Below are 72,089 nucleotides of genomic sequence, written 5' to 3'. Positions count from 1 at the left end.
CAACCAAATCATTGACTCTGTATATATAAAGGTTGTATTAGATGGATTTACCAGAATAACGTCATCTTCCATATCTACGGAGGGCTAAGATTGTCACTTTTCAGTCGAAAAATGTCAAAATTTTAGGACAAAGGGCACAGGGTAATGGTGAGAGCCCCCTGATCTCTCAATCTTTCTAATATTTGACAGACATTTAGTCAATAGGTAGATACACACGTGACTAAAAGGAATTTGGGTACACTTCCTGTCTTCTATGTTTACGGAGCGCCCAAAGTGCCAGTTGGATATTCAAAATATATAGCGAAAACCTACCCGAGACCGCTTAAATGAGGTTGAGACCCCCCGGGTCTTTCAATGTCCATTAAATTCAACCAAATCATTGACTCTGTATATATAAAGGTTGTATTAGATGGATTTACCAGAATAACGTCATCTTCCATATCTACGGAGGGCTAAGATTGTCACTTTTCAGTCGAAAAATGTCAAAATTTTAGGACAAAGGGCACAGGGTAATGGTGAGAGCCCCCTGATCTCTCAATCTTTCTAATATTTGACAGACATTTAGTCAATAGGTAGATACACACGTGACTAAAAGGAATTTGGGTACACTTCCTGTCTTCTATGTTTACGGAGCGCCCAAAGTGCCAGTTGGATATTCAAAATATATAGCGAAAACCTACCCGAGACCGCTTAAATGAGGTTGAGACCCCCCGGGTCTTTCAATGTCCATTAAATTCAACCAAATCATTGACTCTGTATATATAAAGGTTGTATTAGATGGATTTACCAGAATAACGTCATCTTCCATATCTACGGAGGGCTAAGATTGTCACTTTTCAGTCGAAAAATGTCAAAATTTTAGGACAAAGGGCACAGGGTAATGGTGAGAGCCCCCTGATCTCTCAATCTTTCTAATATTTGACAGACATTTAGTCAATAGGTAGATACACACGTGACTAAAAGGAATTTGGGTACACTTCCTGTCTTCTATGTTTACGGAGCGCCCAAAGTGCCAGTTGGATATTCAAAATATATAGCGAAAACCTACCCGAGACCGCTTAAATGAGGTTGAGACCCCCCGGGTCTTTCAATGTCCATTAAATTCAACCAAATCATTGACTCTGTATATATAAAGGTTGTATTAGATGGATTTACCAGAATAACGTCATCTTCCATATCTACGGAGGGCTAAGATTGTCACTTTTCAGTCGAAAAATGTCAAAATTTTAGGACAAAGGGCACAGGGTAATGGTGAGAGCCCCCTGATCTCTCAATCTTTCTAATATTTGACAGACATTTAGTCAATAGGTAGATACACACGTGACTAAAAGGAATTTGGGTACACTTCCTGTCTTCTATGTTTACGGAGCGCCCAAAGTGCCAGTTGGATATTCAAAATATATAGCGAAAACCTACCCGAGACCGCTTAAATGAGGTTGAGACCCCCCGGGTCTTTCAATGTCCATTAAATTCAACCAAATCATAGATTCTATATATATAAAGATTGTATTAAAAGGGGGATGTTCTTGAACGGACTGTTTGATCCAGATCCCTAGTAGAATCGAGTTGTTTCAAGTACAAACCGGTTGAAGTTAGCTTGGCGGGGGAAGATATACAGACCTATACCACGCACTTCACGCACTTCACACAGCTTACACAACCACCCCGTTTGAAGTAAATTCCAGGTCCAAATGCGTTATTGACGGCTATATTTCACACAGGCAACTTATAAGGGCCCCAACACTTCATGCTGGCAGAATTGTGTTCGCCAACATAGGAAGGGCTCGCATAGCCATTCCGGCTAACTTGGGTAAGAATCCCCTTTCTTTTTGAATGTTTTTCTTCAATTGGGTAGTGTTTATTTTCAGAGTCATACCACTAGAACCTTTTCTAGGAGCTTTTTCAATCTGTCGCAGGGTAAGCAACATTTTGTGTGCACCTTGCAGGTTTGTGTGGGATAAACGAATGGTGACCGGGCAACCTTTTTTGGCTGCTTTCTGTAATTTATTAGCTTGACCTTTTATCAAATTCAAACCGTATTTTGATAGACTATTTATGCATACCTCGCGAAAATGGAAGCGGATGGTGAGATGTTCACTGCGGAGATTGATAGGATCGCCGTTTTTGATCGGTGAGGTATGTTTGCATGCGATTGATGGTTCTCACGGTCACGGGTAAGTACACCATGCTTTTTGGCTTTTGAATGATCTTGATCCCAGGATCGATTGCGGGGGAAAAGCTGTAGATAGTGGACTGTTGGGTGACGTGTACGTAGCTTCCATTGATGAGGCTACTGTTCACCAGGATGCTGTTGATGCTTCTGATGCTAACAATGTATTTACCCTCTTTGTAACCGTTTGTTGCCCGATCAAATGTGTAGAGTTGTCGCTTAAATCCCAATATGGTGTTCGATTCCTTAAATTGTAGTTAGGTAAGGGGATCAAACCAGGTAAGAATGCGAATATCGTTTCCAGAGACAAGAATGGAAAACCCTTGTTTTGGGTCTGTGTTGTTGACGATTTGTTGCAACAGTATGGTGTCCATTTATTTATTAAAACACGACGTTCAACTTCTGACCGTTCGATTCGAACTGAAGGACATTGCAAGTGCAAAATCTTCGGTGTTGGCGGGAACATAACGCTCGAATTTCGCTCGAATCTGGATGTCCATTCGGACTGATGACTTACATCGATGACAAACAGAGGCTATAAGTCAATGAAACCAGAGGGGTTGACACCACCATTACTGAGGAGGGTGTCAATGTTGTAGAATTTCTTTCTGAAGTCTACAGCCTTCTTGAACACTATGACAACCTTGTTATGTGAGAAACCGGCATTAAAGTGGACGACTGAGCAGTGATCGAATACGGAAGCATTATGGATTTTGTCATTATCTCTGTCGGTTTGGAAGGCAATGGTGATATATCTAGGCTTTTCGCGACCACTATTGGCAGCTAGGCAGCAGTTAAACAACTGTGAGGCTTGGGGAACGGCTATGAAATCGCAATGTCTCATGCAAAATCCACAGTGGATCTTGGATTTATTCTGGTTGGTTTTGTACAGTTGCATCTTGTTTTCGTCTGCAGGAGTGACGTATTGGAAGGAACCAAGAGATTTAAATCAGGATTATTTTTGCCACGTTATTGACGGCGGCTGCCCTAAGAATGACATTTGCATCTGAATTGCAAACGAGTCGGAGTTTGTGCCTGTACAATATTTTGTTGGAATCATCCCAAAAAGTGATAATGAATCCATGGCAGGCTGCAAATTCTGTGTTCTCAGCCTCGGCATCGGTGGAAGAATCCTTATGCCACAGTTGGGACCCTGCGATTTTGAGAAGTCGTCGGGGTAGGTTAACATTCCCAGCATAGTGGTGGCGATGCCGGGGTCGTTAATGTGTTCAATTTGCTGGCCGGAGAGTCGATAACAGATAGTGTTGAAGAGATACATGATACCATTGTGAATGAGATCAACGTCTGCATATGGAGTGCCGTCGTGCTTTTGAAGTCGCCCTCCTACCAAGAGATAACGCTCGGTTTGGTGGAGGAACAGGTCCTGCGTTTCGATGTTGATTCGGGTCTCCGCTCCAGAGTTGGTTAGTTGGGCGCCGGCTCAAGGTTCGAATACGTGAACTGGGTATTTATATTTTTGAAGACTTTCATCGAAGGTCAACACTTCTGTGATTGTAAGGATGTCAGACATTATGTATTTATTTATAGCGTTGGGGGAAGTTGTGGATGATAGCGATGCCACGACCAGAGATGATATTGCTTTACTGGGTTTGGTTGTGGGGCTTACTGCGTTTAACAATTAGCTGTTGATTGGGTTTGCTGCGTTGGACACTGGGTTTTCGAGGGCGGGTCACTTTGTCAACGACATGGTCGACGACTTTGGCTACCACCTTTTTAACTCCTATCATTGCTGCATTGGTGGCAGCGCTCATAGCCTTACTTTCCAAGGTCTTGGCAGCAGGAGGTGAACATGCGACCAGCGATAGATAACGCAGATAGTGTGAAACAAACTTCTACCACTGTATGCATACTTTCGAGCAAAACCTTTCTTAACTCATGATATTACGATGGAGTTGCTTATATTCCTTGATACTGATGTGTTCACCTTTCTTCATGGCATCGATGATCGCTACATTGTTACCAGCACTGTAGGCAGCGTTGCACAGATCCAAGCGATAGAGGAGCTGGTCAAAGTCGGAGGGTAGAAATAAGGTTTGAAGTCCGCTACATTGCTCATCTTGCTTTAGATGTGCGACACAATCTTCTTTATTGCCTTTGGGTTCTCGAGAGGTTTAACTGCCTTGATACATGGCACCGGAACTGTTCAGGATCTCTGCATAGTCGACAAGGTCTTAAAAACTTCGGGCTTGAACGATTCTGGTTTCTTTTTCACCATGAGTTCCCAGAGGTCAAGGGTTCCTTTGTACCTTACACCATCCACGAAAATATCATCGCCGTCAGAAGTAACTGCATGCTGGTTAGCTTCCGATGAAGATACCATCGGTTTCATGTGTGGTCGGCGGAAGGATTGTTACTGATCTGCAAATACTGCTGTGCTCGAGGTCCGAGGATGATGTCTGTAGGTGGTGCTATGGGTAGTGGGTAGTCAAACTTGGGCGGTGTAGGAGGGATGGCTGTCACTGCTGCAGGAAGGTATACGATCGTTTTGGTGATCGGTGAAGCTGCCTCTCGCAGAGCCTCAACCACATGCTTAACACCTTGGAAAGGTCCCGGTTGAGTTCAATCTTCTCGAGGCGATGCTGCATGTTACTGGCTTAAATCTTTCGCTTGATCTCTTGCAACTCCCTGGCGAGCGCCTCACACTGTTTAGGGTCTGTAATCTTTATAAACGTTATTTATTTACAGCGTTGACGTGAACTCCCCTAGGCGATGGTTTGGACACCTCTAAGCGTTTGTTTTAACGTCCCTAAGCGTTGGTTTGAACAGTGATACCTTTCCTGAAACCATAGGCAAAAATCTATCGAAAGGTAAAAAAAAATAAAAAAATACATGCATTTCTGCTCGTTTTTCCATAAAATTGAATTGAAAAGATCGAGCGATAAATCTTTGTTGATACACACTACAATACTTTTAGTAATTTATGGACCTATGGGTGGTAGGAATAGGAAAATACGGACTGCCAAACAGGTAAATGCCATATAAAACATGCTAAAAACAATCTAAATGTTCATATAACCCCACTATGAAGGCTATATTATTCTTCAATTATCTAAAAATCTATTTTATTGTACAAAAACTTTCATATTAAAAAAAATCACCATGTCCATAATGCGTAACTAAACTTCTAACTGTGTATTGCTACCTTATCGTTTTTGGTTTCAACCTTATCGGTAAATTAAAGCACTCAAAGTCCGCGTACACCACGAAAGAGACTCTCATCGAATGGGTGGTGTTGACAAAGGTCAGCTGGTATTTCCCTTTTTAGGCAGCTCGATCTTGACTGCCTTACGGTTGACGCAACACTCTTTGTTGGTCTCCAGGACTTTCTTGCTATAAAAGTGTTTCGAGCAATTGTAGCCTTCGATCAGCAATAAGTTGAGTTCTCTCTCCCGCTGTTTACCAACGTTTGAAATGTGCAGCGGGTATACTTCACTATCATCTATTCTAGATACAGTAACCGCCAGGGTGGAATTGGCCTTCTCAAATTCATTAATATCCTTTTTTTCTGCCTATTTTTCACATTGATTACAGTCTTCTTGGCTATGATCCACACCGGCTCATCAATGTACTAGGACTCACCCAGCGGTCGGTGTTTGTTAATATTGACTTGAAGTTTTACAATTGCTTTCGATGTCCAGCCCTTTTTTCAGAGGTCCACTGTGCAATCTTTTCTCCGATCTTTTCATCCATCTCCTCAAGGCCTAGGTTTCAAGCAAGTCCGTGGTTAAGGTGAAAATCTGGTTTCCCGATTGAAAGTATCCCTCGTTCTCATCATCCATCTTACCTGTTTGGTTAATTTTCACTGTGCAGCATTACATTGACTTTTTGATCCTTTTTTTCCTTTCAATGCACAATCGTCTATAAGTTCCACCCTTGACATCCGAGAGACCTCAAGGTAGGTCGTCACATCCATGTCAATAATGGGGTCATTTTTCAAGTAGTTTTAAAAATACCTTCTTCAGTGGACAAATGGTGGATGTACCTCAATTTTATCCCCAATGGCTTTCCTATCTTCTCTGAATTTTCCTGTAACTACTCCAGTAGTTGATCTTTCGACATCCTGCTAACACCTATCAACTCATCCTTTTTGGCCTGGGTGGTAATATCCTTCCTCGTATAGGGTTGGGACAAAGCTCAAATAATGTTGATCTTCGTTTCGATCAACTGAACCAACTGATCCTTCCTCATCCGGGAGTACCATCGGATGTGGTTCATTTTGGCAATACCTCTCAGGGCATTAACGTTTTCAACAACTAATTCCAGCTATTTTAAGCTATAGGATCCATGTCTTTATCCTAACCATCCAAAATAAAATCATTTTAGGTCACCCAAAACAACTACTAGTATCCCCAATTCAATGGGTTTTCAAAAAGTATAAAATTCGTGGTAATCATAGCCGGTGCGCCTGGTTTTTTCATCCCAAGGCTCACAATTTGCAGAGCTCAATTGGTCTCTCTCTTTGCCAAGACGGTGGTCAGCTGCTTGTTTAATCTCTCACAATCCCAATTGGGGACAGTTGCCCCCTTCCAACATAAGGTTATAATTTTTGCCTACCTATTAACTACCGTTTCGCGGGTTATTTTCGCGGGTGTAAAATTTCGCGATTTTCATTGAACAAGGTATACGAAATATTTTGGCGGTTAATATTTTGGCGGATTAAAAACTTGTATTCATACCTTTGTATGTACACCTTTAATTTGGCGGAACTTATTTTGGCGATTTTGTTCTATCCGCGAAAATAAGCGAAAATTTGCACCCCGCGAAAATAACCCGCTATACGGTATATGTCTGCTTAATATTAGGCAGATTGAAAGATCAGGGGGCTATCGCCATAGCCCTGTGCCCTTTGTCCTAAAAGTTTGAGAATTTTTAGCTGAAAAGTGACAACATAAGCCCTCCATAGATTTCGAATATGACAATATTCCGGGAAATCCTTCTAATACAACCTTTATATATACAGAGTCTATGATTTTATTCAATTTTATGGACATTGAAAGACCAGGAGAGTCTCACCCTCATTTAAACGGTCTTGGGTAGGTTTTCACTATATATTTTGAATATCCAACTGGCACTTTGGGCGCTCCGTAAACATGAACGACAGGAAGTGTACCCAAATTCCTTTTAGTCACGTTTGTATCTACCTGTTGACTAAATGTCTGCTTAATATTAGGCAGATTGAAAGATCAGGGGGCTATCGCCATAGCCCTGTGCCCTTTGTCCTAAAATTTTGATAATTTTTAGCTGAAAAGTGACAATATAAGCCCTCCATAGATATCGAATATGACAATATTCTGGGAAATCCTTCTAATACATTTTCATATAAACAGATTCTATAATTTTATTCAATTTTATGGACATTGAAAGACCAGGAGGGTCTCAACCGCATTTAAGCGGTCTATGGTCGGTTTTCACTATATATTTTGAATATCAAACTGGCACTATGGGCGCTCCACAAACATAAAAGACAGGAAGTATACCCAAATTCCTTTTAGTCACGTTTGTATCTACATGTTGACTAAATGTCTGCTTAATATTAGGCAGATTGGGAGATCAGGGATTTATTGCCATAGCCCTGTGCCCTTTGTCCTAGAATTTTGATAATTTTTAACTGAAAAGTGACAATATAAGCCCTCCATAGATATCGAATATAACAATATTCTGTGAAATCCTTCTAATACAACCTTTATATATACAGAGTCTATAAGTTAATCAAATTTTATGGACATTGAATGACCAGGGGGGTCTCACACTCATTTAAGCGGTCTCAGGTAGGTTTTCACTGTATATTTTGAATATCCAACTGGCACTTTGGGCGCTCCGTAAACATGAAAGACAGGAAGTGTGCCCAAATTCCTTTTAGTCACGTTTGTATCTACCTATTGACTAGATGTCTGCTTAATATTAGGCAGATTGAACGACCAGGGGGCTATCACCATTGCCCTGTGCCCTTTGTCCTAAAATTTGGAGAATTTTTAACTGAAAAGTGACAATATAAGCCCTCCATAGATATCGAACATAACTATATTCTGTGAAATCCTTCTAATACAACCTTTATATATACAGAGTCTATAAGTTAATCAAATTTTATGGACATTGAATGACCAGGGGGGTCTCACACTCATTTAAGCGGTCTCAGGTAGGTTTTCACTGTATATTTTGAATATCCAACTGGCACTTTGGGCGCTCCGTAAACATGAAAGACAGGAAGTGTAACCAAATTCCTTTTAGTCACGTTTGTATCTACCTATTGACCAGATGTCTGCTTAATATTAGGCAGATTGAACGATCAGGAGGCGATCACCATTGCCCTGTGCCCTTTGTCCTAAAATTTTGATAATTTTTAACTGAAAAGTGACAATATAAGCCCTCCATAGATATCGAATATAACAATATTCTGGGAAATCCTTCTAATACAATCTTTATATATACAGATTCTATAAGTTTATCAAATTTTATGGACATTGAACGACCAGGGGGGTCTCACACTCATTTAAGCGGTCTCAGGTAGGTTTTCACTGTATATTTTGAATATCCAACTGGCACTTTGGGCGCTCCGTAAACATGAAAGACAGAAAGTGTACCCAAATTCCTTTTAGTCACGTTTGTATCTACCTATTGACTAGATGTCTGCTTAATATTAGGCAGATTGAAAGATCAAGGGGCTATGACCATTGCCCTCGGCCCTTTGTCCTAAAATTTTGATAATTTTTAACTGAAAAGTGACAATATAAGCCCTCCATAGATATCGAATATAACAATATTCTGGGAAATCCTTCGAATACAACCTATATATATACAGAGTCTATAATTTAAATAAATTTTATGGACATTGAATGACCAGGGGGGGGTCTCATACTCATTTACGCGGTCTCAGGTAGGTTTTCACTGTATATTTTGAATATCCAACTGGCACTTTGGGCGCTCCGTAAACATGAAAGACATGCAGTGTATCCAAATTCCTTTTAGTCACGTTTGTATCTACCTATTGACTAGATGTCTGCTTAATATTAGGCAGATTGAACGATCAGGGGACTATCACCATTGCCCTGTGCCCTTTGTCCTAAAATTTTGATAATTTTTAACTGAAAAGTGACAATATAAGCCCTCCATAGATATCGAATATAACAATATTCTGTGAAATCCTTCTAATACAACCTTTATATATACAGAGTCTATAAGTGAATCAAATTTTATGGACATTGAATGACCAGGGGGGTCTCCTCACACTCATTTAAGCGGTCTCAGGTAGGTTTTCACTGTATATTTTGAATATCCAACTGGCACTTTGGGCGCTCCGTAAACATGAAAGACAGGAAGTTTACCCAAATTCCTTTAAGTCACGTTTGTATCTACCTATTGACTAGATGTCTGCTTAATATTAGGCAGATTGAACGATCAGGAGGCTATCACCATTGCCCTGTGTCCTTTGTCCTAAAATTTTGATAATTTTTAACTGAAAAGTGACAATATAAGCCCTCCATAGATATCGAATATAACAATATTCTGTGAAATCCTTCTAATACAACCTTTATATATACACAGTCTATACGTTTATCAAATTTTATGGACATTGAATGACCAGGGGGGTCTCACACTCATTTAAGCGGTCTCAGGTAGGTTTTCACTGTATATTTTGAATATCCAACTAGCACTTTGGGCGCTCCGTAAACACGAAAGACAGGAAGTGTACCCAAATTCCTTTTAGTCACGTTTGTATCTACCTAATGACTAGATGTCTGCTTAATATTAGGCAGATTGAACGATCAGGGGGCTATCACCATTGCCCTATGCCCTTTGTCCTAAAATTTTGATAATTTTTAACTGAAAAGTGACAATATAAGCCCTCCATAGATATCGAATATAACAATATTCTGTGAAATCCTTCTAATACAACCTTTATATATACAGATTCTATAAGTTAATCAAATTTTATGGACATTGAATGACCAGGGGGGTCTCACACTCATTTAAGCGGTCTCAGGTAGGTTTTCACTGTATATTTTGAATATCCAACTGGCACTTTGGGCGCTCCGTAAACATGAAAGACAGGAACTGTACCCAAATTCCTTTTAGTCACGTTTGTATCTACCTATTGACTAGATGTCTGCTTAATATTAGGCAGATTGAACGATCAGGAGGCTATCACCATTGCCCTGTGCCCTTTGTCCTAACATTTTGATAATTTTTAACTGAAAAGTGACAATATAAGCCCTCCATAGATATCGAATAAAACAATATTCTGGGAAATCCTTCTTATACAACCTTTATATATACAGAGTCTATAAGTTAATCAAATTTTATGGACATTGAATGACCAGGGGGGTCTCACACTCATTTAAGCGGTCTCATGTAGGTTTTTACTGTATATTTTGAATATCCAACTGGCACTTTGGGCGCTCCGTAAACATGAAAGACAGGAAGTGTACCCAAATTCTTTTCAGTCACGTTTGTATCTACCTATTGACTAGATGTCTGCTTAATATTAGGCAGATTGGACGATCAGGGGGCTATCACCATTAACCTGTGCCCTTTGTCCTAAAATTTGGAGAATTTTTAACTGAAAAGTGACAATATAAGCCCTCCATAGATATCGAATATAACAATATTCTGTGAAATCCTTCTAATACAACCTTTATATATACAGAGTCTATAAGTTAATCAAATTTTATGGACATTGAATGACCAGGGGGGTCTCACACTCATTTAAGCGGTCTCAGGTAGGTTTTCACTGTATATTTTGATTATCCAACTGGCACTTTGGGCGCTCCGTAAACATGAAAGACAGGAAGTGTACCCAAATTCCTTTTAGTCACGTTTGTATCTACCTATTGACTAGATGTCTGCTTAATATTAGGCAGATTGAACGATCAGGGGGCGATCACCATTGCCCTGTGCCCTTTGTCCTAAAATTTTGATAATTTTTAACTGAAAAGTGACAATATAAGCCCTCCATAGATATCGAATATAACAATATTCTGGGAAATCCTTCTAATACAACCTTTATATATACAGAGTCTATAAGTTAATTAAATTTTATGGACATTGAATGACCAGGGGGGTCTCACACTCATTTAAGCGGTCTCAGGTAGGTTTTCACTGTATATTTTGAATATCCAACTGGCACTTTGGGCGCTCCGTAAACATGAAAGACAGGAAGTGTACCCAAATTCCTTCCAGTCACGTTTGTATCTTCCTATTGACTAGATGTCTGCTTAATATTAGGCAGATTGAACGATCAGGAGGCTATCACCATTGCCCTGTGCCCTTTGTCCTAAAATTTTGATAATTTTTAACTGAAAAGTGACAATATAAGCCCTCCATAGATATCGAATAAAACAATATTCTGGGAAATCCTTCTAATACAACCTTTATATATACAGAGTCTATAAGTTAATCAAATTTTATGGACATTGAATGACCAGGGGGGTCTCACACTCATTTAAGCGGTCTCAGGTAGGTTTTCACTGTATATTTTGAATATCCAACTGGCACTTTGGGCGCTCCGTAAACATGAACGACAGGAAGTGTACCCAAATTCCTTTTAGTCACGTTTGTATCTACCTATTGACTAGATGTCTGCTTAATATTAGGCAGATTGAACGATCAGGAGGCGATCACCATTGCCCTCGGCCCTTTGTCCTAAAATTTTGATAATTTTTAACTGAAAAGTGACAATATAAGCCCTCCATAGATATCGAATATAACAATATTCTGGGAAATCCTTCTAATACAACCTTTACATATACAGAGTCTATAATTTAATTTAATTTTATGAACATTGAACGACCAGGGGGGTCTCACACTCATTTAAGCGGTCTCAGATAGGTGTTAAACAGAATAGACACCATACTGGATGACAGGTTGAGACAGGAACAAGCTGGGTTTCGAAAAGGGAAAGGATGCATTGATCAGATATTTGCGCTTAAGAACATCATTGAGCAGTGTATAGAATGGAAGACACCTCTATATATCAACTTTATTGATTTCAAGAAGGCTTTCGACAGTTTACACAGAGAGACTCTCTGGACAATTCTTATATCATATGGAGTACCACAAAAGATCGTCACAATGATAAAATGCTTTTATACCAACTTTGAATGTGCTGTGATACTGAACAACAAGGAAACGGACTGGTTTGAAGTACAATCTGGAGTACGACAGGGCTGCATCATCTCACCCATCTTATTCCTGGTTGCCATTGACTGGGTGATGCGGAAGACCACCAGTGACAAGAAAAGAGGCATCACATGGTCAATGTTCACAACCCTAGAGGACCTTGACTTTGCTGATGATATAGCACTCCTTTCATCAAAACAAGATCATATGCAAGAAAAGACAGATCGGCTAAGCCATTTTGCAAGCCAAATTGGACTGGAATTAAATGCAAAAAAGACTCAAGAAATGCGACTCAACACAACATCAAACTTACGACTAGAAGCTGAGGGTACAGAAATCCAACAAGTAGATAAATTTACCTATCTAGGAACTGTCGTTAGTACAGAAGATTCAACCAAAAAAGATATTAAAAGTAGGCTAGCCAAAGCAAGATCTGCATTTCAAAGACTACGACCAATTTGGAAGTCTAGCCAATACAACAGAAAAACAAAGATCAGGCTAAATAACAGTAATGTTAAATCTGTCCTTCTGTATGGAAGTGAATGCTGGAGAGTAACAAAAACAGATATGAGATCGCTCTCAAGTTTCCACCACAATTGTCTGAGGCGAATTTGTAAAATCTTTTGGCCAAACCGTATCTCAAATGACCATCTCCTGGAAACGACCAAGTCCATGTGTATCCTCAAAGAAATACAACAGAGGCGCTTCAGATGGCTGGGGCATGTTCTCAGGATGCCTGTTTCCAACATAACCAGGACAGCTCTTAGATGGACACCCCAGGGGAAGAGACCAAGAGGAAGACCCAAAACCACCTGGCGTCGAACAATTGAGGCAGAACTAAAGGAGCTTGACATGACCTGGGGAGAAGCCGAAACAAAGGCTAAAGACAGATCTGGATGGAGAAATCTTGTGACGACCTTATGCTCCACCAGGAGCGAAGAGGATAGGTAGGTAGGTAGATAGGTTTTCACTTGTCTATATATTTCTTTTTTGGGCATTCCATAAATATTTCTATTTATAATTCATAATGTTTTCTAGAGGTAGGGGTTTTTCTTTTTGTTTAAAGAAATATCATGTATAAAAGTAAATCTTTGAAGTTATTTTATTGACAACAATCTATATTATATTAAGACAAATATGCAACATAGAAAAGGGTTTATATTCGAGGACAACGAGAACTTACAACAGCTTGGAGAGGTCATTTTACGATTTCCTACGTATCTTATCAGTCATTATAACTATGAAAATCATGTTTTTAATGTTATCAAGTATTTCTTTTTTTTTCAAGATTTTCAACAAATTTTTGAATATCCAACCGACTGCTAGCAGCCGGTTGGATATTGAATATCGAATATCGAATAACGAACCGGCTGCTAACTTCACATACATCAAACAAATGGATAATAACTGTTTTATTACCGACCTGATACAGGCATTTTCTTACGTAGAAAATGGTGGATTAAATCTGATATTATAGCTAGCAACACATCTAGCTTGAAATACAGTCTTAAACTGTTGTTTGTCTATTGGATCCCTTTTTTTTTAAATCATTTTATGCCATAGTATTGGTGGTTTGTAATCGACTTATGATGATATAATATAAATTTTCTCTTTGGTATTCCCGTCTCTCTTCATTACAGAGGGAGGTTAGGAGGGGTCCTGATCCCGAAATCCCGGGCTTGCAAACACAAAATCCCGAAATCCCGGACTTAAAAAACAGGTCCCGAAATTCGAATAAAGAATTCCCGGAATCCGAAAGGGTCAATCCCGAAATACCGAGATTAAAAACACCCGATCCCAGAGTCCCGTTAAAGGTCCTACCCCCCTTAATAAACTTGACCAAATGTTAAAAGTGTAAAAGAAAAAATTCACATTTACAATAGGAAATTAGAAATGATGTATTTTATTTTAGTTCTCAAACAACCCTCATTGTCAATTTCTAATAGGTACTCAAGATATGAAGCAGACATGACTGCATCTTTGATATTTTTATTATGTATGTTAAATCTAAAAGATGCAATCAGCATAGTCTGAAGAACATTGATTGATTCAGCTAGAAGACGTCATCTTTATAGCGATACTCATCAAGTTCAATGATAGTTCCAGCTTTCCTTAAACATTTATAAGACCATGAATGCCTAAAACATATAATGGAACAAGCCGATAAAAAGGGTGCACTGTTGAGTGAAAAAGAACGCATATTGTCTGTTGAAAATTGTCCATATATGTCGATAAAATATTCTAGGTTTCAGTTTGCTCTAGATAGAAGGTTAAGAACATTCTGCTGCATATGTGGCATCGGTCGTGTTGCTCATGTAAGTAAAAACATCGGTGACAAGTCTTAGTCGAGGAAAGAGATCACCTTCAGTGTTTGTTGGGCTCGTGTTGATAAAAGAGGGACGAAAGATACCAAAGGGACAGTCAAACTCATAAATCTAAAACAAACTGACAACGTCATGGCTGAAAATAAAAAAGACAAACAGACAAACAATAGTACACATGCCACAACATAGAAAACTAAAGAATAAGCAACACGAACCCCACCAAACAACTAGGGGTGATCTCAGGTGCTCCTTTAGTTTTTAGTTTGCTATGTTGTGTTTTGTATACTGTTGTTTGTCTCTTGATTGTTGTTTTGGTTTATCTTTGTCGTCCCTTTGTCATGACCTAGTCATTTTGAATTGAAATTACATGTTTCAGATCCTTTTGCAAGCTTTCGGCTCAATCACTAGATGTGAAATAATTCCAAAAACAAAGGATGAGTTAAGCCAGATTCAATATTTTCAAATAGAATTTATATGTAATTAATGACTTTGGATGACGTTAATACAATGGTTTATCGGCCCCAGATATGTGAAATCCAAAGAGGTCAGCGGTCAGAGTGATATCATATCTCGGATTGATTATCATTTGTATCCTTTTCCTCTTTATTTTTATTAGTCAAAATGTTTAACTGTCCCTTGTTTTTTACTAACTTTTATCATCTGCTTTTGAAGTTGCTCAATTTTTACAACTGAAATGTCAAATGAAATTCACTTAAAAAAAAAAAAAAAATTCATCGAAAACAGGAAAAAAAAAACGAAAATGTGTTTGACCCTCTTAAACGACTTAGTAAAAGGACATAGAGAAGCTTAACACTTTGCTTGTTTCTTCACAACTTTAATGATGTTAATACATTATTGATGAAGTACAGATAATAAGTAAATATCTAACATGAAATAAGTGTTTAACAACCTATGAATTCATACCTTCGGGCTAAATCGTTAGTTATTGTCAAAATAGAATGCTAAGATATTGTACATGCGTGTTTGCATGAATAATCAGTTAATATCTATACTATTGGTTCTAAGTTGATACATAGATGAGAAATCGTTTTGCATGTTATCTCTTCACTATATATTATATCCCAAGAGGAACTCTTTTATGTATAAATAGCGCGACATTCTCAATTATTTTTAATTCGATTTTATTTGTCTCGGAGTTCTCGGTGTTTCTGCTTCTCTTTCTGCCTCTAATTCTTCCTCTTCCTCTATTTCTATCTGTTGTAAACGTCTGAGTGCATCACTTACTATGCACAAATCGCCACGTAATTCACTTACAGCATTGGCAATACAACGAGTGTTGTTAAGTACGTCAACAGTTTGAGTGTATGGGTTATATCGCACAGCAAATGGTCTTTTAATAGTACACGCATATTGCCTAAAATACAAATTAAGAAAACGTTTAGATAAGCAGTTTGTTGTTGGAGTTAAACTAATTCTGACTATGATAAATATTTCAATGAGAAGGAAGAGCGATATAAGAATTGACATACACACACACTCCTTCGATATAAGTTGACTTTCCAATATAAGTTGAATTGAAATTATGAAATTGTGTTATAACTGTGGTTAAAATTCCCCCTGCAAATCTAGCTGGTGGTTTTGTCTGTTATAAAGGCTCATTTAGTTTTAATGCCCTGAAACGTTTGATTGTTTTGGCATTCAAAACGTTTCGTGACGACTTAACTACTAGGGGTGATCAATAACCTGCTCTACCCTTAAGGGTCTCCCACGGTTAGTAATGCGTAACTGTTAAAGATTATCAAGCAACGAAATGATGCCTTCAAAGAAATCATAGCAAAAAGAGAATCACAAAAAATACTGAACACCGACGAAAATTAGAAACGGACAGTTGTTATCCATTCGTTTGATGTGTTTGATGTTTTGTTTTGCCATTTGAATATGGACGTTCCGTTTTGAATTTTCCTCGGATTTCAGTATTTTTGTTATTATACTTTTCCCTGCAAAAAAAAAGATGAAACACATCAAACGAATGGACATCAACTGTCATGTTCCTGAATGTGTACAGGCACTTTCTTAGGTAGAAAACGGTGGATTTAACTCGGTTTTATAGTAGCTATTTGTCTCATAGGAGGATACAAAGGTACGCTTTGAAACACGATTGTTATAACAAAAGCAGAAAAAACACGCCTTAATTGTTTTTCAAAAGAATTTCTTTCTTATGAATATAATAAAATTATTTAATCGAAACCCTCAATGATAATTTCAGAAGAAATTGCCACAGACAAATTTGTGTATTCCAATATTATATGTGTCTGGTTTAACCGCCCACCATTGATACAAGCTTATGACAACAACTGACACATGACCAGCAATGCACAAAGCATATCGTCGCTGGGCTTCTAAAATTACAAATTTTTCAAGAAAAAAATATATCTCACAAACAGGCTTTGAAACATTTTGGCAAAACGCATGCTTCCAAAATGTCGTATGTGAACTTGAACATCTTTGTAAATAGCAGTGAAATAAAAACTTTGACATTTCTGGATTATCCAAGAACTTAAATAATTTTCACAGAAATAAAGAAATGTACAATTAATTTTTTCCCAAAGCCATTCTACAACGATTTTCAAGTTTTTATACAACATTTTGGAAGCAAACTTTACAAACAACTGACATTGGCAACTTTGTAATATGTCATATTTCACACATTTTGATTGGTCTAACTGTATGCTATTTTGTAATACCAAAGATTTCCTCCCGCCCAGATCATTGGTGTCAAAAAGTATTTTTAGCCAAAAAAGTCATATACGACATTTTAGAAGCCCAGCGACGATATTGTTCATTACATAATATCAGCAAATTGAAATATCTAATAAAAAAAAACGTGCGTAGTTTAATAAATGTCGACTATTAAGGTTGTGATACTTATAGACATAAGTAGTACAGTGCCTGTTGCAGTACTAGTGAATATGAGATACCAAACATATCAGTTCTATTATAAACGTAAAATCACAAAAATACTGAACTTAGAGGAAAATCAATTCGGATAGTCCATAATCACATGGCAAAATCAAATAACAAAACGTATCAAAAACGAATGGACAAGAACTGTCATATTCCTGATTTGGTACAGGCATTTTCAAATGTAGAAAATGGTGGATTAAACCTGGTTCTATAGCGCTAACCCTCTCACTTTAATGACATTCTCATCAAATTCCGTTATATTTACATTGATGCGTTAAATAAATAGACACAATAAATAAAAGTCCCACTTATTTAAGACCAAGAATGAAAGAAACCAAAAAGAAACTGACCAAGAAGTTACTTAGTAACATACACGTATGATGATCTACAGTTGTTAATTTCTGTGCCATTTTTGTCTCTTATAGAGAATTGTCTCATTGACAATCATACCACATCCTCTTTTTTATATGTCTTAACAATTTGATAAAACTGAAATGTAAGTATACCTCATTCGGTCCTTTGCCTCTTCAAAGCTTTCGGTATAAAAGTATACATCTTGAAAAGTAGTTATAAGACATTCCTGTTTAGATGTTCTAACTGGTTCAAATGGTATTTTTCTGGACTTGTCCGTTAATGCATGCTTGAAAAATAATATTTTAAAATATATATCAGAAGAAAGTAAGATTGACTACAATGTACATTAAGTGGATATTGCCCATACGTTCAGAGAGTGTCCTTTATTACAGTTTTAGTCATTCTGAGAATGTTCTCAGATAATAGTTATATCTGGTCATAAGTTTTATAATGTCTTTGAACTTCTCTATTGTTAAGATGATGGTTAAATCTAAACAAGAAACAACACGTATAATTGATAAGAACGTTCATTCAATATAATTCAGGTATCATAAAGAAGTAGTTAACCGATTTAAGGTGAGTCACAAATACAGGTAACAAAAGCATCGAATGGAAGTATTAAAAAGTTGAAGTTATATAAAAGGCTACTTATTCAGTCCGGTCGGGTGAACAGGTCAAGTAAGTGTCTTACCTTAAGTTCTCCAATAGAAGATAAAAGTCCAGCACCGTATACCCGCATAAGTCCGTCTTGTTTACACAATCCAAATTCAACAGTAAAGAAGTAAAGCTAGAAAATAGATGATAATTTTTACAATGAATCCAAGAGATGTAAATGAAGTATAAATGAGTATCAGTGGCGGACCCAGGGTTGTACATAGAGGCATACGCGACCTTTGATCGCAAAATATTACAAATCTCATGTTTTTCACCATAGACATAATTGAAAGTATAAAATCGTTCCAAAATTTTTTCGCCTTGCTTTTTTGTATTACAAATAGCTGTTATGGCAACTTACTGTAGCTAATTTCTGTACTGCCTCATCACTAGCGCCAAGTGACGCCAGTCCTAGTTCTTGAGAAAACTGTGCAAAGCTCGGATCAGCTAATAGTGGCATGTGTCCAAGTAATTCGTGGCAACAATCACTGCAACATGCAAAAATATATGAAGTATAGTTTAATACAAACAGATTATGATTACTGTCTTATATTGAATCATTATTTTAATTATGGTGGTAAATTCCTGTTCTAACTGTTTTTCTATGCCTTTTGAGACTTAACACGTTAGCTGTTAACGAAAATAACTCACAAATTGCGTTCATAATTTTACTATAATAGTACCTTTTTGTACTGAATTAAAGCAACCAGTAATTGCAATGTTTCGTCGAACGTAAGATCTTGGACGATGAAACTACTCATGCCATTGAAATATTAGATATTTGAAGAAGCGTTATAACTTGTTTTCCTATTTGAAAATGTCTGCTATAAGCTCCAAACGATAAAAACTTCCAGAATTCCATCGCACCTCATGTAGGCTATTTAAGAAATGAAGTTAAGCATGACAATACGGAATGTGTCAGAGAGACAATGACCCGATCAAAGAGATGAAAATAAACTCATCATAAACTCATCATAAATACCAGGACTAAATTGAGTATTTATGCCAGACGCGCGTTTCGTTTAAAAAAAGACTCACCAGTGACGCTCGAATCCAAAAAAGTTTAAAATGCCAAATAAAGTACGAAGTTGAAGAGCATTTAGGACCAAAATTCCTAAAGGTTTTGCCATATACAGCTAAGGTTATCTAATGCCTGAGGTAGAAAAGCCTTAGTATTTCAAAATTCAAAATTTTGTTAACAGTTAATTTATAAATATAACCTTATCAATGATTATTCATGTCAACACAAAAGTGCTGACTACTGGGCTTGTGATACCCTCGGGGAAATAAATCTCCACCAGCAGTGGTATCGACCCAGTGGTAGTAAATAAACTCATCATAGATAACAGTACTAAATTTAGTATATACGCCAGACGAAAACACGTCTTATAAAGCATGAGAATCATATTGTATATCGTACAATTAAAATCTAAATACATACGGTTCTGGTGTATATAAGGGATCAGAACTATGTCTGATATACTGCGTACAATGAAACACTCGGAAAGCCAAACCAGCAAGAAAGTCACGTGACGTCAGGTACCCAGCAACTGGGCGGAGCTGAAATCCTGTTTTCTCTGAAAGTAGTAATTAATCAATATAAAGCTAACACGATAAATGAACCAAAAAGCATTCAAGAATTAGAACATTTCAATTTCATATAAACTGAAGAGTAAAACTGATTTATTCATCTATTTACAGAGGTCCTTTTTTTTCAATCTTCACTTTTTTACTTAAACTTTAGGTATGCACTACGTGTTATATTTAAAAAATAATCGAACATACCTTTTAAAAATTCTGACACATCCTCCAGTTGTGGCACATTATCTTTTCTGTAAAAAATAATTTTATTTTATAAGATTAATCATGGTTTGTATATGTAAACTATAAATTGTCATAGTCATAAATCAATACAACTTACCGCTAATTTTCCGTTTACTACACGGATATCACAGACGTTCCCGAAATCTTTGACGTCACAACAGGTATTATCGATGCCACAGTGTAAAAAGATAGATTGACGATACCAAAGTGAAAACCAAAACTCACAAGTCAAAAGAGACATCGAAAGACGGAACCAAACAACCAATGAAGATGAAATGACAATCAAAAAACTGCATCAACATCTAAATACTCAGCAATACAAGCCAGTGTAAGTGATTTCAAGTACACTAGAAATGTAATCTGATTTCTACACGTGTTGCACATGGTAGCTACAGACTTGATGATACAACGAAAATAGAATTGGAGAAAGGGTACGACAGTTGTAATGTTCATCAACATTCATGATTTCGCCTGTAAAACATTTGAATGGATACCTTCAATTTAACTAGAAGTAACCCTTCAATTGTATGTAGCAACTATCTATCTAGAAAATGAATATAGGAAATGTAAGATCTCGAATGTTGTATCAACAAGGAGACATATACTCCATATGCAGGCAGTACTGGAATGTTTATGTGAAATAGAAATAGAAAGATCACAATATGAAAGCCGAAATAATATTTTTTTGTTTTAAAATTCGATAAAGATAAAAGTGTTGTATGATGTCAATAGTTCAAGCGTCGCCACACCCCGAGTCAAAATTGAAATGTCTTTGCAATAAGGTACATTTTATAAATGTATCACAATTTTGTTAAAGATAAATTTTGACGTGTTCTTTAAATTTGTACAAAAATTAATACATATCAGTACAATATAAGTGTGTGTCTGTCTAAATTATATTAAACTATTATGATCAGTGCTGGCTTACTATATAAAAAAGAAGATGTGGTTGATTGCCAATGAGACGATTGGTCCAGATTTCGTTACCGGTAAGTTTTCAATGAATAAATTTTTACAATTAACTTTTAGGTGTCCACCAAAATTGTGACTCATTAATTTTCAAATAAGTTGTAGTTTTTCTTTTATAACATACCTATATCCACAAAATTCTGTTAGCTGAGGAATATTTCTTAAATATTCTCGACATGCGTGTGAAGGATACAGCTTCATCAGCTCCGTGAAAACAGTTCCCCTATAATAGTACCGTTACAATGTTAAATAAAAAATAATATTTAAAAAAGAGCATGCAATGAATAGCGTTAATTATACTATAAGCTGTGCACATCAAAGTAGTCTGATATTTTTTCTTAATATATGTAACAATGCAAAAATATCTAGTGCATGTTATAAAAGTAATTTTGTCTGCCGTTAACCACTTCGGCATTGGCATGGAAATACGAGTATAATAGTTGAAAAAATGAAAGATGCAGTTAAAATGTTTTGAATATAATTTTAAATCATTGAACGAATCTCCCTCATGGGGAGCTCAATCCCTTGTCTGGGTTTTGCCTTTATTTTTTGCACTTTTTTTTAAGCTTTCAACTTATGTAAACTTTTGCCTCTATAGCATCACTGGGTACGTTTATTGTTGAAATGCACATTCTTGTAGAAGCATGGTACCGTTAAGTAAATATCGGTAATTGTAATGATCTCCTGCAACTAAATAGTTAATGGACAGAAACACAATAAAACCACGAAAAGGTTAATGCTAAAACGATTTTGAGGTGTACAGGAGTCGATTAAAATGTTCGCCTTATTTCGTTGTATACGACATATTTAAGTGTCAGCAATGATTCGACATATGTCATATCGATGAACATTTTGTCGAGATCTTTTTAAGGTTCATCTATACACTTAAACAAAAATGGCCGTGTTTACACCATGATTTTTTTTCTGGGTGCAGACAAAACAGTGTAATTTTAAATGTTTCAAAGCCTGGTATTACTCGATTTATTTCGCTTGACTGGGCGGAGTTTAACCAGTTTGCTCATAATAAACCAGTCCATCTATTGATAGGCGTATTAGGATAAACTCATCAATAAAGTGTCGAGTAATTCTTTTGTAAATTCCTTTGATGACACTGATAGGTGATTAGAAATCAGTAATAATTATAACGGCAATCATCCTTATCACACACATCTTCAAATAGACTGTCCTTATGCAAATTAAAACCTAGCTCCGCCCGATCAGTTAAAATAACATTGGTAATAGCACCTAGATAATAGAAGTTGCATTCATTTTCTATTTTAAAATGAAAAAAAAACTTCTGCGGATTTTGCTCAACATTTTCTTTCCTTGCAACAGGTAGTGTAAAATAAACAAAGTCATGTGAAATGGTCCCCTCAGGTAATGCTTGTATTGTATCATATTGATTGAATGGACAATATAAATCTACTCACAACAAATATGATTTAAATAGTGTAAATAAGTAGACTGTATCAAAGAAAACTCAGTTGTTTTTTTATTTCACCAACTTCTGTGGCAAGGAAAGAAAATGTTCATCTAAATCTATAAGGTATTTTAACTTTTTTAAACATAAATTGGATGTAACATGCATTTTTCTAGGTGCTACCAGGCTTTATATCTTTTAAAATTACACAGTTTTGTCTGCACTCAGAGAAAAACTCATGGTGTAAACACGGTCATTTTGTTACTTAAAGTGTATAGATGAACATTAATTCCTATATTATTTTGCTTAAATGTTGGAAACTTTTTCTAGTATTTGTACTAACCATGTTTTAATCTCTTCTTCAGTATAGTCAATTCTAGGTATAGGTTCTCCACTGTAGAAATATAAGGAAAGTTATTATATCAGGTGAAATGACAAAAATGTACGAGCGCGTTATTATAAGGTTTTTAGTACCGAACAGTAATATCGCGTGTCACCCATTCTCAATATACGCCATGTATGTTAAGAAAAATAACATAAGTTAACAGACTTTATTTTGTAGTTAAAAAATGGCTTTAAACTTTCGGATCTACTTAAAGCTTTCTGTATGGTTTGAATCTTGAAACTGCTGGGTTTTTTTTATCAATTTATCAAAAATCAACGTTAAAATATTATAAAAACATTGTCGTTTTGACTATTTGACAAAAACTTAAACATTTGTCATGGGAAAAACAATAATTTCTTCTGCCATTACAAACCATGAAAAGTATCAAAGTTGTATTACCATTATTTATTGCTATAGCTTAATTTGACTATTTGTTACTTATACAAACGCTTAAACTGATGTTTTTAACACTCGAGCATATTTTATATAATGCATTCATCACAATTAGGCGACAATCGCCAAATCAGTATCGACCTTTCTCACAAATAAGATAATACCAGTAATATTTCGACGGATTTGCCAAGAATGATGCTGAGATAAAACAAAAGGTCTACGACATTAACTGATCAGCAATAACTATTCATGAGTTAGGATACAATCACAACAAATTATCCTTTTATGGCACTACCAATGTTTTATATGTCGAAATAATTTCTTTGAATTCACGTTAGAAAATTGTATACATATTTTATAGTTATCCCTTCCGATATGACGTTAATGAATCATGGGACGTCAATTTGTTTTTACCTTAAAAGGTAATCGTGGTGGAAAATGAAATTACTCCCCCAAGGTCAATTTTACGTCCAGATTGTCACATAAACATCTATAGTTTGATTTCATTCCATAAAGATACAAAAATAGGTGGTTTAAGAAGGTTTAATTTAGCAGCCTTTTGCATCCAGATTTTACAATACGTTTATATTACACAAAAGCAGTAAAACTATTAGGGTTTGATAAGGCTCACATGGTGCTCGCTCTTAAAGAACCGGCCATTTTGTTACAAGTCAAAAGACTATCATAGAAATGGCATCAAAAAGTAAAATCACAAGAACTCCGAGGAAAATTCCAAATGGAAAGACCCTTATCAAATGGCAAAATCAAAAGATAAAACACATCAAACGAATAGACAACTGTCATATTTCCGACTTGGAACAGACATGTAGAAAATGGAAGATTGAGCCTGGTTTTATAGCGCTAAACCTCTCACTTGTATGACAGTCGCATCAATTTCCATTACATTGACAACGATGCGTGAACAAAACAGACATATATTGTAATTGGTAGTATTGTCAAAAGCATGACTCAATCTCTTTTTAGTACTTAAACTTACTATTTGTACTTGAAAGCAATATCTGCAAATATTTTTCTCCTTAATCTATAAACCTTGTCTTTGAATCCCTGAAAAGTTAAAACTTCGTTTCAATATATATAATACAAGCAAGTATTAACCTATATCATAAGCCAAAATCTAACAATACGAATGAACAAAAAATAAATAAATGAAATAAAGATTATTATCGCTATTTTGTGCATTTTTCCTTTGATCTTTTTTTGTGATAATTTTTCATATCGTGCTTCTCGCTTGAGATGGAAAATTATCGTGAGAAACTAAGCAAGCACGGAATTATAGTTATCCCTTACCACTGTAAACTCTGACATTTGGTCATCTAAACTCGATTGCCTTTCTCGCTTTCGCCGACCCGGCTCAAGCGAGAAAATCAATCTCGTTGAAATGATCAATGATAATCTATAAACATAGATAAATTCAATGATATTGAAAAGCAAAGGAATACAAAAATAACAAAAGTATGCCATATGGATTTGAAATATATGAACTTTTCACCCCTTTCAACGTGGTAATTTGTATATAAATGGTGTCGCCGTTTTGGAATATTTATTCATGAATATGTGATAACAACATGACGTAAAGAAAGACTGTATAACACATTGGCACATTCCAAAATTAAAAACTACTTTTACAATATTAACACAGATTGATTTTGTGTGAAATACAAAAATTGACAAGATTTACGTTTTACTCTGAAATACCATAAAGCGCATAATTACCTTGTATAGATATAAGTAACTCCACACGTGTACCGAGTCTATTTATAAATTTAGACTGAGACTGACGAAGGTCAATTTTTGTCTCAAACATATTGGTCTTTCTTTACGATATAATTTCATTTTTACGTAGAATCGTTATTTGTTTTGGCAATCTTATCAATACTATGAGGCGTAAATATAAAATTTCAATCCTGATATCTATGATAAGTTTATTTACAATCACTGGGTCTATGCCAACCCACTGCTTGGTGGAGTTTTAATTCCCTGAGGGTATCACCACCCCAGTAGTCAGCACTTTTGTGTTGCGTTGAGTTATCATTGGTATGTTCATAATTATAAATTGACTGTAAACAAAACTTTTTGAAACATTAAGGCTTTTCTACCGCAGGAATAGATTACTTTTGTTGTATTTGGCAAAACTTTTAGGAATTTTTAGTCCTCAATGCTCTTCAACTTCGTATTTTATTTGGCCTTTTCAACATTTTTTTATTTTTTTTATTTGAGCTTCACTGGTGAGTCTTTTGTAGACGAAACGCACTGGCGTAAATATAAAATTGTAATCCTAGTTTATATGAGGGTTCTTTTAAGGTTTTATTTTGAATTCAAATCAAAGAATTTGTTAAAGAATATTAGAAAATGAGTTCTGTTTAGCGTTATATAGTTAAACTATCCTGTCTTGAGAATTATTTAGCATTGCTACCCTCATATCTAAAATGTATTTTTTTTCATCACTGACATCATTTGCTCACTGAATCACGCAGATAGCACACAACACCGAGAAATGAAAGGATCTTTAATATTCGATGGTATATATCGTGAGCACCACTAAATTTAATACTTTTTGTTTTTTAGAAATGATGACCGAAATGTTGGAATAAAAAAATGCATTATATTAAAAGCGATTTAGTTATACTCGTCAACCGAAATAAGTCGTTCATACTTGTTAATTTCAAATGTGTTAAACTTTCACAATTACACACGGTCTTCTTTGGCAAAACGAACGTATTTATACTTATTAGAATAATATTATCTAAATACTATTCCAATTGCTTCGCCAAATTATTTTAATCGGAATAAAATATTCGTATATTCATATTTATATAACTATACTGCGGTTCGCAAACTACATTTTCGTTTCGAGAGTCTTATAGTGGAGCAGGATCTGCTGACCCTTCCGGAGCACCTGAGATCACCCCTAGTTTTTGGTGGGGTTCGTGTTGTTTATTCTTTAGTTTTCTATGTTGTGTTTGTTTACTATTGTTTTTCTGTTTGTCTTTTTCATGTTTAGCCATGGCGTTGTCAGTTTGTTTTAGATTTACGAGTTTGACTGTCCCTTTGGTATCTTTGGTCCCTCTTTTATAAATGATAAAGTAAAAAAACCCCATACCGGATGATCAGCATCAAGCTCTGATCCATACATCAATACTCTATTCGCAGACTTATCAAGGTCTGATACTTTTCTAGGAAACCACGGTATATTTTGTAGTTCATCGTCTGTAAATAAAAGGGAGACAATCATTTAACAACCAGTCAGAACCCAAAGATGATAAAACAAAAGTTAAAAGTAAGATATACACACAAACAAATAAACATCAATCAATGAAAACAACTACTGAGAAACAGGCCTAGCAAGAAAACGTGAACACATTTGCTCCTGAAGTGGTTTTTACTTGCTTTGGTGGCATCAATACTCATGTTTGATTCAAGAAGTGTGCCACTTTGAAAAAGCATTGTGACTGTGATTTGATGTTACATTTTGGAGCTTGGAAACACACATTTCATTATTCCGAATAAACATCTTAACAGCCAAAAACATGTTCAAAATTTGTAAATGTCTGCACTGTATAAAAAGAAAAAAGAAAGTGCCTACAGTGAAGACACACCTTTTGTACGTTTGTACGTACTACTTACTTAAATAAGTGATACGTGATGCGGTAGCCGGTGATGGCGGTATAGGAAGATCGTTGTAAGATATACTGTTGACCTCTTTCTTAAGTCGCTTGATTAATTCTTCCAGTCGGATGTTATCCGTCTCTATATCCATATAAATATCATACATAGAATCACTACGCCTTGACCTTCTGGATTCTATATGAACAACATTGATGTGGTGTTCCTGAAAATATATCAATTGAGAATGCATCACAACAGAGACGAAACACGACAGATACAATGTAATAAATGTATGCCAACAGAGTGTGTTGCCTTATAGATCTATTTTGGTTTTTGTTTCAATACCACATTTTTAACCACTATTAAAGTTATAAAAATGCCAAATATGTCAAAACTCTCACTAATCAAAATTTCACACATTCTATAGGATGTTTTCTAACACCATTGCAATATATCAATTTACACAAAAAATATAAAAAAAAGATAATGGTGAAATAAATTAAAATGAAAAGAATTTAACTTACAGTTTTTAATCCACAAGACAAACAATGGTATAATTGTATCATCATTCAAAGATATATTAAGACGTTACAGTTTGTAAAAAAATAAGAAAGACGGTTGTATATATGACCTTTATACATAACGATCTACACATCATCATGACAACAAACTAAGCAGGTGGCATTTCAGAGGCAAAAAACATTAATTGACCTTGAGAAATTTGCATAACTGTGTATTAGCCAAATATCTCTAAGGTCATATGTTCCATTTCAACACACTTTTCTAAGGGATTTTTTTTAATGTAATAAAATAACAAAAAGGCAATCTGATTTTAGAATATTTAAAGATATGTTCATGGCAACTATATAGAGGAAGATTACTTAACACTACCAATTCAAGACATATTGGAACCAAAGCAAAAAGGTAGTATATTGAGAAAATAATTTAAGAAATAATTCCTTCATGTCATGCTCTATGCTCATTTTAACATGGGTTGGCCTTTTATTTGTCGATATTTTACACTGAGCGTTAGCGAGGTGTAAAATATGGTCAAATATAATGCCTCCCCATGTTAAAATGAGCATAGAGCATGACATGAAGGGATTATTTCTATTCTAATAGGACAAATACAGTATTTTTATAGGTCGAAGCGTACGAAAATACTGTAAAAATATTTGGCTTTTCCCGTTTCCTCCCCGAGCAGTTTGTGCATTACATTTCATATTTGATAAGTTTAAAAACTACGAACAGGGTAAATATATGTTGTTTTATAAAAATAAATAATAAAAGTTTATGTAAGCTGCTTAAATTTATTTATATTTTAAAAGATAACGATGGAAATAACGTTACTATACACAGTAAGTTCGTGCACATGTGTCAAACATAGTTTGTGCTCATTAGAACACGGCTTTGTTTAGAAAGCGTAATAAGGACGTCATATTAGAATTGAATTTAAATTTATACGTGTTGATGACAAAGCGGTTTTACGTCCACTTTGTAACCTGTGAAATCACACGTTATGATTTAAATTTACACCTAGTACTAATAAATGATATAACGTACAGTTTCTATGACACTGATGATTACCGAGAATCAAAAGTGAAGAAAAAACCCATTACAAACTCCTTGTTTGGGACGGACACTCACAGAATGTGTCGGGGATCGAATTTTAAAATATACACACCGAAAGACGGGGTCAAAGAAACCTTACACTGGATTATTTAAAGCAAATTATAATAAAAATAACGAGAAATGTTTACTGAGTTTGGTCATAAATTGTTATTCATAACAACACAAGAACGACTATGCATTTAAAGGAACGCAATTGGTGTCCATTTGATTACACACAACCTGTAAAAAGGTGTTTGTGCCATTTGGTATTATTTTGGAACAGTGGTATACTACTGTTGCCTGTATTTGGTACACTTGAAGTTATCGTTATAAATTTTCGTTTATCAACTCTTTTTCCTCTTTTGTAGAATTATTCAATAGACCATTTTCGAGTTCATCCGTCACCAGAAAAACTTGTCAATTATACGCGCCTTTATCACCGTCATTTGTGCGTTTAGGGGTGTCGTCACTTCCGTTCCAATGTTGAGCGAGTGGTTGGAAAACTATATTCTATATTGTACGAATTATTCGGCAAATTGAAAATCTCAAAATTAACAATCAGCCTTACTGTCATTAGGAAATTGTCATTAAGTACCTACAGAACAACCATTATTTCTAGTTTATCCTGCACAATGACGATCACTAAGACGCTTGATGAACGTAAAAAGTGCAGGGAGACAGGCGATCCCCTCTATCTGGTAAATGACGTCATAAAGGCGCGTATAATTGACGAGTTTTTTTCCGGTGACGGATGAACTCGAACGTGGTCTATTAACTGACAACGTTTAGTTGTTGAATAATTGACTTGGCCTTTTACGACATGTCATATTATGTAAGGTGTACGAAATTAGTGTTAAAGTAAATAAAAGTATGATTGTTAAGTTTAGAACTACTAAAATTTAAGTTAAACCGAAAAAAAAAGTGTATTCAAATAAATACCTGAAAAATCTTGAGTGCGTTCGCCAGACATCCCACTTGATCTTTAAGACTGAAAACTATCGATGTTGTTTTGCCTAATCCAGATGGGCTGTAGATGCCATCAATATCGTCCAAATGCTTTAATAGAATGATAAATAAAGAAGTTGAGAGTACAAAAGACACGAGGAGAAGTTAACAGGATTGATAAGGTACAATCGAGTTCTATAAATGAGTTGCGAATCGCAGTTCACAAGCTGTTAATCGTGTCGAACATACACACTACAGATTAAATCCCGAGTATAGGCCTTCATCTCTTCCGAAACAACGGAAACCTTAAGCATAACATTGTAGTCGTTGACAAATAGCATTCTAGCACACTATGGTATTTTTAACAGCATAAAACAATAAAAGATCTTCAATAAGCTTATATTCCTAAAGTTACATTAGTTGAATGATAAAATTAAAACAAATACTTTGAAAAGATAGGACTGGTAGTCTAATAAAATGTCAGATGATTGGTCACCCTGGAATATTTTACCAATACAGATACGTGTAATTTGTATCTGTTTGTAAAATTAACTATTAACAAAACAGCTTATTTATGTAAAAATAATATGAGAAAGATTTAAATGACACAAAGACATTGAAAAAGGCATCAAATGGTCATGATTCGTTTTATGGGAAACTTTTAAACAGAAATATCTTTGCGTGTGGGAGTTTTCAAGCCTAATGTAGAATTCAGTTTTGTGTATAATATTATGTATTGCAATTTGAATACCATTGTCGACCTTAGGTGACCCAAATCAATAATTACAAATCTCCTAATTTACAGACAATCTTTGATGCTATCTGAATTATGGCGCCATTTCATTTGCATATAAATAGGTGGATTTGTGAGCATTCTTTTTGCAGACGCAGATGAAAAAATCGTTGATTATGAAAAATGTCGATATAGCATCAAAATATGTATCTCGTTTTATATCTTGTTGAAAGAACTTTAACAGGCAGACAAATCTTTCAAAATATCAAATGCAATTTCAAGTAGATCAGAACATGCAATATTATCAACATATTCATGGCTAAAATTTTACAGTTCATAGTTACGTACATGTTTTAAATCTGTTTAAGATATGAATTTCATTTTTCAACTTGAGGAAATCGAGCAGACCTCGTTAAAGTAATGCCAAGGATATGTGTCTTAAGTTTAAAACCCTAAAAATTACATTTTTTTCCAGATCCACACAAGATATTATAAAAAATTAGGCCTTTTTTTTTTTACAAAATACAAATATAAAAAAGATGTGGTATGATTTCCAATGAGACAAATCTCCACAAGAGACAAAAATGACACAGAAATTAACAACTATAGGTCACCGTACGGCCTTCAACAATGAGCAAAGCCCATACCGTATAGTCAGCTATAAAAGGCTCTGAAATGGCAATGTAAAACATTCAAAAAATGAATGCAAAACAAATATGTAACACATCAACAAACGACAACCACTGAAATACAGGCTCCTGACTTGGGACAGGCACACACATACATAATGCGGTGGGGTTAAAAATGCTATCAGGATCCAAACCCTCCTCGAGCTCCTAACCTGTGACAGTGTTATAACAGTACAACATAAGAACGAACTATAAATATCAGTTGAAAAAGGCTTAACTCGTCAGATGAACAAAAATACAAGTGGACATGGCCGGGTACATCTAAAATCGTTATATATCTCTCGTAGTTACATCAAATTCTTGTTACACTAAAAAGTAGATGCAGATAAGAACTTTCGCCGGTTTTTTTTATCTGTTTATATTTGTCTAAGCTTTTTCTTTGGCTGTATCTATACAATCTTCCTCTAATTACTGTTATTTAGCTTATCGTTTCAGTTGAAGACCTTGACATGACTATGTGTTTTATAAACTAAATTCTATTTCACTGTCTCATTTCAGATTCTTTCATTTTGATTATAAATCAACAAGAGAGAATGCAGTCTAAAGAGTTATTAATTCATAATAAGGAATCGACTGAAACGCATAATTGCTTTTAATTCCCTGTCATATGCACAACACGTTCGACAATACAGCGTCGTTGCTTTTGCTTATTCAACGTAATAATAGTAAATGACCACTTTACAATAGACGAGTTTAGATCTACATTTATATGAACACACATGTCATCTTTCCTTTTTTTTTTTTTAGATATAACATTGATCGAATTGGCTTTCAAAAATAGATACAATTAAAATTAATAATAAAAAATAACTTGCATTATCACTTGAATGTTTTATACCAATTCGAATATACAAAACGTTCGGTGTTAACGGTTATTTCTACTCCTCAACCATGTATATACCATTTCAAGTAATATGACTTTTGTTTTAAAACATTGAACGACACCATTGACAATCAAGTTATTTTTAATAAAAAAAAAAGCATTTTGGTAGAAGCTCAACTGGTAATTGCATGATTTAAAAAAAAAAGCGTTCCGTTTTTGACTTATTCTGTTGACTGTTGACGTCTTAAGGGCATACGATACAGTTTTGAACCTGTATTTACAAGTTGATGAAAATTTGCATGTAGGCTATTTTTAACCTGATTAAATCAAATATGTAATAAAAAATGCACCTTCATGTGCTTCTTTTTGAGTAAAATGAGGTCGAAATTTTGTATATTTGCTCAAAATTCAGATTTGTGTACGCATTTTCTTTTTCGAAAGAAAGACATAACTTTTTTGTTTTAAACGATAAAAACAAATTGTTTTTTGTTAAATAATCGGAAATTTCTGTGTTTTATAATTTTCATTAAAAATTATGCAATTTTTATTCAGAAATAACTCATATTTATCAAATGCTCATGAATAGAGGAAAAACGTCATTTTTTGCTGCATGTTTATCAAAAAAAAAAAAATTGCGCTATTTACAGTTTTATAAAATTTGGGTCACATAATCTCCTTGCAAAATGAAACAAATTGCCGTTTTAAAAAATAGGGGTCCATGAACTCGTTTTCAAATTAAATCAATTTGAATGATAAAAATCAATCGAAAAATGCATCGTCTCCCGATATGTCATGGTTTGACGTCGCGAAAATAACATTTTACGTTAGCAACGTCATTACCTCCCCTGTAACTGTATCGTATGCCCTTAATGAATAGAATGATCCTCTAGACATTAGAAAAGAGAAAATAAAACTTAAACTCTAAATTTTCATAAATGAAAAGATTTTGATTTTTTTAATATTATTTTGGGCAAAATGGGCTTTTTGATTATCATCCGAAAATTCTACAAAACAATAAATGTAAAAAAAATAAAGATATATGGTATGATTGCCAATGAGAGAACTATCCACCACTGTTCAAATGAAGAAATAAGGGGATGCTAGTAACTACATGAAACTGTATGACCTTCCACTATGAGAAGGCGATATATTATATTTAACAAGTTTGCGTTTTAACTAATATATTGAATGAATACGAAAGCTTACCGAGTTGAATAATAAATAACATTTAGTGTTGCTTTATGCTTGGTTCAATTTGTAAATACATGTTGATGATATAAACAAGAGCAAAAAGTGCAATGTGTGACGTAGTCAACACTTTATGGAAAAGTCAAGGAAAAGCAAGCTTTGACATTTTCGGTGAATATTAGAACTAAACGATGCTTTTTTTTGATATGTAAATGAAAGAAACGGACTGAAACCAATACGTCCATTGGTTTTACTGTACATAGTGGTCAGGTACATAAGGTTCGTGTTTTACATTGTCTTATCGGGGCCTTTTATAGCTGACTATGTGGTATGGGCTTTGCTCATTGTTGAAGGCCGTACGGTGACCTATAGTTGTTAATGTCTGTTTCATTTTGGTCTTTTAAGGATAGTTGTCTCATTAGCAATCATACCACATCTTCTTTTTTTTATATACGAACATTTTATCATTTTACTATCTAACCAAAAACAAAAAAGGGAGATGTGATGAAATTTCTATTTAGACAACAATCCACAAAGACTAAAGATGTTTCAGTTAACGTTTGGCTTAATAAACAAAATAAACATAATTTATAGTAAGCTATGAAGGGCTCATGCATAACAAAATGTGAAACAATTCGGCCTGATTTCTGCTTAAACAATAAACAAAAAGTAAATATGGCAGACATCACCCAACGACAACAATTGAATTACAGATTCATAACATGGATCAGATACATGTAAAAGAGTGAAGAGTGAAGAGGAAAAAATGTTTTTTGGCGCTCTACCATTGGACAGTGGTGTAACCGCAGGTTAAAAAAAGTACACACACGTTAAATGTGTAGTAATTAGGCGCTAAGACGTCTGATATTTTAATTTATTTTTTACTATCATTTAAAAAAAAAAAAATTCAGTTAAGAGGATTTTTAAAAAATTTCTTAACTGACACTGTTTAAATAGTTTTACCATTAGTCCTTTAAATTAATAAACCTTCAACTTTATCTATATCCAACAAGTAAATGCTATCATAAAAAGAAACACTTACCTCAAGATCGGATATTTCATTAATAGATTGTGCAGATATACTTTTACATCGCCTTTTCCTCCTGAAATTTTCCACTTTTGCAAATTGATTTCGTTTAACAACTTCATCAGCTTTCACATTTTCGGGCTTCACAAATTGATCAACTTTTACATGGTCTGGTTTCACGACATGGTCGACTTTCACAAACTGATCATTTTTACCAACATGTTCTATTTTTCCAACTTCCCTTTTCTCTATTCCGTTTTGCATCACTTCTGGGCCGCAAAATGCTGAATTTTTCAATGCGGCCTTATAAGCTTCCATACAATTACCCAGTTTTAGTTTTTGAGATTTCAACGTTAATTCATGAAATTATTTCGAGCAGTTAAAATGTAAGACAGTCCGTCTAGTTTCCAAATTGAGGAGCTTAGTCTTTTCGGAATAGTTTTGATTTGCAAGTCAAATTTTGAATTAGATATAGAATTGGCCAGCGTCTCCTCAAATAGGCATCTATTTAGTTACAGTTGAATGTTTCTATTTATATGTAGAGTGGTTCAATACATTGTGAAACGACGAATTAATTACCGTTTTACTTGTGTAGGAAGGTTTTTGAGTATTATGTCAAACCCACATTTATTGTATGAGTATTTACGTATAGTTGTACTATCATCTGTCAAGATTCTTTCGTTTATTACACACGTATTTATTATACAAAGAAACGTGTAAATGAAAAATAGATATTGTTTGTCACACACATCAACTCTATATAAAAAAAAATACAAACCGTATAATATTGTTAACGTGATTTTAGTCATTATTAAATCGTTTTTCTACTGTCAGGTAATAACATGAGTACGATAAATTATTACAATTATTACACTTTTTTTTTTATAATATAATTAGCGGATTGACCTCTTCTAACACTTTATTAAGAAATCTATAGTGTGAAACAACTCTCATTGCCTGTCACAGTCTCTTAAAACCCGATTAAACTCATGTACGCACCATTATAAAATAAAAATAGAAAAGGCTAAGATGTAGCTTGTTTGCAAAATTTCGTAATTAAATCATCATGGATTCGAAACTGTATCATATTCGCTCATATATAAGACAAAATATATTTCTACATGAAATTCAAGTAAAAGTTATTCAAATTATTTATATATTATAAGCTTTAATTGGTTGAATCAGATAAAACTTTTTGAAAGGACAACATCCAACAACAAAAGCGAAATTAAAAGTATTGAAAACAGGAACATTTACACTATGAAAAAAAACAAAAAAAAAACAGCAGAAATAATAGCAGTAACGAAAAAGATATATTGAAGACAATGGATTAAATATTTTATTAAAAGTATAACCGCATACAAATTATATAAAACTTAGTGTACATTAAACTATTTGTAAAAATAGCATAAGCTAAAATAATAAAAAATGAAACAATAACAAAAAAACTGAAAAATTGCAAGTCTATTTAAAAGAATAATGAGAGACTTAAAGAATAATTATTATATACCGTATAATGTACATCTTTTTTTTTAAAATATTTTAATTGGGAAATTTTTGTTACACATCTTCACTTTCGACACTACCCGTAAATGTATATCTATATCTTTATTGATAGCAGGGTTGAGTTCAATATCGTAGCAGCTACGTAGTGGCTAGCTTCTATCAATATTTATGTAACAACTATAAAAAAGAAGATGTGGTATGATTGCCAATCAGACAACTATCCACAAAAGACCAACATGACACAAACATGAACAAATATAGCCATAGGTCACCGTACGGCCTTCAACAATGAGCAAAGCCCATACATCATAGTCAGCTATAAAAGGTCCCGATAAGACAATGTAAAACAATTCAAACGAGAAAACTAACGGCCTTATTTATAACTAGTCTATAGCTACACGTTCAATAGTCAAAATCTACGTAGCGCTACGTAGCTGTTACGATATTGAACTCAACCCAGCTACGTAGCTGCTACGGTATTGAACTCAGCCCTTTACACAATGCTGACAGAGTCATTTAAAAATCGACAACACCAACAAAGATATAAAACTGATGCTTGAATTTTCAATCGAGGATAACTTAGTTTTCAGACAATCAAAGTTCTACGCTGAAATATGTACAGTGAAAGAAAAAGAAATACTTTTAGGAGCGATATTACCAAAAAATTGAATATAAAATGAATAGCCAAATTTATTTACGGTAATAAATGCCCGAGGGAGTGAGAGCCTCTGTCTCTTGATAATTTCTTCATGCAATCGATATTTATTTTTGGCACTGTTTAATTCTAAAGCATCTCCGTTGTCGATAATAACATTTATAAATTTGTTGCATTCGACGCACTTTTTTTTATCTGCCTTCACCAGGAACGTTTAAGTCATAACTTTAGAAGCCAACGATATTAAATTATGTAAAAACACCTTTTTAAGTGCTATACTACCCCAAAAAAATGTAAAAAGGAATATCTAAATTCAACGAAGGAAATCTTTGCCTGAGGGAGTTGCAGCCTTTGTCACAAAATTTCAAATTATTGAAATGTTGCATACTTATATTTTTAAGGTTTCAAGCTTTTATTTATCTTCATACCATATTAGCATTCTGGGGGTGCATGCTTTATCTATTACCTATCATTAAAATTTAATGCTTCGTTTTGTAAATTCATTGGGGGTATAAATCGAAGTGATTTAAGTTTGATCTTATATCATTTGAAGTCATTAAAATTTAATTAGATTGTGTATATATATTAAGAGAAAAAAGGACAAAAATTAAAAGAAAAAAACCAATATGGTCCTATCTGCACGTATTCATGCAAATTCTAGGAACTTCGCTCAAAATATTGTTATATCAATGTTACTAAATCGATATCTTAAGAACAAATATAGAAAGACTAAACCCTGGTATTAAGGGATAGAATAAAACTTCCCAGAATCATTCATATATTCAAATAGTATGGTTATTTTATGTCAAAATAAGATCAATTCTAAATATTATTGTACAAACAAGGCAATGAAAATGAGACTCCATTCATGACAATGTCATTTGTTTCATTCATACGTTATACCATGTGTTAGTGTTACTTATTCCCATATATGGCATTCAATGGCAAGTTTTGTATAAAAAACGGTAATTGATAATAAGATATATCAAGTTAAAATACTCAAAACATTAATACTCGTTACTATCATTTAATTTTAGAAGTAGAATTGGAAATAAAAAGAGCATTACATTGACATGTACAGGTTCATCGCACAAATGTGTTTTGTCCCTTATAGAAATGGAAAGGAAAAAACACAACATATATAAATGAGAGCAGTAATAAGAATGGCTCTTAAATGCATGGTTGAGATAATTCGCGAATAAAAACCTCTTGTTCCCCTAGAATGTAGCAAAACAATCGTTATTGAAATATCATTTCAGTTAAATAACAAGTGTGGACACAGATCAGTGTGGATAGTATGTTAGGATGTTTGACAGTGTTTTGTATGACAAAAGAAGTTCTATGTTTTTCCCATAGGGTTCTATATTATTAACTGTGTTGCATAGTATGACAACCAACCTGAGCATTAGGCGAGTTGTATATATTTAGTTTTTTATGTTCAAGACGGACATGGACGAGCTCGAGACACTAATCGCATTAATTACCAAATGATTATGTCAGATAGAATATGTTCCACATCTTCGATTTTGGATACATTTTGAAGCTAGGAGAGGAACACATAACAGGTTAATTTTTTCATGATGTTATTTTTTTACATAGGAGATGGTATCTGAAAACATGTATTTGCTTACTATTTGTATGGTTCTATTTATATTCCTTTGTGGAGAATCATCATTATCATAAGTAAAAGATTTCGTTTAAATGTCAAAATTGTTTCTCAGATTAGATTAGACACTGGAAAATTTAGGTATAAGTTCAAAGTTTATGTATTCTTTAAAAGCTTTATACTCTCATGTAGACTGTAGTGTACGTATTAATGGTAATATGACTGAGTGGTTTAATAATGATTCTAACACAAAGGTTCCTGGTTCGATTCTCGTTCGGGATGAAAATTTCAGGATCTCAATTTTCGGCTCTCCCTTGACACCATTTGCAAGTATGGTCTTAAGGAAACGATGATAGTCCGTCGGAAGGGGACGATAAATGGCTGACCCGTGTTAAGAGAAAGCCATTTTTCTTGCACGTTAAATACACCCTTGTAGATTTCGAAAAAGAGTAGGTTAATGCCGCTACAAGGCAGCACTCGTACCCGCAAAGTGGAAAGGGATTAATATAAGTTGCAAAACTTGTTTACCAATCCACTATAAATAAATATGTTTAAACTAATAATGATTCTGGATTGAAACGAGGTTGTGTTTTATCATCTATAATGTTTAATATACATATAAACAATTTGGTTGATGATATCAATGCTTTGAATATTGGTATTAACATAGATGAAGAAAAATTAGCTACATTGTTATATGCTGATGATGTTATTTTAATGGCAGAGAATGAAGAAGATTTACCAAAAAAATTGAATGTGCTTAATACATGGTGTCTCAATAATGAGCTGACAGTTAATATAAATAAATCTAAGATCATGCATTTTATAAATTCAACTGTTTTACAAACTTAATGTATTTTTTCTATTAGTGGTAATGGTATAGAATATGTAAAATGATATCAATATTTAGGCTTATTACTGACTGAATATTTAGATTATTAGTTAATGGCTAAGGCAGTAGCGAAGTCAGCCAGTAGAGCATTATGATTATTAATAGTAAAAAGTAAAACGCATGGTGGTTTCCAGCACATTTTTCTTTTCAAAACTGTATGATACAATGGTATGGTCAGTTATTAGTTATGGTGCAGGTATTTGGGGAACCAGAGACTTTTCCTGCATAAATGCAGTCCAAAACAGGGCCATGAGATTTTCATGTGTGTTGGCAAATACACACCAAATGATGCCATAGCGGGTGATATGGGCTGGAAACCTCCATGCGTTAAACAGTGGTCAAGTGTCTTGAGACATTTGGCTAGGTGTTCCATAATGGACCCACACATGATAAATTTTAGAATCTTTAAGTGGTCTATACGAAAGTGTAAAACTAGAATTAAAACTGGAGTTTTAGTGTTAAAGAAATGTTAAGATTGTATAATTAGGAGCAATATTGTAATTTTGAATCAAATGTATTGAACAAAAATTGTATTAAACAAATCTTATTTCTTGACATGTTAATTGAACACCACTTTCCCCTTTTAAGATAAGAGATATGTTTACGATTTTCTGGATTACGGTCATATTGCATGATCACCAAAATACGTTGTAAATTATACAATACTTCGTCGCTGGGCTTCTAAAATGTCGTATATGACTTTTTTGGCTAAAACAACTTTTTGATACCAATGATCTGCGCGGGAGGAAATCTTTGGTATTACAAAATAGCATACAGTTAGACCAATCAAAATGTTTGAAATAAGACATATTACAATTTGCCAATGTCAGTTGTTTGCAAAGTTTGCTCCCAAAATGTTGTATGAAAACTTGAAAATCTTTGTATAGGAGCTTTGGAAATGAAATAATTGTACATTTCTTTATTTCTGTGAAAATAATTTAAGTTCTCAGATAATCCAGAAATGTAAAAAAAAATCTTTCACTGTTATTTGCAAAAATTGTTTAAGTTCATATACGACATTTTGGAAGAATGCATTTTGACAAAATTTTCAAAGCCTGTTTGTGAGATATTTTTTTCTTGCAAAAATTTGTAATTTACAACATTTTAGAAGCCCAGCGACGACTTATATATAAGAAATTAAAAGTCATCAATATGCGTTCACAGGTGCGTAGCTACGTTTACGTCAAAACGCCTGGGTGTACACTTGAGTTTTGATAAAAAAAATATTTTAAAATCATACGAAACGAGTGACTGGTAAAAAAAAGGTTTGTCCAATTCTTGAACCAATTCATGAATATATCATAGTCTTTTGTGTACGAATTTATCATTTTTTATGCAAACAAACTATATAATCGTCATCTTTTTTCTCTTTGTCTGTTATGAGTTAAAAATATGGAAACTCATTAATTGTCGAATTTGTAGCCGTAGTTTACCGATTGTCACCTTATAGTAAACAATCAACAAATAATTAAAATTATTAAAGAATACCACTAAGATAATGTGCACTGCTAATAGACTGGTCTTACTTGACCTATACTCCCAAAAAGATGTAATGACGCAAATACATTTTAGGTAGATACAAGGTAAAAAGTTAGCAGATTGCATTTAAAGAGCAGCCAGGTGTATATGTGTCAGCAATGACGTATATTAGATATTCTTGGTGTCAGGTAATTAACCAATTAAAAAAGGGCGCACTACGTTTGTGCGCATTTGAGGATTAAAATATTTTACGTTTGCGCGCAGCTTTTGATTACATCTGCGCGCATTTAATTTACATGTAATCTCAGGTAAAAATATAAATAAAAATTATATTAAGTTATAAATAACTATTTTTTTTGTATTTTCATATTAATCAATTATTAATTTAAAAAATAGTTTGTTTATTAGTCAAATTATATACTGTTCATATTGATTTTTAAAAGCAAGTAAAAACTCCATTATAGCTGAAGGTCAAGTTACAATAAATGAATGGGCTATGTCACAGATTTTCTTAAAATTTTCATACACCTTTATCTTATTGAATTGTGTCTGAAAATCGAAAAAAAAAACCTGCGGTTTTATCTCTTTCCCCCCTGCCTTATGAGACTTATACTAAAGGAAGGGGTAATGATACTTGTAAATAATTGAACAAATAAATAAGCATTATTATCTGTATTTTCCCTAAAAAATTACTGATCTAATACTTTCAAAATATGCACCAGTCCTAAGTCAGGAATCTGATGTACAGTAGTTGTCGTTTGTTTATGTAATATATACGTGTTTCTCGTTTCTCGTTTTGTTTATATAGATTAGACCGTTGGTTTTCCCGTTTGAATGGTTTTACACTAGTAATTTTGGGGCCCTTTATAGCTTGTTGTTCGGTGTGAGCCAAGGCTCCGTGTTGAAGGCCGTACTTTAACCTATAATGGTTTAATTTTTAAATTGTTATTTGGATGGAGAGTTGTCTCATTGGCACTCACACCACATCTTCCTATATCTACTTATGATAACATTAAGAATTGACATGGGGATCGAATGTGTCAAAGAGACAACATACTAAGACTAACGGAAGGGGTACCGATACTTATAAATAATTGAACAAATTAATAGATAAATAAGCATTATTACCTGTATTTTACCTGAGTTTACCTGAGTTTACCTGCCAAAAAAATGCGGGCAAATGGAAAGGAAAGCTGCGCGCAAACGTAATGATTTTTGCGCGCAAATGTAATGGTAATGCGCGCCAACGTAATGCACCGTTAAAAAAAACCATTACGTGGCATTCGGTATACAATCACCCAAGGCAAATTTCTTGTGTTGCAGAGCTTTGTGCTGGGTTATCAAAAAGGCCTGTGTGTATTAACAATGGAACAGATTTAAAGAAGATTTATCTCGGTTCCCTTTTTAATTCATTATCAAATGCTAGTCTCCTTCGGAATATGCCTGATATACGTACATAGTTATCAAAGGTATCAGTGACGCTCATGCATTTCAAAATATGTAAAAAGCCAAACAAGTACAAAGTTGAAGAGCATTGAGGATTCAAAATTCCAAAAAGTGGTGCCAAATACGACTAAGGTAATCTATACCTCGGAGCAACATTTAAGTGTCAATGTGAGCTGAGATAAGGAAATTGAATATTTTGATATTAATATTGTTATCCGTCAAATGATATACCATTTCGGTCAAATCAAACAGACTTGACATGTACGTGAATTCAAAAACCGTACACGTGAAATACACAGCAGTATTGAAATATGCGGTTCTTTTCAATTTACAAAAGTATTTGAAACACTTTATATGACGTAAAATAAAGGTCATTATTTTGTTTTAATTTTAAAAGAAATAGCTCACACGAAAAAACGTTAATTTCCAAAATGATTTGTCATCTTCAATTATTAACTTTTAGAAACGGTCGGTAACACACTATCAGGTCATTATTTCTTGTTAATGTGTGATTCTTTAGAAAACTGTATGTTTTCTCAACTAAGAAATTATTTAAGAGAAAGAGTGAATGATTAGATCAAGGCGTCCATTTTTCACCTGTCGTCTGCATGTCAACGTACACTAACACTCCTCCAGGAATTCCGTCGGGGAGTATTCTGTATATACCACTGTCTTTCTGAGGTACAGCATCGCAGTCTATATACCCTTTAAACAATTCATTTTTGGGAAATAAGTGCGACCTATAACCTGGGTCGCAATTCCGAACGTTTTGAAATAGGAAAAATCCGTAGCTCTATGGTCCGCAAATAGTAAAAAAATAGCATAAGGACCTATTTAGAGCTACGGTTCCGCAACTATTATCATTGTTGTTAGAGTTTCCATCTGGCATTGTTAAACTAAAATAGTACTCACAAATCTAATCCCAAAAATTCTCCAGATAAGTAAATAGAGGACTTCAAATTATGTACAGTTTTACTGAAATGTTGTCACTTCACTTTTGAAAAAAATCTTTCTTCAAAACTTCCAAGGTTGAAAATCCAAATTTTCTCAACAAAAGTTACATCACTGTGTAGAGATAATGATACTGAATATCCTCATATGCATATCATGCTCTTGGTCTGTCAAAAAACTGCAGAGCCCAGAAATCAGTTGACTACCTGGGCGGCAATCTTAACATGAAGTTTACTTTTAAATATAGTGTAAGGAGATACAAATTAGATAACTTAATTATATGAAGGGATGTACAGTGTTGAATTCATTTTGTTTTATATCAATTTTTCTTTATTTCTGAAAGCCTTATACAGTAAGTTTTATCATACTAGTATTTTATTTTAAAATGCTATAATTATTAAGGTTTGTTTCTAATGACACTACAGTTGTTTTGAACATATATACTATAGACAAAAACAAATTCATAACCTGTAACTACAAATATTTCAAAATCAAATATTTTTTCTTTTACTTAATGGGTGTTTAAAAAGACATTTTGATCGAGTGTTAAAACGGAAGTACAGTATTTGTGAAAATGATAACTGTACCAATTTATCTCATAAGTTTGAAATACGCGCGTTTTTCAGTGTGCATCACATTTTTAAGTTATTTCTTCATAGACAAAAAAAATATTACAGTCATTTCTTATACTTAATTCTAAATTCCATTTCAAACCGTAGAAAACCATGAAAAAACGTTGAGGACGTCACGGTCACATGACTAAATTATGTGTATGGGCTCATAACAAAATAACGTCAGCTAATCAGAAGACGCGTTACATCCAAAATTAAATTATTCCATAATGAAGGAAATTGTCTAAGTTGGTGACATCATACCTTTTGTTAGTAAAGGAAAGGTTCAGAAAGGATATTTCTTGCCATCAATGCTAACTGATATGAAAAGTCTGTGATGGATTATTCCCATCGTTAAATGAATACTATTTGGACAAAAAGTAAAATTACAAAAATACTGAACTCGGAGGAAATTTCAAGAAGAAAAGTCCCTGATCAAATGTCAAAACAAAAAGCTCAAACACATCAAAAGAATGGAAAATAAAGAGTTTAATTCCTATATCTTATTTTTATTATTGTTTATTATTGAAATTAAAGGAAACATAGCACACTGCTACAAGATCGTAAAATAACTTCCCCATTAGAAAAAGTATCAACATTTTTACCATGAAAACGAATATCATTTTGCAAACGACTTCAAGAAACATACAGTATTAAATGAGATGGTTATTTTGTAATTAGTATGACGGTTCATTATATTTTTAAATGCCAGTAAACTTTGATATCGATTTTATTTAATGTAAAATGTCTAGTAAGCATTTCCGCCCACTTGCACATTTCCTACCCATAGAATACAAAGATATAACCTCAAATGCTTACATTTTAATGTTAATTTCAATTTGTTGATTAAAGAATAATAAAATTGGATAGTATCTTCATTATGTTAACAAACATGTGTAGTAAATCTGATTAAGGGAAATTAAGCTATTTTTATTTCTTTGAAACATATATGTTAAAGGCAAACAGATAACGTCATTTTGTTTCAAACAAATAAGCTGTCTTTTGATTTGAAAAAGATTCACAGGTCGATTGCATTACAGTTTGTTAAACCTAAAAAAGACCAACGTTTGCTACCCAAAGATTTGCTTTGTTTGAATGAAGAGTGTAGATCGATAACATTATGTACATAATTCATCAAAAGAATACAATTCTTAAATGATCTTACATATAAACAATAATAGTGCATTGACTTGACATATGAACGATATAAGGAGAAGGCCTAGAAATGCGAAGCTGTGCAGAGCTATTTCCCCATTTCGGGCCGAATCCTTATATCGTTGATATGTCAAGTCAATGCACTAATATTGTCTTTATACTGCAATCTGAAACAACATTTTTAATGGTTGTTTAATGCGTTAAGTTTATTTATTTGATTTTAATATTGGGGAAAAACCCCTTTAAAAAGTCCTCATATTATGCTCGCGGAGAAATATACAACACAATGAAATGTACATATTTACCTGTTGAAACTCACACTCGATGGTGAACGAAATCGTTTGAGTCTGGGCTTATATATCAACAATAAGCATGCAACAATAATCTATTGGTTGCAAACAAAAAATATTAACAAATGAAATATGTTTTTCCAATAATTGCAAAAGAAACAAGGTTGAGTCGATCCACGCATCGTTGTATGCATTGGAAACAAGAACAAGTTGAAGAGGTCGTATGAATAATGAAATATTATTTCGGCATTTTCTATTTAAATATTCATGAGGAAAAGTGATATCGGGTCAGTGACTGTATATGACATAGAAATATATAGTCAACGCATTTTGACTGCTCAAATAGAACGAGTGCAGTATAAATTTTATTATCGAACGATCGAAAATATGGGTTAAATTCGGTTGAAAATTTAGTAGCATCATTAATCTGCCCAGCAACGGAGAAACTGAACACATTAACATTTTGCACGTTTTGACAGTTGTTGTTCATTCGTTTGATGTGTTTTATCATTTGATTTTGCCATTTGATTAGGGACTTTCCGTTTTGAATTTTCAGTTCAGTATTTTTTTTTATTTTACTTTTTTGCGAGGATGCTAATGTGATAGGTTTTATAAAAACGTTCAGGTGATTCAAAATGATATTTGCAAAATAAAAAAAAAAATTAAAAAAAATCATTAATTATTTTATTGTTAGCACTTTTAAAAACTAAATTCAGCACGCGATGAGTACATCAGGGTTAAGGAGTTTGTGAAAAATTTGTTTGAAATATTTCAATGCGAATGAAGTCAATTATCGACCTCAAATTAAATTTGTATTTGCTTAAACAGGTCATGTAGCTCAGTGGTATTCTTATATATGCCAAATCGGCACACTAATTACAAAAACAACATTTAAAAAAGTGAGATACATAAAAAATTAGATGTGAAATGGCTGAACGTATTAAGAAGTCTGTACGTTGATTTATATTACCAATCATTTGCTCGAACCAGTAATAAAATAATTTAGTAAAAGTATCGACAAGTTTGTGATATCAAGCCCATTTGGAGTAATTTTTCAGACAACAGAGATATTTTTGTTTTAAAAACAACAACGTTGTTACATACAAAGAGCGAGTTGAACAAATTAAGATAAAAAAAAAAAAACATACGATGGTGCGTCAACATCTAAAAACGGAAATCAAAAAATCATCTAGGTTATCCGGTTATCTGGCATGAAAATACGGATTGTTTGTGTTATTAAAATTTGCTGTTACAAAATATTAAAATTATTATAAATTAAGGAATGTATCTCCCTCATGCAAAGCTCTGATTCCTTTCACGTATTTGGCTATACTTTTTGGACCTTTTGGGTTGTAGTTCTTTATCTTTTATATAAGCTTTGGATTTAAAATATTTTGGCCACGAGCATCACTGAAGAGAAATGTATTGTCGAAATGCGCATCTGGTGCAAGAAAATTGGTACCGTTGTTTTTATTATCGTAAATTTTAGTATCAATATTACCATGCGAGATAAATATATCAAGATATATGTAGTGTACATTGAGAGTATTAACTTTTTATTATTTGTAAACTCCAAAAAAAAAAGGCTTACGAAAGCACAAGTATAATAATTATTGGTATATTCATAAATGTATATAAAATAATTACATTAATTGGCAATGTCTAAATGGTAGATAATTTCACAGCGAAATATCATGATCTGGTGGTCTATGATCACAACTACGCCTGTCTATCAGTTATATATTATTAGTAAAAACATACAATGTAGTGAACAGTTTTAACCTGTACACTTATCATGCTTATTGCTAGAATGAAGTAAGTAATATTTTGAAATACCTTGCTTATTTCTAGAATGAAGTAAGTAATATTTTGAAATACCTTTAAATAATTTTAGGACAAAATAATCAAACTGTATCATAAATATGATTTGATAAAATATATAAAATCTATTGCAAAAATTTTCTTTTCTTCAAGGTTTATTTAATTTCTCAGTTTCTCTTCGTTTACTGAACTATACACAAAGATAGATAACTCAAAAATAACTTATGTGATTTTGACATGTTACATAATAAAGAAATGACGTCTTTAGTTTACATATTGAAGTCGTCATTATTAAGCGGGGGAAAAATCCTCCGGAAATTATTGTTTGTAAATGTTCACAAATTTTGTATCAGATGTTTGTTCAATGAGCCTTTGCTGATTTTAGACGTACACTGTGATTTGTTACAATACAAAAACAGATCTGCATTAAGTATCGAACACTTAATCTCCAATGGAAGTCCCATGACTTACGGAATTTTTATAATGAGCAAAAATATTATCTAGTAAAAAACTAAAGTACAGTTATCATACCAAAGCAAGGAATGGAGTCACAATTTACTTTTGTAATAATGACATTGAGTAGTTTAATTGAACATAAATATTCACTTTCTGACATTATGAATGCCCATTTGATACAAATAACAACAAGTTTACATTATTGAAATGAAAAAAAAAGGAATTTTGTCATTTTTTTCTCGTTCGATCTTATACCGTAAGTATGTAGTGAGTCTATAAACAATTAAATGAGTCTATGAACACCTATGCAATACCTTTCTATAAATTAGACCTATCATAACAAATGCCTGTACCAAGCCAGGAACATACATTTTAGCTTTTCATTTGGCCATTTTAAAACGGACTTTCCATGTTGAATTTTAGTACTTTTGTAATGTTCGATGTTGAATTTTCGGTATGTTTGTAATTTTCAATGTTTCAAAATGGGATTATGTTGCAAAGTGGTAAGTAGCGTAAAAAAAGTGAACATATTTGAAAGCACCAATACGAGCATGCAATTCATAAGAACTTCCGATGAATTTTTGAAAATTAATCAATTTCATTTTTATCTTAGACCAGTTTGAAAGTTTTTACCAGGTTTTTGATTACACCAAGTGTATTAGTAAGTAGAATAGACAGTTAAGTAGTTGAACAAGCGCCTGCAGATAAAATAAATCTATATTTGTCAGACGCCAGTACATAGTTGGAACTTTCATTCTGTTCAGCTTGTGAATAAGTAATTAACAAAAAAATGTTTACTAACGATACCATTTCAGAAAATTAAACCAATTACAAGGTTTGTGAATTTGTCATTTTCTTTTGCAGAACGTCAATATGAAATCAAAAGAATAATGATCATGTTGGTAGCCTAACACCGGGGACAATACCAAATGTATTGGTACGATTTTTAGTATATGTTTGATACGAGCAATGGAACCTTTTTGGTTGTTGTAAGGTTACAATTCTGTTTAAAATATTTAATACTTGTAACATCTAGTTTATATTACTGAATTGAATTAAAGAATATCAGTATATTTTGTCAGCTTTTTCTCGTCTTATCTATTTTTTAACGTAAGTATGGAGTGAGTCTATAAACAATAACACGAGCATAGGAACACATATGCAATATCATTCTAGTAAGACCTACCACAGCAAACGTTTTGTATGTCGCCACAAACAACCTGCAAACAGTAATGGTTTGCCGTGTAAATCATAATATATAAACTGAAAAATAAGGGACTTCTGTATTTACATTCACGTTTAAAGCAGAAACTTCTGGATCAAGATTGATTTATTATTTACTTTTTTTAATTTTCAAATTAAAGAAGATCATTTGTCAGCTTGCTAGCCAATGAACACAAGTGTTCTTACAAACATCGGTTGATTATTGGGTGTTTGTAATATTCAACATAATTCTTCATAAAATATATATTACCAAATTAAAAAGAATACCTAGTTTTAGAAAGAGACAAATCATCATGAGAAGGAAAACATCCACTTCTGACTCAAAATTTAAATATCTCTTAAATTGACATCATCAGGATGCTTGATTTTGTTTTCGACAATTAATAGAACTTTTTAAGGCAAATTTTTCGTAGAAACCAATTGTGCTTATCTTCTAAACTTGATTCCTAATTCATATGAGGCAGGCCATAGGGACTCTTCACATGAAGATAGAAAAAAGATAGCTTTAGTATTCAACGTCACTTCCGGTATATTGATTGTGTTCTCCAACTTAATATTTCAATGTGTGGTGATAATGCTTATCAATTCAAACATATCAAATTCATATTTAATAAAGCATATTGACAGCATTCCAATACCAAAGTGTATGTAACTTTTTAATCGATGAATGTGTTTTTGGTGTAATATGATTGTTTTGCTATGTAGTTTGCAACGAGAAGCATCACTCAAGGCACATTTTACATCAAATTCGTACTCTCTTATAAGTTTTGTTAGGGTAGATGAAGTGGTTTGAGGCGACACAAATTAAAAGTTGTGTGATTTTCAAATTTGTATAAGTGTTAAGACAAAGTGTACGTGCACCGATAGAAATGTGCGTTATTAACACTAGTTATATCCCTTATATTCAGAGAAATGAAGAATGGGCATACCAGAAAGGGAATGAGTTCGTGCAGTTTGTCATGATTCCAAAAAAATATCCTGTGCTGTCTGAAACTTTAAAAACAAATTTGTCAGATTGACTCTTATCCGAAATGGAAATATCATATTGATCGCTTGACTCTTTTACCACTGTTTTAAACGCGAAGGATAGGGTTTTGTACACAATTCTTATTATATCAACAGATTGAAGTATGAATGCCTAACAACAAAAAATAACCACATAAAGACAAACAAGTTGCTAGTTTTAAATTCACCGTTAATGAATGTCATAATCAGGATAATGGACTGTCCGTTTTCCATTCTAAAGCGATTGAAGTCGAAACAAAACGAGAACTAAATCACGCATGGGTAGTGTCCCGTATCAAATAATGTTTCAAAATATAACGTTGCACCAGATTTAGAAATAACATTGTTGGATATCAGATTATCACAAGTATGATGTTTTTATACTTTTACTTTTTACTGATATTTTTCTCACATTGAAATATATATACAATTCAAACGAATTGTCCCCGCAACACAAAATGTACGCTGTAGTGTTATATTCATATGTGCATTCTCAATGCCAGAAAACTTGCGTTTAACAAGTTTCTTGATGCAATTTTGCACAAGACCAGCTGAACAGTTATGTTCAATTAAATTTGGCTAAATGTATGTTATCCATTCGTTTGATGTATCGAGTTTTTGATTTTGCTATTTGATTACCTACTTTCCGTTTTGAATTTTCCTCGGAGTTCGGTATTTTTGTTATCTTACTTTTTTGATAGTGTTTTACAAAATGGAAAAGATATAAATAAACCGTTTTGTCCAATCCGATATCGTCCGAGCTAATTTTAACGTGTTAAACGTCGAAACGAGTAAATTATATCACGTTCGACGGTCTGTCGGCAAATTTACATTTGTGTTTTAGTTATATTTAGCCATGAAGTATATGTAATACTACTAATTATTTACGTCGCTTTTCTATTTTATTTCAAATTTAGTTTGCATATCTAGGTATCGCAGATGTACATAAATAATCTTCAGATCAAGTCAATTCAGAGTGAAAGGCCAGTTATCTTTGTCATAGTCAACAATTTTTTGACATGCTAGCTTAACGATCGTGACAGCATCCATGCAAAGGAGGTTACCATCAAATCTTCAGTAAATATCGAATCTTGATTTACCAGACAACATGGTTAGCAATATGGATTTCAGCTGTAATATATTAAATGCTGAAATGCGAACAAATGAAAAGGAGCTAGTTTTAACTTTTTTGAGATTTATCTACTGCGATAAATCAAGTCCTGCTCAGACCATTGGCCCACAGTCAAGCAAGTTATTCTATGTTCAGACTATTCCGTATCTGTTATTTATATGTTCACTTCAGCATTATATTAGATTAGTACAGTTAACTGCAAGTATATTTTTTTAAACTGTGCTGGGGTCATCCCAGTCGATAAGTCTTGAAAGTTCATTCTTTTCCTATAATGAAACATCACAGAATTATACTTATCACCGAGTTTCCTCCTGCACGAACTGTTTGTCCTTCGTGAGTACACAAGAACACTGTTTTATATTGGTTAGGTTTAAGTTTTTTATGTTGTGTTTTATTTACTCTTGTTAATTTGTTGATTATTGTCCTTTAGCTTTGCTATGGCATTGTCCGTTTTAAATCGACACTATGAGTGTCAGTATACCATTGGTACTTTTGCCTCTCTCGTACCGAAATATTTATATACATTGCACCTATAGACACAAAGAAATATATTGCTTGCTTGGAATTGTTATGATAAACAGTTTTTCACTTGGAAAAGCTCAAGAACTATTTAGTTATTAAAGTTGTTTGGGCACTGAGTTGTGGGTTTTAAATATGTTTCAATACTCTATGGTCGGGTTGTTGTCGCTTTGACACATTCACCATTTCCTTTCTCAATCTTATTCTATGCATCTAGAAATACTGCCGAAATAAAACTCTGATTGGGCTGTAAAAGAACAAATAATTTTTTTAAGCATTCAAGCAATATTGATTGAACCGAACAGATTGGCCAAAGATAAAACAGACTATTGATTGAACCGAACAGATTGGCCAAAGATAAAACAGACTATTGATTGAACCTAACAGATTGGCCATAGATAAAACAGACTATTGATTGAACCTAACAGATTGGCCATAGATAAAACAGACTATTGATTGAACCTAACAGATTGGCCATAGATAAAACAGACTATTGATTGAACCTAACAGATTGGCCATAGATAAAACAGACTATTGATTCAACCTAACAGATTGGCCATAGATAAAACAGACTATTGATTCAACCTAACAGATTGGCCATAGATAAAACAGACTATTGATTGAACCTAACAGATTGGCCATAGATAAAACAGACTATTGATTGAACCTAACAGATTGGCCAAAGATAAAACAGACTATTGATTCAACCTAACAGATTGGCCATAGATAAAACAGACTATTGATTGAACCGAACAGATTGGCCAAAGATAAAACAGACTATTGATTCAACCTAACAGATTGGCCATAGATAAAACAGACTATTGATTCAACCTAACAGATTGGCCATAGATAAAACAGACTATTGATTGAACCTAACAGATTGGCCAAAGATAAAACAGACTATTGATTCAACCTAACAGATTGGCCATAGATAAAACAGACTATTGATTCAACCTAACAGATTGGCCATAGATAAAACAGACTATTGATTGAACCTAACAGATTGGCCATAGATAAAACAGACTATTGATTGAACCTAACAGATTGGCCAAAGATAAAACAGACTATTGATTCAACCTAACAGATTGGCCATAGATAAAACAGACTATTGATTGAACCGAACAGATTGGCCAAAGATAAAACAGACTATTGATTCAACCTAACAGATTGGCCATAGATAAAACAGACTATTGATTCAACCTAACAGATTGGCCAAAGATAAAACAGACTATTGATTCAACCTAACAGATTGGCCAAAGATAAAACAGACTATTGATTGAACCTAACAGATTGGCCAAAGATAAAACAGACTATTGATTGAACCTAACAGATTGGCCATAGATAAAACAGACTATTGATTGAACCTAACAGATTGGCCAAAGATAAAACAGACTATTGATTGAACCTAACAGATTGGCAATAGATAAAACAGACTATTGATTGAACCGAACAGATTGGCCAAAGAAAAAAAAAAGACTATTGATTGAACCTAACAGATTGGCCAAAGATAAAACAGACAGTGTTATAGGATAAATATCCTTGAACTAAATGACACTTTAGGTTGCTAGTAAAACAAGTTTAAGTTGACAATGTATAATGGTATATTTTTGACTTTAGAAATTGAAATTTTAAACTATTTAAACAATCGTACAATTTGACAAGTCTACCTTGTAGTATACACGAACATGGAGATACATTTATACTTATGGGAAGAGTTTTTAAAAGTATTATCACACCATTAGAGTTCAAGAGCTAGACCAACTGTTTTGGGGTGTAAAGTATAATTCACAAGTCAACCCAATGATCAGTTATTAATTCAATGTATTCGACGTATTCGATTATTTTTAAGAAGTTCAAGTTCGGTTTGATATAACTGCCTATATTGTTCTTACAATTTTAAGCAAATCAAATATGCATATGAGAATTTCGAAGTGATTGCAGATACACCATATCATGTTCTTATTATACTGAGTGCCAATGAAAACGCAACACTTTTGTTTTTCAAAAAAGTCCTATAATTTTTATTTTGTTTATATTAGAACTGTGTGTAGTTGGTTGAAAATGACTTTTAAGACAAATGTCGACAACTTTACGGTTGAGTGATTTTTGGAACAAATGCGAAGTAAGGGTTATTTTGAACGGACATAAACCGAGTTCACCGCTTTTCAACATACGCACCATTTTCACGATTTTGTCATTTAAAGCTTAGCTAATGTCATGAATTTTACCGCCCTTATTGTTAGGAAGCTGCAATAAACATCTGAGTAAATGCCAGGACTTTCTGACAACCAGCGACATGCAGTTTTTGACATGATCCAATGAAGCCTTTCACAGCATACAATTACGAGAAGACTGAAGTTGTAGTCTCTACAATAACCCAATTCATCCCAAAATTCAACCAAAATGGATCATTTAAAAATAAGCCACGACCCGGGGTACAAAAAGCAAGAAACGCTCAGCAAGACCGATACATAAGGTCTTTAGCATATCCGGTATAGACTCTGATGGCTGTCCAAAGGTAACGAGAGTTCAATGGTATCCACGGTAGATCCTTTGGAGCAATTTAAGTAAAGCACCATTTGCGCAGAAATTGTGAAAGAGCACCAGTCTTTCCTTAGTGACATCTGAATGGCCGTCTGGCGTAAACAGCGAATTCTGTAGGTCAAAAACCATTTATCATGTACCAAAACCCGTCAGTGGTGGTTACAAAGACATTTGGCACCCATTTTGGCCAAAAGTCATGTGTTTGGCCGGATTTTGGTGCGATCAAGCAAATTTTGCATCAGATTTAACATGGTTTAGACGATGAAAACCACTGCCAATATCATAAAGTCAGCTTGAGTTTGCTTTGAGGAACAAGTGGAATAACATTCCTCGACATCACATTAAACGTCCGGGATAATCAATTCCACGGCGCTGTCAAGATTGCGCTAAACAACGGGGTTGTAACATTTTTTTTAGGACTGTGAGTTGATGATTCGACATTGGATGTTTCTTTCACCTGTTGCGCCCGAAAGATGACAATGAAACATTTGTGTTTGATATCGATCTATTGGTAGAATTATTAATTTTAAAATACAATTTATTTTGAAAGATTGTCATGTCTGATATAAATTTTATTTTTGAAAAAACCAAGTGTTGCGTTTTCATTGACACTCAGTATATAAATATTAACAATTTGTAAATATATGAACAAATTATTCAGATATTGATATTCTATCAAAAAGAAAGAAGTATAAACCATCACTTGAACGAACATATGATGTCTTACGAACCAAAATTTAACATGTATTGTTATGTTAATGTGGTTTCAATTTTTTCTACGGATTTTCATGTCTGCATAGCTCAAAGATATTCCATTCTCTAATGTGTCCCAACGTATACCACTGACTAATTTGGTTCCAGGCTGTAAGTATTTTCCATTCAGATTACCAAGGGAACAGTATCCATACCACCAAGCACCATGTCGAGCACTGGGACAAAAGTTATCATCAGATACATCAAATGTTTTAAATTTGTTCATATTTACATCTGTGAGGGAATCTCCTGTAAACAAACGCAATCAAAATTAAAGATAATATTTGCAAACGATTGCAAAATTTGAAAATAGTGCTTTTTTAAAGAAAATTAAAACCTTTCCCACTGTTTAGAGAGGCTATTGGTTTGATTTATATAGATTGTTTTTGATAAAATGTCTATTCATGATATAAACATGGTAAATCAGGGTCTGTGTTACGCAGAAATGATGTTTCAATATTTTTATTTTATCTTTCACGTATGATTAACCTAGATGTATGTAAATTAGACTATTTACCGGATTTGTAATAATATGAGCAACCCGACGCGTGTCACTTGTGGAACCGGATCTGCCTACCCTTCCGAAGCACCTGAGATCACCCTTAGTTTTTGGTGGAGTTCGTGTTGCTCAGTCTTAAGTTTTCATGCTGTTTCTTGTGTACTATTAGTTGTCTGTTTGTCTTTTTCATTTTTAGCTATGACGTTCCCAGTTTATTTTCGATTTAGGAGTTTGATTGTTCCTCTGGTATCTTTCGCCCCTCTTTCATAAGTTGTTTTGATAGGCTAACAGTGATATCGCGTCATTCTTCATTTCAAAATGAATTGCACGAATTGGAACATACATGATGATTCACGTTTCCACAATTAATTGCACAGGTAAATAAAAGATTCACTTAATAGTAGCTGCGTTTTCATGATATTGCCAAAAAATGTTAATATTAGTATTGAATATTTTTTAAAGTTATTTCATAGGGTTGTAATAGCGTTGAACGCGGGTACATATTTAGAATACAGATCTTTTTCGTGATTCATACAAAACGTATTTCGGTAACCGCTTTTACAACCTAATAAATTTACAAAAAGAAGCATTTCATTTCTAAATATAAGATTAAACATTGATAGTTTCCTAATTCTGTACATTTTTATTTAAAGGCTCCGAAACCAACAGTAATGACTATAGAAAAAAAGAAAACTGTGTGATCGCCAAATTTCTAAATTTAAATATTTACAGAAACTATTTTAAATGTAAGGCAAATAAATGGTAATAAGAACATGTAAATAACTTTTAATTCACTAGAATAGACGTGAAAATCTATGATGAAACTATTTGAGAAAGGGAGAGTGTGCTTGGAATATGTATTTTTAAAGAAATCAGTATGATCTTTAAAACTGTTGTCCCGTAGTAGTTTATGTATATTTTGGTTTGGGAATAAAAAAAAAAACCTAGTGTAATAACATTTTAACAGACGAATTTCTTTGAAAATTTTTTTTTCCGGCATTTACAAACAACCTTTATGCATGAGTTTTTTTTTCATTACATACCTGCATGGCTTTTGATATTGAAACCAGAAACATTCAAACTGTATCTTGTAGCATTGGAACTAATGGCAAATGTTGAGTATGATGCATATGAGCTATAATTAGAAGAATTTCGAAGGTCGACACGCAGTTCACAATCAGCCTGGTTTGTCAGTATATGAATGTATTCATTACCTGCAAGAAGATTTAACTAAGAGGATATCAAAATGTTTAGATCGATTCGAGTGTATAACATAGTGGCGGAAGATACCAGTGGGACAGTAAAATTCATAGAATGAAAAATAATTTACAATGCCATGGCTAAAAAATAAAAAAGACAAACAGAAAACATTATGTCATGAAATTACATCAGTTGAAGATAAAATTTATGTTACGAAAATCAATGAAATGTTTATCAATTGAGATTTGCTTCCAGTTGTCAATCAGTAGCTGTCAGTGCCTTGTGTTGGTTCGTTGATTTTTTTTGTCTTTGTGATAGTAGTTTTGTTGTTTGTACCGCTCTGGTTTTTCTTTCGTCCCTGCATGTTGATGTTGTTTAAAAGCTTAACTATTTCACTGGTGTGCAATGTAGGAGAGGGTTTTGTGCTGCATGCATTTAGAAATTGCTGTTTTTCCATAAATGGTTACAGCTAGATTAAGCCGTTGTTTTTTGTCACATTTTGTTATCCATCGCCTTCCGTGACTGACTTGCAAAATTTAGCAGTTCGAGGTTGCGGGCTTCGTTAACCTGTAGCTATTTGCACACTTGTAACTTTGATTTTAGGTTGATAGTTGACAATCATACCATCCCGTCATTGTGTTATTGTTCTATGATATGTTTTGTATTCTTGTCTTTCAATTTGCTAATATGCGTTTTCTGTATGCCTTTTTTGTGTTTTTTTTTATAACATATGACGTTACATCCTGTCATTGTGTTGTTGTTCTATTAGAATTTCTGTATTCTTGTCTTTCGTTCTTGCTAATGTGCTTTAATTTGTCTATCTGACTCTTTATGTTTCCTTCTGGCTTTGTACCTATACATTCCATCATTGTGTCATGATAAATTTTGATTAATATATCTGTTTGTTTATAGTAATTAAGATAAATCGTTGACTGCTGTACCCCTATTTGTGACACACTTACCTGTTATGTTTGTTTGTTTTGATCACACATTGTTGTTAAGATAGTGATTTTGTTTGTATACGACTGTCATATAAGTAAGAGGTTAGCTAGCTATGAAACCATGTTTAATCCATAATTTTCTACATGGGAAAATACCTGGATAAACTCAGGAATATGACACATGTTGAAATTATTTTTATGTGTATGAGATTTTTATTTTGCCATTTGATTAGGGTCTTTCCGTATTGAAGTCTTCTCGGAGGTTATTTTTTACCATCACACTTGACTGTCCCTTTGGTATCTTTCGTCCCTCTTTTACATTATGAGATATAAGTCATTCCACCCAAGTGAATTTTGATACTGTTAAAAATGATACTGATAGTATTTTAGCATTAAATTCAAACAAATATTCAAATAAAAATCAGTTTAAGTTCTACTAAGATAAAAAAAAAGTTTATTAATGAGATCGACATTTAACAATTAAAAGTTGATCAGTTAACTGACATGCTTCGATGATTTGTGGTATACCATATCCATTTGTACTTAATACAAGATATGACGTGTCGATGTATTTGTAATGGAAGAACGAAGTTTTATATAGATTTTCTCCCGATACACCGAAAAATTAATTCATAAATTACTGATCATAACAAAAGCATATTCATGAACGTGATTTAAGTAAAAACATTTCGCAAATGTAGACGCGTCTAGCAAGTCAAATGTGTCTATTATAGTCTTTTTTATTCATTTTTTGTAAGAAACAAATGGATGATACTGAGATGAGATAGCTTGATTATCATCTTCATTTTTTTAATACTCTAAATTGATGGATGACTTTAAACTTTAACTAATGCTTGGCTTTGGTTTCTATTTTCAGTGTCCTATTTTAAATGTTGACAGGCAAATCGTAATTTGTAGATTGAAAATATCACTGTTATTGTCAGGAAATTGATAGTTGTTATCTTATATTTAGTTTCTGTGTGTATTGCATTGTCGTTTTGGTTGTTGTTGCATTTCATTGTTTCTGATGTTTCGTTATTTTCCTCATAAATAATGTGTTTCTCTCGATTTTAGTTTGTAACCCGGATCTGTTTTTTTCTCAATCGATTGATGAATTTCTAACAGAGGTATACTACTGTTGCCTTTGTTTATTGACAATTATAGACTCCTAGTTTCTACAATTGTGTTTGTTTGCAAACACATAGTTGTCTACACGACTAAAACTTTATTAATAGGCACGTCATTACTTTATAAATTGCGCAATTGTTGTTTAAATTACAATCTTTCTAAAAGACTTGATGTAATAACTATGTAAATGCACATAGCATATCAACATTAAATGTTTAAAAACCTTATGCTAAATCTTAAATTAATAGTTTTATTCAGAATTCTTATTAATATTTCTACTAGACTCTTTATGCTGATCGCCAGTTGAACCAAATGAAACGGTTTAATTTAAAAGAATATTTTTTATTCAAAAGCATCTGATGATTTGAAAAAAAAATAAAAAATTTAGTCATTACAGACATTAATTTCTGTTTTAAATTATATAGATTTATTATATGAATCAATACAGCAAGTATTAGTTTCAACTGTTAGTTATTATTTCATCTGCTGAACATTTGCCTATTTTGATTTCCATATGTTGCGTATTGGTGTTTCATACATTTGACAGGAATTTAATTGAATGATTTTCTGTAAAGGTACATTGTTTAACATTTCTTGTTGAAATAAAACATATTCTAGATATAAGAAGATGGGGTATGAGTGTCAATGAGACAACTCTACATCTAAGTCACAATTTGTAAAAGTAAACCGCTATAAGTCAAAGTACGTATTTTAACACGGAAACGGTATGCCTAAGTATAGTAGTATATCATGTGTTCTGGAGTTCTCTTTTTTCTCTTTTTTATGGTAAATCTCAAGAGAACATTAGTTAATAAATTAAAACTCATTTTATGCCATTATCTATGTTATCTGCAATTCAAAATACGGAATTCACCTTTATGATCATTAATCGATCATTAGTTTTGTAGAAGCAAAGTTCTGACAGACAACTTTAATTTTAGGGACGAAAATAATTTTAGCGTTATCAATTTTATGCACCAGATACGACACATATCGGTTTTTCAGCGGTTATCTAGTCCACAATATTTAAAACCCGAAACCCAAAACAAACATTGAAGTTATGATTAAACCATAAAGGACCAAATGTAAAAGCCAAACACATCTAATAGTCCCCGAATGTTAGCATCATTAAAGTCAAAGCATAAATGCATTGTTAACCTTTATAAGATTCCCTATAAATATGTATTTACCTAAGTAGAACTCCCCAAAAAGATTTCCGAACCCTTTACTATAGTCCTGCCATGTTCTGTAAAAGTCGACAGACCCATCAATTCGTCTTTGTATTACCTACAAAAGTGAATATATTACAATTACATAAGATACATTATTTTCAAACTTAAAGTCATAAGAAACCTCAAATTACTATAAACTAAATGGATAGTTTTCATTATACAACTTAATGTACATATACTTTTTTCTGAGGAAAATTCTTTAATTTATCCTCATTTAGAAGAAGTTTACCCTTTTTGTAATTGCTTGCTTCCAGCAAGCAATTCGCCGACATATTTTCCGTATGGATAGTGACCCGAGCGTAACCCTCCTCGTAAAAATCCGGTGACCACAATACGCATGGATCTGTCATTGAAATAAACAAATATCTGATTATACATGTTAGACACGTGCTTAATACCCATGCTTTTTGTGATTTGTTTACTATAAGGTGACAATCGGTAAAACTCGTCTTCAAAACGCGGCATTTAATGAGCAGCCATATTTTTTAAATCATAACAAACAGAGAGAAAAAAAATTGACGACTATATGATATATTTGCGAAAGTAATGATAAAATCGTGCACAGAGGACTAAGTTTATGATGTATACATGCATTGGTTCAGGAATTGGACAACCTTTTCTTGTCACCACTCATTCGTTTCATATGACTTTAAGAATACTGTAAACCATCGTATTTTCGTGGATATTTTATTTCGCGTTTGACACTTCTTTGGTCACATCGCGGCTATATTATTTCGAGATTTTCTTATTTACTTGGTGAAAAGATCATAGTTTATCATATTCGCGACTATTTATTTTTGCTTTATTTTTCTACTCGCAAAAGTCGAGGAGATACCTATAAAGAAACAACTTACTGTCCAATGTCCACCATCAGTCTCCATGTCACAGTATACTAACAGTCCTTCGGGAATTCCAACAGGAAAAATTCTATATGTTCCGCTGTGCTTGTGATGTACATCACTACAGTCTGTGTATCCCGTCACTGCATTATGTTCAAAATGTAAAAGTTATTGACCGTGTGATTTTTTTTTTTCATTAATCTTTATTAATATCAAATTTGAAGAAATCGCCACATTAAACTTCATAAGTGAAGAATATGAATTGTGAGGGAAAAAATGATATTAAATATAGAAATTTAAATGAATTTTCGATTAATATCTTACTTAAAAAGGCAACAGTAGTATACTGCTGTTAAAAATACATATTTCGATTGAGAAAAAACAAATCCGGGTTACAAACTAAAACCGAGGGGAACACATCAAATATTAGAAGAAAACAAACAAAACAACAGAAACACTGACGTGCAACAAAAACAAACGACAATGAACCGCACAAAGAAACGAACTATTTAGTAAAAATCTGCTATCTTCATGACTTGACACAGGACATTTCAATTAAAAATGGTGTATTGAACCTGGTTTTGTGTCTAGCCAAGGTCGCGCTTTTATGGCAATGCTAAAGATACCACTCAAATGACAACATTACATGAAAGGAGTACAGAAAAAATAAACGCAAAAACATTCAGGACAGAGACAAACACAAATAAACCTGACATTTAGGGAAATATAGTATAGATATCGTTTAATTTGTCTAAATGGCCATGAGTATTGAACAAAACGGTTTTGGAATATCAATAGTATAACAGGAAAAAGTAAATTTTATAAAATAATGTTTTTGTTCAAAAATTATGTCAAGTCTCCATCAAATTATTGAACTTCCCGAACAATGCGTAAACTGATGTTGTTTTAACAAGAGAGTCGAGACAACAATTCTATACCTTTGTTGCTTTTTTTCATACAAAACGCAAACATATGTGACGGAATCGAAAGATTCGTGCTACAACCAATACAGTCTAGCATTTGTATTAATTGCTTTGAGCCATTACAATTTGACTCTCATAATTAAACATTAAGTTTGTTTATAACCCATTTTAAAAAATTGTATCTTCATTTCAGTTATTGTCTCAAACATGTCTGAATGAGTTTTAAGGTATTTTGTGATATTACAACAACTCATTACATACCATTGTTAATCACATAATACTCAGCATTTTCCGTCGCAATAGAATGTGTTCCATCAAGGAATTCCTCAGTATATCCTTTACAAGTCTTTACTTTGCTTTCATACGTGAAACTGGTACAAAGTGGCACACCCCAACATGATCGTGCACAATCAGTTCTGTAAGGTGTTGTTATTGTGAAAGATTCGTTTTTATTAAAGGAATGACCATTTAAGTGTGCTTTGTTTCTCCACAATACTTCAGTGGCATCTATATAGTTCACTAAAAAATATAATAGATTACAATTATTTCAATCTTAAAGTCTCTTAACGTTTTCTTATTCTAAATTTTAATTGAAGCCTGTAATATCATTTGACAATATATATATAGAACCTATGTATATCAGCTGCAATGTAAAAATGTCAAGTAATAAAATATAAAAGAATCGTTCCAATAATACTTCAATGAAGAGAAAGCATCAATTGTAAATATAATTTGCACCAACGCACTAACCTCCACTTAATGATGTATATCGATATGCATAGCAGTAGGTGACTAAAAAAGATATTTTGATATACGTTTATAACGTTAATTTTAAAATCCGGCAACGCATACATATGAAGTATATATGCAGGACTGAAATCTATGGCGGGTTCCAAATCTATGGTAGATTCCTAATTTATGGCAAATGTGACGTTACAAACGTCAAACAAATCAAATATATGGCAGATATTTGTTTTCTCTAAATCTATGGCAGATATTTGTTTTCTCCAAATCTATGGCAGATTTAACACGTAACGTCACAATTGAATAACGCCATACTACATCGTCACCGCCGCTAACAATGGCGAAACCCATAGATTTTAGCACCATTCCAGATGAAGATATGTTCCTTGAACTAATTTGAGGAAGGTTCACAGAAAGATGTTACTTATTATCAAGGAGAGGGACAGAATGTGCTGTACCGTTAGCACATGAAATTTGGCACATCTTTTCCAGTACATGGTATTTTTAGAAAAGGAGTTATAGTTAATTGTCTACGGCTGGCAAAGAATTTAAAGTGAAAGACAAAATTACCGGATACCATTGATTGAAATCGTCTTCGAACAAAAAAAGATGTATCAACAATGACATAAATATTATTTGAAAATTCAAACTGCTCATTTTTATTTATCATTTTTGTTTGAGAAAAAAACTTCCTTTTTATTTGTAAAGGGACTTATTAGTTGGATTAATGAATGGGTTAAACAGGTACAATGTACCATGCACAGATTAGAAAATGTTTATTTTTACGGGGCTCATCTTTTCATTCTTGTAGTCTGTATTAAGGTAACTTTATGAATTCATCATTTACGAATTGTTCACGATTTGACCATTATGGAATGTTTATTTCACAAAGGTTTGTTGACATGCTCCCTTTGTCGTACGTGTCAACTTCTTTAGGACAAATCATTAGTCGTATATGTACTGCATTGTTTTCCATTTGCACAAGATCTGTCATAGATTTGGAAACAACAAACATTCGCCAAAGACTAGGAAACTACAAAACTTGACATAGATTTGGGATGGCATAACGTCAAATTTGCCATAGATTATGGATCTGCCATAGATTTGGAACCCACCAAAGATTTGAGTCCTACATATATCTTCAAGTTTATAAGATATCCCAAAGCGTATTTCCTTTCATGCATGGTTTCCTATAATGAGGGCTGATGATCATAAGGAAGCTATTAAACCAAGAAGTACAAGAAGTGAAGTTAAAATAACCCCTCCCTAAATTTAACGGACAACATCATTATTTGGTTGATCGTTATTTGATATCCGTTTCATAGATCATAGCGGATATGTTACAATCGTCGTAACCAGAGGTGGACTTACCGGGGGAACAGGGGGTACGTGTCCCCCCAGCTTAAGTCACAAAATTGTCATTCTAACATAATTCTATTGCTGCTGAAACTTCTTATCTAGTTTGGAAATTGTCACAGCTTGATTGGACTTCTTAAACTGGCCGTTAATTAATACCAGCGTCCACATGATTGTGTAATTTATGACAACTTATCGGTGGGTGTGTAAATATTGTCACCTGTGTGTGATGTCTCTATGCAAAAGCTTAATGTAAAATACATTTACATGTTGATTTGAATAGTACAAATTTGTATTGGTTTATTATAAAATACCGATTAAGATCGATTACCAGGTTTAACTTCTGATCTGTGTATTTGAAGAATAGGTACAAATATATGTTTAATGTCGATAATGTTGGTATACATCTATTTTTGGGTATCTCTTCATTCCAAAATACAGTACACACAATTACATTTCCTGTAAACGTACGGTGTTTTTTTTTCAAAACTGTTTTTTTTTGTGAATTTATTCAGCAACTAATTAAACTATTTATTGGTTGATAACTTACAAAATATGTTTTTAAACAGAATGTCATATTTCATTCCCCTTTTATTTTCAAGGAAAATCAACAATTTGTTTTATTCCTCTTCCCTTACCCCTAATGCTTTTCCCCAGTACAGGAAAAATGAATTGACATTTCCAAATAAATAATTATTGATAAAATGGTATTTGATTTTCGTTAAAAATTTACTTTGTAACAGAATCTAGGACTTGTACATTTCTCTTTAAGCCCAAGCATGCAGTTTTATTTGTTTTTATTTTTCTTGTTTCAACTACCGTGTACATATATGAGAATATTACGGTGTTTTATAGATGAATAAAATGCAAAAAAATAAGACTTATTAAAGTCTGGACGCGAGGCCAAAAATATAGATAATACAATATAGTGGTAATGAAATATAAAGAAAATATTGATTGATTGTTGCATGGTTGTTAAATGTCCATTGACAATTATTTGATGCATGTTTAGGTCAAATATAATACAGATCAATTGGCAGGAAAACAAGAATAAAGTGAAAAAGTAAAAAAATCAAACATAGAGACATATAGAAACGATGATCTGAATCCCCCCTCCCCCTTCCCAAAAAAGAAAACAAAACCTAACAACAACAAAAAAAAACCAAAAAACCGCAACAAACAAACAAAACAAACATAACAACCACTCACACTCCAGATATACATCTTACAAAAAATTGGTTCATGGTGCCCTCCAGACATCGAGGTCTTGGATCCGCCACTGCGTAACGTAACTACAATCAAGACCGCTTTTCTCCGACTGTGAGCGACCGAATTAGACTTAAAACCGGGTTTGTACTTACATCAGCAACATGATTGGTGACACATGTGAATAAGGATCTGCATACCTTTCGAAACACCTAAGATCAACCTCAATGTTTGGAATGATTTGTGTTCCTCAGTCTTTAAGGGTTTTATGTTATGTATTGTGTACTGTTTTCATCATATTCGCCCTTTTCTTTTTACGCAAGTCATTGTCAAATTTGGGTTTATAAATATTTTTGATTTGAGCGTCACTGATGAGTCTTATGTAGACGAAACGCGCGTATGGCGTTTTAAATTATAATCCTGGTACCTTTGAAAACTATTATTTCCGACTTTGAGTTTGAATATCCCATTGGTATTTTTCGCCTATCATTTTCTTTCTTTTAAAAACTTTAAATCATTTGCTTTTCGGTGGGTTTTTTATCTTTTGATTCTGCTGTTTTCTTGGCCTGTGCGGTCAGCTGTAAAGTCCAACAGTTTTTGGTAATTAGTGTTTTTTTTTAACGAATAATTGATTCATTTTGATTAGATAAAAATCCGTAAATGGCATTTAAATTTAAGATGAATAACAGCATCTCATTTATCATCTTGATGGCATGTTGAGCATAAACTAATTATTATCCTTATTTTCGAACAATATTTTAATTGATTCTGTTAAAAAAAGACATTTTGTCGATTTTTTAAAGTTTTTAATCATTATTAACAAATGAAAATTGAAATATGATACATACTATCAATCAAATGACCACAGCTTCTTGACCCTTATTTATGTTTAGACAAAAACATCTAAAAGCCAATATTTGTATGAAAAATATTTTATTAGATTTGATTAAAACAGAAGATATTTATCTGTTGGTTTGTACTTTTCACTATGACATCAATGCTTAAAATATCAGTGCCTCGTTATCGGCAATTCAATTCAAAATGTCATTATGTAAATACACTGTATAATAATGTTAGTTCACTTTTTTCTATCGTGTTGTGTTAATTGTTTGTGCTAGTAAACATAACAACGATCCAATGTCTATTTCAGTTGTGCTAATACTTTCACTTTTCAAAAATACTGATCATTGGTTTCTGGCTTTGACATCAATTTTATTAATTGTTTTTTTTATTAAACGTATATCATATTGTGTCATCATGTAAATTCGTTCCCTTTTCAGATTTTTTTTAGTATCCTTCAATACAAACCCATAAGATTTTTAGGGTAAAACACAGCTAAGTTTATTTCTCATTGTAGCGTTTAAAACACATTTGAAATGCGGTACCATACTTTTTAGCACTGTTGAGCTCGATATTCAAAATATGGCTTATAAGACGTTAATGAACAAATGATATCGGATATGTTCCTTATATCGTAACTACAATCCCCTTCCCTTTCATGAATGTGACCTACCGAATTACACTATTTCCCGGATTTGATATCACATACTAGTAAGCAACACGACGATTGCCACATGTGGAGCAGGATCTGATTACCCTTCCGGAGCACCTGAAATCATTCCTAGTTTTCGGTGGGGTTCGTATTGTTTATTCTGGGGTTTTCTATGTTGTGCCATGTGTACTATTGTTTGAATGTTTGTCTTTTGCATTTTTAGCCATGGCGTTGTCAGTTTGTTTTAGATTTATGAGTTTGACTGTCCCTTTGGTATCTTTCGTCCCTCTTTGATTTGATTAGAAATACAAAATTTACAATATCTTGTCATTCGGGTATGTATTTTAAAATGTTATGCTTCCAACGTTACTAAAATGTTCAGTTTTGTATCAAGGAAACAAGGCTGACAACTGTATACGCTAACCGATGTACGTTTCGTCTGCAAAAGACAGTAACGAATATAAAAGTAAAAAGGCAAAACGAGACTTGAGTTGAAGAGCATCAAGAGCCAAAAATTTTTAAAGGTTTTTCCAAACACAGTTAATAAGGTTATCTACCCCTGGGGTATAAAATCCTTTGTATTTTTGTATAATTGAGAAGTTTGTTCTTCTCAAGACCAATTGCAAAATCAAAACTCTGATCAATCCAAATTTGTTTCATCAATCAAAACTGGTCAAGATATCAAATTTTTTTAAAAACATCTGCTAATGACAAAACGCAATTTAGTAATTGCAAATAGACATCCACAATATCAACCGGACAACTAACACATTCAATAATGATGATAATTATGTAAAATTATACTTCATTCGTCATCTACAGTTCATTCTATGATTAGTAGATTGATTGCGTTTTAGAACTTTCAGCGTAAGTACAACTTAAGTACAGGACTTTTTAACACTATTGCACACACATACCTAAGATGGTTGCATTTAGAACATACCGCTACATTGGCTAGAGGTAAAGGGGGAGGGTTGAGATGTAAAAAAAATGTCTAACCCCGCCGTATTTTGAGCCTGTCCCAAGTAAGGAGCCTCAGGCCTTTGTAAGTCTTGTATGATTTTCAATTTAAGTTTTTTGTATATATTTCGGAGTGTAGTATGGTATCTATCATTACTGAGCTAGTATACATATTTCTTTAGGGGAAAGCCAAAAGACGCCCCCCGAGTGCGGGAGTTTCTCGTTGCATTGAAAAAACTGGTGGCCTTCGGCTGATGTTTGCTCTATCGTCGGGTTGTTGTCTCTTTGACACATTCCCCATTTCCTTTCTCAATTTTATAGCTGACTTTTTGCGTCACCTACAATTCACTGTTGTATGGAGTGAAATAATGTACCAAATATCCCCTGACACGTTGATTTTCTATTTAAATATGTAAAATATTTCTATATTGCTATGAATCTCAGTTTATGACCAAACTCAGTAAAGACCCATCATTGTTACATTTGGTTGATACATTCAAAAATACCTACCGTTATCTGGATGATATTTTTTCGTTGAATAATCCAGAGTTCTCTAAATATACTTCAGAAATTTACCCAAACGAACTTACTTTAACTAAATCTAACATAAACAGCAGCAGTTGTCCTTTTCTAGATTTAGACATTTCAATTTCAAACCGGAAACTTCACACTAAAATTTACGACAAAAGAGACGATTTTTCATTTCCCATTGTTAATTTTCCTTTTTTAGACGGCGATGTGCCTTTGGCTCCATCATACGGTGTTTATATATCGCAACTCGTTCGGTTTGCCCGTGTGTGTTCTGATGTCATAGATTTTAACGAACGTAATCAATGCATCACTGGTAAATTGTTGTTGTGTACCTAAATTTTATGGTAATATTGTACTTAAAGCGAGGAAATCACTTTGTGATCCTTGTAAACTTATCGAACCTTTAAACAAACTTATAAGTAAGGGTTATCGTACCAATATTGTAATTAGATCTCTGAATATAGTTCACATTGGGACTAATATTGATTTTGTCATTAGCAAATTAAAACATAACTAAATTTCATTATCTTTTGAGGCGAGATGTATAGAGACACAGACACGTTAACTTTTATTTCTATAGAAGTCGCTCTTCACTATACTACTACCTGTCGATACATTTATTTTTGGCATTGCACAAGTCATGTCTTCTTTGACTATTAATGACGTTAAAATACTAAATCCCTGTGATGTGTTTTAGTCGATTTTAGTCTCTGATGCATGATTTTTTACTATTAATTGGTTTTGGCTTTTAATTAGCTGTCAGTAACTGCGAGTACTCTCAAATCGTATTTTCTTGTTAATTCGACCTGTTGATACTGTTTATAATGCTTTTTTGTTATTTTTTTTATTCATATGGATCTTTTCTGTACACCAGCTTTGATTATTTGTAATATCTTCAATTTTTCACTTATTCTTACAACATTTGAATAAACTTCAAGATTATAAAAACCGTTTTTTTCTAAAGTGAACATTGATTGGTTAAATATTTCTCAGTGTGTTTGAATTTGTTTGTAAGCTTTTTGGTCATGAATGTTTGTCTCTAATATGTAATTAACTGTGCATTTGTATTCAGATATCGCAGATCAAATTTATTCGTTCATTGTGTAATCATACGTTTTTTGATTGAGTTAAGTCTGCCAATTGATATTTTATCGTATGTTTTTCTATGTTATGATGTTATGCTATTGTTTCAGAAAAAGGGAGAAGGTTTGGATCCATTAAAACGTTTAATCCCGCTGCAAATGTTTGTACCTGTCCTAAGTCAGGAATCTGATGTACAGTAGTTGTCGTTTGTTTATGTAATATATACGTGTTTCTCGTTTCTCGTTTTGTTTATATAGATTAGACCGTTGGTTTTCCCGTTTGAATGGTTTTACACTAGTAATTTTGGGGCCCTTTATAGTTTGTTGTTCGGTGTGAGCCAAGGCTCCGTGTTGAAGGCCGTACTTTAACCTATAATGGTTTACTTTTTAAATTGTTATTTGGATGGAGAGTTGTCTCTTTGGCACTCACACCACATCTTCTTATATCTAAAGTCAATATTTCAAACAATATTCGAAAAAGTTTAAAAAAAAATCATCTTATTAAATTTAGAATAGAATACTCTATGGTACTAACAATTGAATTGTTTCATGTCTATATTAAAAATACTTTTATTGTTAACGAAAAAAAATGCGTTAATTCTTCTTTGTAAAACATATATATTTAATTCAGAATAGTGGTAAAATATCAATAAATTAAAGACCTATCTGCAGTCTATACAAATACTCGAACAATCTTAAACATTCTTTAAAAAACGAAAAATATGAATTTATTCAGACCATTCCTTAAGTAAATTAATAAAGAATTCATATTAATGAATATCAATATCATGTTTAAATGTATTGTGTATCGGTGCCAAAAAAATTCAGCAATGCACTCATTCAATTAAATGCTATTGTTGACTATAAACCAATTTTCAGTACGTGCAAACACTCTTACTTCGGTACTTTTGGTTGTTAATGGGGTTGTGGATTGATCGCGGATATCGATTCATGTTTCCTTAATTTTATTTTTCCCAAATCTCAAATGTCCTCCTTAGTAACCATTGGACGACCGAATCAGAAACAGTCCAATTATGTAAAACCAGTGTCGCAAAGGTTCATAAAATTAAACAATGCATTTTTCATTGTTCAATTTAATGCAATTTAAAATCTTTTCTAGAAAACACAATAATTAAAACAACAAATATTCTCTCAGACGGTCATCGTTTTAAACGTTATCTGAAACGGTTACTTTTGTTGCTGTTCTTGGCAACAGTTGTTTGACGTTTGAAGGACGTTTTTTGTAACAGATTGTTTGGATGTCCATATGACTACAACATTACAATGATGTTCTTCTCTTTCTAAACCATTCCTTTGTTCGTACGAGGCAAGCTCTATATAGTAGCTTTAGATCTATAGAAACTGAGAAAGAAACTAGTGTGATTTGATTTTTATTCCGTTTTTGTGGCCCGGATTGTTTTTTTCTTAGTCGATTTTTGACCTTTGAACAGTGGTTTAATACTGTTTATTTATACAAACGATGTTCTTCAACAATTTGAATATTCATATGTTGCCATGACTTCAAATTTTCAATATTCCGTTGGTTTAATTAAGGGCGTACGATACAGTAGAGATCCCTCGTTGATATTTACTTTTGAAATATGCAAAGAAACAACTACATTCATGACTTACTTTTTGTCATAATTTGGTTCGAAATTTGCATATTAGGAAGAAAATCCCTAAAATTAAAACAAAAGGACTTTTAAAGAAGGTAACAATACTTTTGAACGAAAAGCCATAACTTTTTTATGTTTATTTTTTTTTATTCTATAAGAACATTTCTTGATAATGATAAATCAAGAAAAAAATTCGGATGCGCCTTATTAATCAAATCCAATGTAATTTTAATTATGTGTCAATATTGATCTTATCTACTGCATAAAAGATGCCACAGATATCATATTTTGACTTACATCTTTATATACAATATTAGGTTAATGTCAGGAAAATATATAAAAGAAATGTATGAGACTCGAAACTGGGGAAGGGCGAGGTTCTACACAGTTTTGCGCCGAGTACAAAAAAGTTTTTATTTTTATGACATTGACCTAATATTGTTTTTATACTGCAACAAATTTCAAACTTATTTTCATCCCATTATGGACCCCTAATTGTGGAAAAAGTAATCTTCTGTAAGAGATATCAAGAAGCAATTTTTTCACTTACTATATAAATAGGAAAATGTGGTATCATTACCAATAAGGAAACTCCCAGTTGTGTCCATAAATGATCCCAATTGCCTTTAACTTTCTTTTCAAATTGATTTAATTTTTGTAGGATGGTTTCAATAGATTGTCTGACTGTTCTACATGATTGAGCAGATTTATCATTTTAAAGTCTATCCCAACTTTCGTCAGGCAGAGATGTTTTATTATCGGATCTAATTGGGTTTCGTTTTAATGCTTGCAAGGATTTCCAGCAAAGCGCGACTAGTGGCAATATACATGAGTTTTGCAGCTTAAATTGTTACGAAAAGTCATTAGTTTTGCGTTTTTTTAAGTGCATTCGTAAATAATCCCTATATAATTTGAAACATTTCATTATCATATTTACTCAACAGCTAAACTAGCATTTATATAGATAACCCAGGTGCTCTTTGTGCATGAGTAATTGTTCTGAATATCAAATTATAGTAAGAATAATAAATCAACTTTTAGTTCAATACTAACTTTAAATTTTGTTATCCCCATTCTTATATTTTAATACTTCGCCCTTTTTTATGCAGTCGATGTTTCTAAATATAAAAAATGTTCGGAATAATATAATTCATTATCCATTTTTAATTTGCAATTTTGCCATGAAATCTTGATAGTCCTGCATGAAGTTTAGTGATCCATTTATTCATCCTTGATTATATCTCAAATATCAAATAAAGCCTTATTGTTTTCGTTTTAGAAATTCGATAGTCACATACTTTGCTCCATTTAGGTAAATAAAATCAAAATCAATGTATTTAAGGATAAGTATTTAAAGGTTGATTTTAATAAATGATTGTTTACCAATATGAAATCTAACAAACTCTATTGTTTATTATTTCATTCTAATTGAATATGTTTATTACATTGTTGTATGTTTTCAAAATAACAACTTTACTTTTATATTTGACCTGAATTTAAAAGTAACATTTCAAAATACAAACTTGAATTAGATTTGCAAAAAACGGCAGTTTTGTCCATACACTCTTAAGACCGAGAGAAAAATAGTTGAGGTCTTGCATTGAATCAACTGTTGCTGACCTTGTCTGTTTCCCCTCTGCTAATATTTTATGTCAACAGAAAGTTTCATTATCAACCAACTTTCTTTAACATCTGTGTACATCAGATTATGTTGAAAATAGAAAAAGATCAAAAATGTTCGTTGTAGTTGGATCGCCTTCGTAATGGCACTCAGAGGAGATATTTTTATCTATAATATAACTATTGAAGGGTGAAATTCTTTAGTTTCTAAAGTCTTTATTATACAGTATGTCCTATCATTATTGTCTTTAACACATATATTTTCTATGACGTCACGTACATAACAACGTTACAGGTATTAGAAAGATCAAAAGAAGTGAAACCAGATGTATATTATTTTTTTTATTTTGATAGTTAAATAATAGAATCTGAGCCAAAATGTAGAACTTTAGCATTCATTGTCTTTAATTTCTTGATTTCATTTCATTGTCCTTTAAATTATAGATTTTTGATTGGTCTGAACGAGAGATTGACATT

General features: G+C 33.2%; 1 protein-coding gene across 2 annotated transcripts; it reads right to left on the bottom strand.

The window, feature by feature from the left end:
- Nucleotides 1-15,507: 15,507 nt before the first annotated feature.
- On the bottom strand, nucleotides 15,508-34,820 carry LOC134687385 (tryptophan 5-hydroxylase 1-like). Of its 2 annotated transcripts, XM_063547641.1 has the most exons (13): nucleotides 34,214-34,820; nucleotides 29,733-29,849; nucleotides 27,201-27,405; nucleotides 26,677-26,783; nucleotides 24,553-24,620; nucleotides 23,121-23,171; nucleotides 21,482-21,580; nucleotides 20,350-20,396; nucleotides 20,006-20,141; nucleotides 18,926-19,052; nucleotides 18,602-18,697; nucleotides 18,063-18,196; nucleotides 15,509-16,006 (listed from the first exon to the last, which is right to left on the bottom strand). In XM_063547641.1, the coding sequence occupies exons 1-13, from the start codon at nucleotides 34,514-34,516 to the stop codon at nucleotides 15,763-15,765; spliced, it is 1,734 nt and encodes a 577-aa protein (XP_063403711.1). In that variant the 5' UTR covers nucleotides 34,517-34,820; the 3' UTR covers nucleotides 15,509-15,762. The 2 variants fall into 2 exon arrangements, with proteins under 2 accessions (XP_063403713.1, XP_063403711.1); XM_063547643.1 differs by lacking the exons at nucleotides 29,733-29,849; nucleotides 34,214-34,820 and adding an exon at nucleotides 27,707-27,819 and having other exon boundaries at nucleotides 15,508-16,006.
- Between the last annotated feature and the right edge of the window lie 37,269 nt (nucleotides 34,821-72,089).

This window comes from Mytilus trossulus, chromosome 10, assembly GCF_036588685.1.
Source record: "Mytilus trossulus isolate FHL-02 chromosome 10, PNRI_Mtr1.1.1.hap1, whole genome shotgun sequence".
NCBI classification, from domain to species: Eukaryota; Metazoa; Mollusca; class Bivalvia; order Mytilida; family Mytilidae; genus Mytilus; species Mytilus trossulus.
This window is presented reverse-complemented; position numbering and strand designations above follow the sequence as displayed.

Bases quoted from the DNA above. Each gene is read 5' to 3' on its own strand.
- LOC134687385 (XM_063547641.1), bottom strand. From the start codon at position 34,516: ATGGAAGCTTATAAGGCCGCATTGAAAAATTCAGCATTTTGCGGCCCA. The intron at 26,784-27,200 runs GTAAGTAGTACG...TTTTATTTACAG, and splicing joins ATCACGTATCACTTATTTAA to ACGATGAACTACAAAATATA. The intron at 18,698-18,925 runs GTAAGTTGCCAT...TCTATTTTCTAG, and splicing joins CAGTACAGAAATTAGCTACA to CTTTACTTCTTTACTGTTGA.